This window comes from Nelumbo lutea, chromosome 1, assembly GCF_056320005.1.
Source record: "Nelumbo lutea isolate HS-2025 chromosome 1, American lotus-T2T, whole genome shotgun sequence".
Taxonomy (NCBI): domain Eukaryota; kingdom Viridiplantae; phylum Streptophyta; class Magnoliopsida; order Proteales; family Nelumbonaceae; genus Nelumbo; species Nelumbo lutea.
Genome location: NC_142684.1, coordinates 77,705,160 through 77,777,248, shown reverse-complemented (window position 1 = coordinate 77,777,248; position 72,089 = coordinate 77,705,160). Strand labels below are relative to the sequence as shown.

The following is a 72,089-nucleotide window of genomic DNA, read 5'->3' as shown; positions in this document are numbered from 1 at the left end:
AACCAAAGTGTATTATACCATCGCCATGACATACATAGATACACCTTATTCTAGCTCCATTTAAATATTCAAGTTTGTTTATTGAATTTTTTTTATAAGAAACTTTGTTTATTGATCTTAGCATCTTACTAATGCATGTAGCGATTTCCCACAATAAGGCCCTGTTTGGTTCACAAGAATAGGTATCAGAATCGGAATGGGCTATTCTAATTTCAACTGTTTGTTTTGACGGAATTAGAATACAATTCCCATTCTTGGTGGAATGACATTCCCCCATTTGAGGGAATGGTCATTCCTTCCCCATCCCCTGAGAATGAATCTCATTCCTACCGGTTCCAATTGTCATTTCCATTCCTATCTGAACCAAACAGACTATGGGAATAGACCATAACGATTCCAATTCCAACTGTGAACCAAATGAACCCTAAGATAAAGATTGCTCATAATTTTCTACAATACACATAAGTGGTAAAAATACTCATTTTGTAAACCTGTTTTTGGGGACAAAAGGGGTGGGGTAGAAGGAGACGAGATTTAATCCTCATAAAACTGTCCTCATACCGTGTTCACAGCCTTTTGCATCCATACATCAGAAACATCTACATATTTATATGTTTTTATTCATGGGGAGATATTCCCAATAAAGAGCTGCAAGTGGCTGTGAGCACCATGTGAGGATGGTTTTGTGATGACTGAATTGATCTCGGGTAGAACAGGGTGCATATGAGGTTCACTAATCTTTTCCACATAGAGCATGAGGTTTCATGGGTTTGATTTGCCTCCATTTTTTGAGGTATGCCAAGTGACCATCTCAACTACCGGTCATTGGCATATTTTGTAAACTAGGATGCAAACTTTTGCCCAGGGCTGGCAGTTTCTTGGGTCCATGGTATGAAGTTGATCTAAATCTAGGATAAACTACCAAAACTATAAGCTTGCTGGTTGGAGAAAAAATAATTCATATTCATATTTAGGGGTAAATTGCTAACACCTCCTCTGAAGTTTTACACCATTTCTGACACCTCTCTTGAGGTTTGGTAATTGCAACGACCTCCCCTAAACTTTCGGATACACTTGCAAGTGGACCCTTTGTTAAAATCCTTTAACTAGATGCATGGAAATGTCCAAAATACCCATGTAGTAACTATTGACCAAAATGTTTATTTTTCAAAATTTCTCTTCATATCAATTTCTACCCCAAGTCCTAATCTCTTTTTTGAAATTGATTTATTTTCCAAATTTTCCCATATCAATCGCTCAAAGGTAAAACTGCAACTTTAAACTCTCTCTTTCTTGTTCATAAAATTTGCATTACTTTTACTGTAGAAATCAGCATCAAAAGTAATTATACGGGTATTTTGAATGTTTTTTGTCTCTTGTTAGAGGATTCTAAGGAGGTGATTGCAATTACCAAACTTTAGGAAAGGTTTCAACAATGCTAAGAAACTTCAGAGGAGGATTTAGCAATTTGCCCTAATATTTATTACATATATATGACTTTAATATATAAGATAACCACTAAGGATGAAACTAGTGGCTTGGCTGATGGCCACTCAACCTATTATCACCCTAGGCTAGGCAGTCTTAACAAGGAAACTGGAATAGGAAACCCCCAGTAAGGAAACTAATCTTTTCGATAAGGAAATAACAGATCAACCAAGATTTTCTGAGTTATTGATGAGCAAACTCAATATGGAGAGTAGTAAGAGTCCGGATCTCCTGTCCACACACAAACTCTACCCATGTTTACCCACATAACATCGCAACCACATATTGGAGAACATCTCATCCTCCTGCATAGTATTATGCAGGGGGGGATGTTTTCAATTCACGGGGGGTAGTGTGTTGTGGGTCGACGTGGGTAGAGTTTTCATGGGCAGGAGATCTAGAGTTGAGTAATAAGCCCATTTACCAGCTGATGCGGGTTGATATGCCTACTCCCACAATTTTAACTAATAAAGATCTTGTGAATTTGGATCAAGGTGTGAAGAATCTTTATAACTTTGACCGTTGAAGTCCAGAATGGGCAGGAGATCTGGAGTTGAGTAATAAGCCGATTACCAGCTGATGCGGGTTGATATGCCTACTCCCACAATTTTAACTAATAAAGATCTTGTGGATTTGGATCAAGGTGTGAAGACTCTTTATAACTTTGACCGTTGAAGTCCAGAATGGAAGGCTGTCCAGTAAAGAGGCTGCTATTAAGGCCTAGATCTCTAAGAAGGGTATTCAATCGACTATGGAGGATAGGAATGGCAATGGGGCGAGGTGGGGATGAGGAGCTTCTCCCCATCTCCGTCTCCGGGAAAATCCCTATCCCCATTTCCGTCCTTGTTCTCGTTAACGGGGATAAGATTATCCCCATCCCCGTGATTTTTTATAATGTTAATCATTTTGTTTTTTATTTTATTTAAAAAAATAAAAATAAAACAATTAAAATTAGAATTCTTATTAGAAAATATTCAATCATACTTTTAAAAATATTAATATATAGATGTATGTTTACATATATACATAAATAATGTATGCATACATATATACATATATATTAGTAGGAATCCCACGGGGCGGGGATCGGAGTCCTCATGGGGCGGGGAATGCTCTCCCTGTCCCTACTAATGGGAATGAAAATTTCTCCATCCCCGTCCCCATAGGAGAAAATCATCCCCATCCCTGCCCCATTTGGGGTGGATCCCCATGGAGATTAGTGAAATGGGAAAAATTGCCACCCCTATTGGAGAATGCAAATAAGGATTCACCTATGTTTACCCCGCTCACGTGATCTTTAACGATCAAAGGAAGGAGGGCCTGAAAACCCATGTCAAGATAGTGATATAGTGATATTCCCAAGCAATGAATAGGTGGTTAGGAGAGATCTCTAATCTGGTTTCACTAGAGTTCCTACTCAACTCTAATACAAATGCTAGTTAAAAGATGACTATGGTGGTTACAATTGAAGAAGAATATCCACAATTTGAAGGGAAAAAACTAGATCTTGTAAAGTTACAAAATTTTAATACTATGATCCAAAAACGTTTTGATTCTAGGCTTGCTGCTTTTATGAAACAAAATAGTGTGAAAACTTGACCTATCCTGATGGGTTCGGAAACTCAAAATGTAGAGACTAAGGTTCCCTCCAGTGAAATAAATTCTAGGATCGAAGATGAATCAGACGAGTGAGGTAAAGCATAACAGTCTATTATCACAGTTTCATTGCTATTTAGAGGAAGAAGAGGGGTCGCAAATCCGAAAAGGAACAATATCTAAATAAGTCCCTACCTCTAATGCCTAAATCCTCAAGGCAAAATAATGGGTATCACCCACTATATTATACATGAATTTATATTTTCTTGTATATTTTCAAGGCAAAATATTTTCTTGTAGTGGTTCTTTGAGGGGTAAGGTCTATGTCCCCTCCCCCCCACAATCTTTTTTATTAATAAATTTTTTCTTTCTTAATTTACTTGAATATAAAAGAGTCAAATTTTATTTTTCAATCTAAAATATTTCATCTATTTTTCAACCCATTTTAATACACAAGCATCTATATATATACTAAAGTAGTTTTTTTTTTTTTTTGATAAAGAGTTGCAAGCTGATATCATTAAAACATAGTCACCAAATACAGGACAACAAAAAAAGTTAAGGTCTAGCAAAGTCTTGGTTAGCTAAAGTTTGAATCCACTCAGGTGGATCCTGTACAAATAACCCATACTCAACTAGACCTTTCTTAGCAAGCACATGGGCTGCAGTATTACAATATCTATTTACATAACCAAAAGAGATAGTTAAATCATCAGTTAGAAGCTTAATATCTAAACAAAGAAAGTTTGCATCTAAAACTAAATCCATGTTTCAAGTTCTAAGCACCTGCACCAAAATTTGACAGTCTGACTCCACTTCAATATTTTCCTCCTTGTACATGCTCAAAGCCTCCAGAATGTTGAGGATCGCCATTGCTTCAGCTTGAATGGGAGATGATGCAGAAGATTTGCCAAAAACTACAGCTATTACTGCACCAATCTCGTTCCTTAGAACTGCTCTAATACCTGACCTGCTAGGGCACACAAAACTCCCATCCACATTCAGTTTTAGCCTCCCTGAAATCGGCGCTTTCCAAAAAGATATAATTTGTGCATTCGAGTTTCTTTGTTGAAGTGAAGAACCTTGCAATCCTTTTGGGAAAGTCATCACTCTCTCCCTCCACATCTTGTAAACATTAGCAAGAGTAATTCTAGGTCATGGGTCAATCTTTTCAACGATTTTGCTATTCCTAGACTTCCAAATATTCCATAATAGCAGAAAAGAGAAAGAAATTAAATCATCTTTCCTATCTCTGTTTGTTAGGCAATTATCTAACCAATTGGAAATCCAGCTATTAAAAGATATCTTCTATCCATTTCTCATATCCAAAAAGCTTAGGTGAGAGCCAAACCATGTAGCTTTTGCATGACCACATTCAAAAAGGCAATGTATAATAGTTTCAACTTGTTGGTTGCAAATTGGACATAAATCGTCATTTGTGAGATTTCTTTTGAAGAGATTTTCTCGCACAGCTAGAGCATTTTGGGAACATTTCCAAATAAAATTTTTAATTTTTGGATTAATTTTTGACTTCCATATTTCAGACCACTACTTCTTACTTAGAAGGTCCAAAGCCCCATTAGTTGCAGTCCTGTTAATAGAAGTTAAGATAGCACCCCGATTTAATTGTACAAAAACCTTTTGGGTTTAAAGTCCACTTCAACTTTTCCTCCCATTCTCCCCTGGCCAGATTTATGCTCAAAATTTTTTCCAATTTCCTCCCTAAAATTCTCCTTCACTACTCTTATATTCCACCCTCTTCCCTCCTCTATCATGAGATCTTTTACCCATACCAGACCTAGATTGTTAGCTCTGGGTTATGATTTTAGAGGACTCAATCTGAAGTAGCCATGGATCATCCCATATTCTTACTCTTGTACCAGCATTTACTGCCCAACAAGCCCCTTTATGTAGAACCTCTCTAGCTGCTAGAAGAGTTTGCCAACCCCATGAGCCCCTCTTAGGTAAATTGTCAGTCAAAAAATTTTTCTCTTTGATGTATTTAGTTTTCGTAATTTTAGCCCGTAGATTGTCCACTTCAACACATAGTTTTCAAGCTTATTTTGCTAGTACAGCTAGGTTAAAACTATATGGATCCTTTGATTCCATCCCACTAGCAGATATGTTTTGCTAATAGCTTCCCAGCTAACCCAATGAGTTTTCCTCTACTCCTTCCCCCCCACCACCAAAATCTAGTTTGAATTCTCTTAAGTTCATCACAGACAGTCTTTGGCAAGAGGGAGCAAGACATTATATAGTTAGGAATTGCACTGGTAACTGCTTTTAACAGGACTTCCTTTCCTGCTTGGGATAACATAGATTCTTGCCATTTTGAAAGCAATTTTTCCACTCTTTCAATTAATAAATTAAAAAGATTTTTCTTTGATTTACCAATTCTTGCCGGAAGTCCTAAACATATGGATAGGGTTTCCACTCTTTCATTTTTAAAAAATTTGCTAGGAGCTTTTGTAATATATGGTGCAGATTTTTATTGAAAAAAACCTCCAATTTAGAGAATTTTACCTAGAACATCCAGAATAACAAAGTAGTTTGTGCCATGTCATATGGCCTCTACTTTTTCCTTTACCAACCCTGAACTCTCAACCCCTCTTCGGTTTTTCCTTTGTTGCTCTCTCATGAAGCCACATCATCAATGTCTTCTCTACTCTCTCTCTCTATTCTCTCTCTATCTTTCTTCCAGTAGATTTCTGTGCGTGCATTGTCACTTCGGTGAAGCGGGGGTGGAATGGTTCAGGTATGTCTTTTCCACGAGCACTGCAAACTTCCAGTTGGTCTGTTTGGCTAAATTCTAAACTCTCACTACTCTCCCTCTCTCTCTCTCTCTCTCTATTTTCGGAGGTCACCACGAAGCACTTAATCGCTTTGTGTGCATGTGTTGTGAATTCGGTGAAGCAGGGGAGGAAAGATTCAGGTATGTCTTTCATCCAGATTTTTCTCTATTTTTTTGTAATATTATATGAAAAATTACTTCTAATGGGACATACGAACTGATACATCTTTATAGATGTAAATCGATTGATGTTTAGAGCTGATTTGCATCTACTGTGTTCACTCTTTCAAGCGAACACTGTAGATGTAAATTGGGCGAAGAAGATGAGCTTTTCACACGGATCCGGGTCCGGTATAATATTCTACCTAGTCAATTTAACTAAAGTGACATGGCTTAACTTAAACGATCCGGATTCAATGTAGATATGAGACTAAGCCGACCCATATCAGAACCGTTTTAATAAATAAATGTCGTTACTAATTACTATTAATTTAACTAAAAGTATTAATTAGCAGTATTTATACTGTTAATTATTAATTAGCAGTAATTAATTATCAGTATTAATAAGCAGTAATAATTGTTAATTATTTACTGTTATTAATTTATGAGTAAATTCTAAGAATTAACTTTAATAAAATTAATTACTTTTATTGAGACATTTGAAATTACCAAAATATTAAATATCAAAAATTACCAAAAGTTATTAAAAAATCCAATTTATCTACAACACAAATTGTTGATTAATATTTTTTATAATAATTGATATATTTTAATAATTATTCATAATTAATGTTATCTACTCTAATAATTGCTAATTATTTATTTTTATTAATTTATGAGTAAATTTTGGAAATTAAATTTACCAAAATTATTTACTTTTACTAGAAAGCTATTAGAAAATACCAAAAATTATCAAAAAATTATCCAAAAGTATATTACAAGTATTTCCAAAATAATGCTTTGTGAAATATAAAGTTTTTTTAAGTTTTAGTTAATTTATTAAAAACATTGAAAGCTGAAAATTACTAAAGGTTACCAAAGAATATACCATAAATAAATTATTAGTATTTTTAGAAATTATTAATGTACCACAAATTATATAGTAATTCTTACTTTTACTAGAATCTAATAACTTTGAAAATTTTACAAAAAAAAATATGCGTGAATTTTCAAAAATTATTAGAAATTAAGAAAAATTATTGTAGTTTCTCTTATACTTATCTAATAATAAAAAATAAAAATAAATTATGCTAAATTCCACTAATTTTAATTTTACTATACATTTTTAATAAATGCTATTATTAAATAATGTTAAAAAATCCTATTAATATATTTAATAATTCATTAGCTCTAATGAAAATTTTATAAGGAGGGCTAAGGGTTGTTTAATAATTTTAGGATTTTTAAGGGCATTTTGGTAAGCTTAGGGGTATTATGGTCAATTTGAGTCTACGGGTGTGAAAATTATGATTATAATCTAATGGTGGGTATTTTGGGTAAAAAATGAAGGGTAGAGATGGATCTAAGTATACACAATAGTTTTGTGTATGTGGGCCAATGAAAATGGTTGAAATGAAATCTTTTTATATAGAGGGGCAAATAAGGGTATTTTTTTATGAAATTTTATAGGTGGGATTTTTAGGTATTTTGAATCAATTGGTTAGGTCAGATTAGCCCAAATAAACCCAAATTAGATAGATTTGAAGGGCAGTGATTCAATCAATATAGAGCTTTGAAACAAAATCTTGGTGTGATGAATGGGAAAATGAGGGAATTTTTTGTTGAAATTTGGTAGGGTAATGTTTTTGAGCATTTTGGTTGATTGGTATGATCAGATTGGCCTAACTACACCCGGATCGGGTAAATCCGGAAAGGGGTTGATTCAGTCAATCATTTGAAATAAAATCTTGGTATGATGGAGGTATAAACAAAAGTATTTTGGACTAAATTCTTGAACCGTGGCCTATATGTCCCATAATCAGTGAATTAACTTGGCAAAAAGCCCAAACATTCAATCATTTAACTAATACAAGGTACTCTTGAACTTTGAATCTTTGAGTTTAATTATATATATATATATATATATATATTGTTATGATAGGCAGTGGTTATATGGCCCCGGAATATATAAAGCATGGGCACTTCTCAGTAAAGTCAGATGTGTTTAGTTTTGGTGTCATACTAGTAGAAATTGTGAGTGGTGAAAGAAACAATTCTTTCCACCAATCGGAGCCCTATGAAGACCTCTTTCTTAAGCTATGTAAGTATGCATGCTAGAATGATTTTTTTGTGTATATTACAATTATTACTTTTTATAGCTTTCAATACTCTAAATACAAACCAAATAATTAACTTAGATTTTGCTTTCAAATCTCTGTCTTGAAATTGTTGTAGGCATGGAGAAATTGGAACGAAGGGACGGCAATGGAGCTGGTAGATCCAACATTGAGAGAAGGTTGATCTAGACAACAAGTGATGAGATGCATTCACATTGGATTACTATGTGTTCAAGAAAATGAAGCTGACAGACCCACCATGGCGTCCATTATGCTCATGTTGAATAGCTACTCAGTCACAATCTCAATACCTTCATCTCCTGCATTCTTCCTAAACAGTAGAAGAATGGGGTCAGAGGTGCCTTCTGGAGAGAATGATTCAAGAGCAACTGAATCAACAGCTTCTGCAAATGAAATGTCACTAAGCCAATTTGATCCCCGATAATGTTGATCAATAATGGGTATTAATATTGGAAATTAATACTGGATTAGAAATCAATAAATATGGGGTTGTTTGATACAGTGGCACTGTGCTGCGTTTTGGCTTTTGGGTTGATCAATAGATTTGTGAGAAATATATGTTTTCACTCACAACTGTCATTTCAACTAGAATAATGTATATATATCATTTATCATTATCATTCATGGTTGAAGGGTTTGACTATGATGCTGAAAAAACTTATAACCAATCAACGGGCATCATAATTATAAAATGGTAACAAAACAGGTGGGTTTCCCTCAAAATTCATAGAGATTTTAGGTACGAATAGTAATTTATATTAATTAATTCAAAATATTTCAACTAGAAAAATCCCTTTTAGACAAATTTATATTTAGAGGTGTAAATTGGAATGTGCTGCTCACAGCCTGCATGACGACATGGCCCAATACGGCTTATATATATAATATTAATATATAAAATTTTATTATATTATTTCATTTTATTATTGCATATATATAAACAATTATATACATCAAAATTCATATAAAATAAAAATTTAAGATTTTTTAAATTTTTTGTCTATTTTGTTAATTTGCTTTAAAATTTTATTTTTTTTCAATTTTCTTTAAAACATGATTTGGCCTTATCCAGGCCCGACCTAATCCAAGGCTCGACCCACAGACTAACCTGGCATGACACGGGTTCATATGGGCTTGAGCTGTGGGCCATGCCAGGCTGATCCACAAAGTATCCTGGATGAGAGAAATATAACCCAACTCAACCTATGGGCCAACATGACATGACCCACACTTTGAACAAACTGCATGCATCCCATTTAAACCTGTATTTGTATTGATCAATTCAAAACACAACGTAATGAAATGCCATCTACCGAACACCTATAAAAATTTTTGATTGTTTGTTATGGCAGAATCCAATAAAAAACAAGAGAAGATGCCTATATCCCTATCGTCACATTTGGCATTATGATGAGGGTATCCTTACCAGAATGTCAATATCGTCAGGCTAATATTTGGGAATAGGAAGATGAGTGAATCTCTCTAGCTACTTTGATGAGGGTATCCTTAGCTGAAGCCTGGAGGCAAACCGCAAACATCTTGGATCAGCCAAGTGGGAGGTATGAGGCCTAATTTGTGAATGATGAATGATCTTTCAAGGCTTAGGATCTACCATATATAGTGTATGTTATTCCGTATACGAGAACAACTGAACCACAAATCAGTTTCAATCATGCAATTGTAGGCCAGTTGCGTGTAACTCCATTTATTTAGCCATATTTTTTTGAATCAGGGAAATTTGAAAGATGATAAAAAAAAATAGCTTTACGCTCTATGTTTTTTTTTTTTTTTTTCTCATTTTACCTACATCTCTTCATTTTATATGATTGATAGAAGCGTTAAACCTATCCATTCGATATGCCTTCCATTCAAGTTTCTATCCCTAGCTTCTGCTTTGTATCAATGGACATGCGTCTGACAGCTTTAAACTGAAGAAAAATAAAGTGGACCAAGCTTGGGCCGGCATGTAATTAAGATGGGCCAGAATTAGAATAGCAGCATATTATAACTAAATACCCATGTCCGACCAGCCTATTGTGTCCAGTACTAGTATGATATCGATAATCAGTTACGGTTTTACTCACTGATTGTATGCTGGTAAACCATCTCATCAGTATGCATTCTTGTAAAATTGGTGAAGAATGCTTTGACGGTAAATATTATATCTAATTTGGTATGTTGCATGAGAAAAAATGTAGCAAATTAAGCTTTTATATATTTATTTATTTATTTATTTTTACATTAATAAATGAATCCAGAAATGATTAGCATGATCCAACCCAAAAAAGTTGCGTCGGGTTGGTCCAAACCCAATTCGAAAAAGTTGGATTGGGTTGGGTTAGGTTGATGCTCGGATTAGGGTTAGTGTTGAAATAAATGAACCCGATTTTACTTTGGGCTGGGTTAGGGTTGATCTCTTAGGCAACCCAACTCTATAGTCCAGGTCATATATAAATATATGTTATATGTAATATATAACATACATTGATTTGTGTAGATACATGATATTTGTATAGCCCCCACCACATAGTATCATGTATTTCTTTTAAGATAATCACTTCACTTAGTCCTGATCAGAAAGACAAACCTTAATAACATTATTTTATGTTTTTTGAAAATTTTATTCTTCATCTCCTCTTTGTTGTTTGCCACCCATAAAAGATCTATCGTAAGTCATAACTCATAATAAACTATAGTCATTTCTAAAATTTGTTTCTTTTTTTTTTTTTTGAATTTGGTACCAAAAGCTCAGTTTGGAAGGAGTACAAATACAAATATGTACAATGTAAATACATACAAAATACATGATTTTGCACTCTACATATTTGTAATTGTACTCCTTCCAAAAGTATCCAAAAGAACAAAAAACCTTCAATGAACAAATACTAATGAAACATGGGATTAATATATGTAGTGAAAGTTAAGTGAAGATCTAAAATCGATAAATTCTATGAGGTTTTAAGAGATAGGAAGAAGGTTTGGTTGGGCCTAACCCAACCTGAAATTGACTTTGGGTTGGGTTGGGTTTGGGCCCTACAAATCATTGCCAGTAATGATCATGTCATCCACATAAAGGAGGAGAAGTACACAACCCTAAGAAGTCTTTCGGATGAACAAGGCATGATCATAAGTGCTAGATTGAAAGCTAAACTGACAAACAGTAGAGTTGAATTTGGAGAACCATGCTCGAGGCGCCTGCTTAAGGTCATATAGAGCCTTACGGAGATGACAAACCTGATTAGGGAGATGATCATAACCAGGAGGGGGCTGCATATAAATCTCTTCAGAAAGATCACCATTGAGAAAAGCATTCTTAACATCCATCTGAAATAACTGTCAATGCTTAGCTGCAGGAATCACAAAAAGACTGCGAACAGAAGTGAGATGGGCTATTGGAGCAAAAGTCTTTTCATAATCAATGCCATACTCCTGTGTGAACCCTTTAGCTACCAATCTAGCTTTATACCTTTCAACTGAACCATCCGCCAAAGTCTTGATTTTGTAGACCCATTTGCAACCAATCACGGATTTATCTGGAGGCAGGTTAACTAAATCCCAAGTATGAGTGCTTGTAAGAGCTTGAATTTCTTATGCCATAGAGGGTCAGTACTAGCCTCACGATAGGTACAAGGCTCATATAAAGATACAATGGTAGCATAACAATGAAAATCACGAAGAAGAATGAAAGGTTTAGTGACCTACCAGAGCAACGAAGTGAAGCATTAGAATGAGCAAGGTTGAATTCATCAGGAGGAATCAATGACTCAGAAGAAGGCAGAGCTGGATGATCCATAGCCAAGGTAGATGCATCAGGAGAGGTTGCAGGTTGTGCAGTACTATTATAGCTATTAGATGAAGTAGTCGAACTTGCAGGAAAATCATCAGGAAAAAACGAGATAGTAGGATCAGTAAAGAAATGTGAAGATGTCGTGGTAACTCGAAATGGGGAGAAACTGAAAAACATTTTGTGTTCCCAAAAGGTAACATGACGAGATATGCGAAGTCGTTGGGAAAGAGGATTCCAACATCGATATCCTTTATGTTCAATACCATACCTGAGAAAACAACATAGACGTGCTTTTGGTTCCAATTTGGTATGTTCATGAGGTTGTAATAGAACAAAACAAGCACAACCAAATACATGAAGAGACTGGTAATCAAGGCAATGGCTATACAATCGTTCATAAGGAGAAATGTTATCAATAACAGAAGAAGAAGGAATGCGATTGATGTTATAAACAACAGTGTGGGCTGCTTCCCCCCAAAAATGTTCAGGACAAAGAGGAAGAGATTAAAAAAGCTTGAACAGTATCAAGAATATGCCTATGTTTTCATTCTGCACACCCATTTTGTTGAGAGGTATCGGGACTGGATCTATGAATGATAGCTCCATTTTGTGAAAGAAATTGGGTGAGGATAGAATCTCTATATTCCATGGCATTATCAGTGCGAAAAATTTTGATGATAGAGGAAAACTGAGTTTTGATCATGGTGGCAAATTGAATATAAATTGCAGGTAATTCAGATTTATTACGCATGAGATAAATCCATGTATATCGAGAGAAATCATCAATGAAGATCACAAAATAATGCGAACCACCGATGGTATTATGACGCGAAGGGCCTCAAATATTAGAATGGATAAGATCGAAAGGTGCAGAAGAAACAGAATCACTTATAGTAAAAGGCAAAGCATGATCCTTTGAAAGAGGACATGAAACACAATCAAAGTCTGTTGTTTTAATTGGGTCAACATCCATTAGAAATTAAAGATCCTAATTTAGAGGTAGAAATGTGACGAAGACGAGAATGCCAGACACTAGAAGTAACAATAGCAGCAAGAGATTGTAATTGAAGAGAAGATAGCTCAAATAGTCTCCCAACCTTACGACCTATCCCAATGATCTTCCCTATCCGTGGATCATGCACAGTACAACCATGACTTGAGAAATGCAGTTCAAAACCAAGTTCACATAATTGTCCAACAGATATAAGATTTAGAGATAATTTAGGTACCAAAAAAGTGTTAGGAAGTGACAAACGAGATGTTAAAACAATGCCTTCACTTTTGATAGTTAAGGTGGAACTATCGGCAGTATGAACAATTGATGCAATAGAAGGATGTGACTTATAAGTAAACAATGATGAATTGGATTTCATATGATTGCAATAGGCAGAATCAAAATACCATGATGAGGTAGTACCTAGAGTGACGGACAAGACTGAATTACAAGGCATACCAGAATCAGGTTGGAGCTGGTGAAGAAGAGCTTGAAGGTCTCTAAGAGAAAATTTTGGAGAGGTATTATCAGAAGAATTCTCTGTGACAGCAGCTGTAGTAGAACTCGAAGCCTGAGAACCCATGGATGAGGACTTCTGTCCAGACGCCTTTTTGGCTTGCAAGCGGCAGCACTCAGAAATAGTGTGACCAGTCTTCTTGCAGTAATTGCAGAAAATCCATTTAGAAGATTTAGTTGAAGAAGTAGCAGACGTACCCGGAGTAGCAAGAATAGAATTAGTAGATAATAAGGATCGCTCATCTCGGACTATTTTTAGACAAGTTTCTTCAGAGAGAAAATCTTTGATCACAACTTCAAGAGAAGACAATGGGCTACGATGAAGTAGAGTACTGCTAATAGGTTCATACCCATCCCTGAGAGTCATCAGAAGATGCCAAACACGTTTGTGATCGCGAAGCTTGGAATAAGTAGTAGTTGTAGAGGTACTATCTCATTCAGGTTCACACTGTGCTAACTGATCCCAAAGAACTTGTAATTCAGAGACATAGCTGTGAATGGTCTATTCAGGTTGCTGCTTCATACGGTGAAGACACCTATAGAGCTGAAACTGATGCACATCACCAAAAATAGAATAACGAACTTGTAAGAAATCCCATACCTCTTTAGGAGAGTCATATCTGCAAAATTCCAACTTGATGCTTGCAATACAAGTATTGCGAAATCAGGTCAATATTTGATGATTTTTTCGTCCCATTTTTCTATTTGTTCAGCAAATTTATCATCTGTTTCATTAGCAATTTTAATAGGTTTGGGAATCTCACCTGTCACATATCTCCATTGAAGACGTCCCTTGAGAAAACTACACATCTCCTGGGACCATAAATCATAATTTGAGCCACCGAAGGTAACAGTGATGGGATGAGAGATATGTTGAGCAGCTTCAGAGGAATCCATGAGGAGAAACACAAAACTCTGGAGCAATGCAAATCATGGGAAAAGAAACAAGGGGTTGTTGTTGCCTGGGGTCTTACGCTTAATGCCCGGGTCAATTCAGATCTGACTGTTTTCTGAAACAATGGCTTACTACGACACCCACTGATGAGTGACCTCTTGTTCAGGTCGGGCTTGTGTTGCAGCCAGCCTGGGGTTGTTACCACCTTAGAGTCTGTTGCCGCTGGACGGCACGGAGGAAGTGGGCTACAACAAGGAAGCCGAGTTCATCTGGCTTAAGGAGGAAGAACACAACACATTACCGCCTCCGTGGAGAACCACCAGATGAAGAAGCTGATCGACGTCAAGAGTAAGGAGCTTCTGATTCGGATTGGGTCACCCTCTGGGATATCTACCTCGATGACCCTGCTTCCGGCGGCCGTTGGTCTGTCGCAGAGGATCCAAGCTTGTAGCTAACCGGAGCAGAGCAGAGGAATCGTTGGTCTGGTTGTAGACTTGGAAGACGGAGGACAGAGGATCCAAGCTTGTTCCGCAGCCAACCGGAGCAGAGGAGTCATCGGTTCCAAATGGAGCAAAGCAGAGGAATCGTTGGTCTGGTCGTAGACTTGGAAGACGGAGGACAAAGGATCCAAACTTGTTCCGCAGCCAACCAGAGCAGTGGAGTCGTCGGTTTTGTCACTCTAGTCGTAGACTTGGAAGACGGAGGATCCAAGCTTTAGTCGTCGGTTCCGTCAAGTTCTCTGTTTACCTCTGTACCGGGCGGCGGAGCAGGAAGACCCTTGCAAAACACAGACGAGAATAACAACTGGGCGCTTTTCGTGATTATCCTCAAAGCTTGATCAACAAGCTTCCGTGCACCAGATGGCAACCTCCAGATTATCCTGCTTCTGCTTTTGGGCTTGAAAAAGAAGAAGCAAAGTTTTCTGCGTGCACCAGAAGTCGTGTACATGACGATGATCACGACAGACGATTATGCGAGGGAGCTAGCCTTCAACCCGAGGTGCTACAATAACCAGTGCAACGACAGTGTGCACTCATGAGAGGGCACCGGCGAAGCTCAAGTGGAAGGAAGGATCCAATAAAGTATTATAGGCTCTGATACCATGATACGAACCAAAAAGGATGATACGAACCAAAAAGGATGGATGGAGAAGATAATAGTTTCTCTTTTATATATTTATTCAATAGGCTATAACTCTATTTATAATAGAGCTAATTATAATAGGGATAGAATAGGGAGAGAAGGTCAGTGACCTAAAGAGGATACAATAATAAAACTAATTTTGATAGAATACGCTAACAATCCAAGACAACACGTGCCCCATGAATGTATCCTCCAGCCAAGAAGAAACCATCAAGCATATCTTTTTTGAGTGTGATTTTGCTCCTGCAATCTAGCTCCAAGAACAAGTTGGCATCAACCAAGCCAGACTAACACAAACTTCCATACTTCAACTCCTAAATGAGTGGGCACAAGAGCTACACATGGATAAAGCTTCACAGGCGCAACTCTTCGCACGACTAGCTATTATCCTGTTCTGCATTTGGGAAGAACGGTGCAAGATCGTATTCAAACAACACCTCCGCAAATCTACATGCCTCTTGCTCGAGTAGAATTATTAACACCAGCAGCCGACAAAGCCATAACCTCAAAACTTATACATATAGAATCTCAGCATGGTAATTCCCATACACACACAGATAGCTTGCATAACACAGCTTATGTTTTCACTGATGGATCCCACCGTAATCTCGTTGACGCTTCCTATGCCTTTTTTATTCTTAACCCCAAGAAAGTTTTCATTGCAGCCGTAGGAGCATCATGCAAGCTGTGGCAGCCGGTTCAAGCTGAATGGAAAGCCATCTTCGAAGCTCTAAACCATGCCCGCTCTCTTAGTATCCAAAGGATCAATGTTTTTAGTGATGCATCAGAAGTAGTTAGTCAGCTCAACGCGCGCACAGGATGCTGCTATCCCCAGCTGGTTTGATAATGGACATTTTGTTTCAGTTAAGAAGCTAGCTGAAAGTTCTCAGTACCGTAAATTTTTCTATATACCGCGTACTTTATACATAGCCCATACAGTGGTTTATAAGGCATGTATAAACGATGAACAACGACCTCCCACCTCCCTAGATGAGAAGAAGTTAAAATGGTTCGGCCTCCGGCCTCCGGGTCGGCATTCAGTTGTTCAATTGGGGTATTTTTATTTTAAGAAATTTTTTATAATCCCAAAATATAGTTTTTCGCGTTGAATTTCAATTTTTAGTTTGCTTTTTTACTAAAAATTGAAATATATATATATATAAATTACACTTAAAGTACATATGTATATGTGTGTTATGGTCTAAGCCATTCAACATATACCGTTGAACCATTAGTCCGACCGAGAGGCAAAATATTTCAGCCTCCAATATATATATATATATATATATATATATAGACTTTCAGGCTACAGCCCCCATCATTCAAATATGTGATTTTTTCAAATTTAAACACATGACATCTTTTGAGAAGTTAAATCCTACAGCCCACTACCGCCAATTAGGGGTGGCAATGAGTCAAGTTTTTCACAAGAAACTCGTGACTGATCAGGGTACTGCAGAGACATGTTATAAAGTTCAGGGACTGACTTCAGACAACCCCTAAAGTTCAGGATACTGATTAGGAATTTTCCTATTTTTTTAAAACCTAGTATTACCATTTTATAGTCAATTTTATCCTCCATTATTCTTCAAATTTTCAAAGTCTCAATTTTATGCTTTTTAACAGAAAGGTCTCATCCCGAAAATCACATTGATGCAAATAAACACACATACCAATGAACTCTAATTTTGAAATGATATTTATGGATTTCTAAAAACATGAAGATGAATCCATCTTCAAGAACGTCTACAAATTTTGAGACCTTTAAAAGTATTAATGGATTTTTGAAAATTTCAAGCTACAAATCAACCAATCGATCTTCAAAAACATCTTGAACTTTTGAGACTTTCAAGCTAAAAATCAATTAGTCCAACTTAAATAAAGCCCCTTCGGCAACACCAAAAAAAGTCAAATTTCAAAGATTCTAGTTTGTTTATAGTATTCCGCTCAACCTCTCAAGTCTAATCGAATCTTCTCTAGCCCTCCCAAATATTCTAATATTCATATAAAGATAACTAAAACCATGACAGAAACTTGTTTGGCTTTCATTTGAAAGATTTGCAACAAAAAATGGAGATACAAATATATATATAGAGAGAGAGAGAGAGACAGAGAAGAAAGAATTGATAGTTGAGAATTAGATATTTGGTGCACAAATTTGAAAGATCTATTTGTAGCTTTCATTTGGTGAAATAAAGCACGAAGATGAGAGAGACCCTAGCACTCCATTGGCATCACGTGCATCCAGTTCTCTCAGTCACAGATATGAGAGCAAATCAGCCCCTCACGTTCCGCCGCACATCTCCGCCATGTATTGTGAATATCTCTCAATGATAATACTAGAAATGATGATATCATCATCGGGAGATGTTCACAATACATAACGGGAATGTACTGTGGGAAGTTGCAGGGGGGCAATCTGGTGGGGGGCTGATTTAAACTCTTCAAATACCCTAGCACTCCATTGGCATCACGTGCTAGTCCGGATCTTCTGTCCATGAGAACTCTGCCTACATTTGTTGCAGCCACACATGAAGAATATCTCATTCTCTACATAGTATTATGCATGGGAGAGATGTTCCCAATTCAGAAGAGGTAGTATATTGTGGGTAGGAATGGGCAGAAGATCCAAAGTTATCACGTGCATCCTATTGAAATTGGTTTCTACAAAAAAAAAAAATAATACAAATATTATGAACAATAAAACAAAAGAATTTAGAATTTCAATTTTACCTTTGAGTGATTGATACGAAGGACAAATTTCAAAAATAAATTAATTTTAAGAAAAAAAAGATTTGAAGAATTTAGTGTTGTGATTTATATGAGGAGAAAACTTTTAAAAATTAATATTTGTGTTAAAATTAACTTTATAGATATTTTGAATTTTATCATACCTATTTTAGAATATTACTAGGTCAAAAAGTTAAAATAAAAAAGTGAGAAGAAAGTTTCAATAACGACCAAAAACTTTAACAATTTACCCTTTTTCTAAATATTTACCTTGATTTCTCTTAAACAATAATGTTGGTGAAAAGCCAGCTCACATGCTTTTTTTCGTTTTTGGTAAAGAAAGCTCACAAGCTTTTGCCGTGTAGAGGAATAGAGACATCGTAGTTAGTAGACGTGTTGAGCAGGGTTTGACTGACTGATCAGTCAGAAAGTTCAGGATAAATCCTGACCATGAATTAATTCCAAATCCTGACCGTGGCCGACTGATCAGTCTAAGTCATTCAGAATTCTGCATTAGATTGCAGTGTACTTAACTCTTGATTTTAAATAAAAAGAGACTTCAGAGGTGGACTTAACCGTGAAAACCCCTACTTTTTATTTTACGAGTCCAGAATTCACATCTGTGCCTCGTAGAGCGCAATTCACGCCGACTTTACAGTTTAACCCCACCCAACCGTGCAATGGGAATATCTGCCCTGAATAAGACAAATTATAGGAGGTGCGATCTGTGAAGATCAAATCCCGATTCATATTCTATATTAAAGTATTTCAACCTTTCCTGATTGTTAATGGCTTTTTTTTTAATCAAAAAGCAAGATTCGTGACTTAGTGCAAATACAGTGAGTGCCATCATCAGTGAGTGCCATCATCACACGACCACAAAAGGAAATTCTCTCATCCAGGGGAGTTTTATATTTTATCCGGAAAGATTCCACACAGAAGAGGTTTAATATAGAGGCCTGGCCAAGGATTAAAGTATTGCGTATTGTATTTGACAGTTTGGATCTGGATACGAATACGTTTTGGAAAAGTATATATACATGACAGAAATGAAAACATATGGATTAGTTATGAAAATGATACAAATTTTATAAATACATCAATTGCACTAATTTTAAAAATCAAAATAACCACAAATAAAGCATAAATACATAAAGAAATATATTACTAATATAACATCAATATACATAAATATCTTACAATTTTATTGATAATCCAACAATCAAGAGTCCAATACTCATATAATATAGTTTTTACAAAGTAAAACATGCACAAAATCATTATTATGTTTAATTCTATAAGTCCAAGATACAAAACATATGCAATTATTATATTTTAATTACTATAACAATTATTTTATATTTTTAATTTTCAACATCACCAAAAAGTCAATTAAATATTAAATTTTGAAATGTTTGATAATATCAAAATTACTATCATATAAAATTTATAATTTTTCTAAGATACATATATTGTTATCATATTTTTACTTTTAATCTTAACTAAAAGTATATCAAAATTATTAAAATTTCTAAGATACATATCATATTAAATTTATATTTTTTAATTATTAAAGTAACAATTTTGTTATTAACATTTTTATTTCATATAGTTTTTTTCAGAAATAACAAATCATTTTTTATATAAATTTAAATTAGTGGATTTGATAAACTCAATTTAATATTATATTCTTAAATATTTTGTAAACAATTTCTTTTTATTTTGTAAATAATAAATATGTTATTTTTAGTCTAAATTAAAATATCACTGAATAATTTATAAACAAATATATAGAATTTGAAGATACATATAATGTACAACTTTATGAAATTTAAGTACCAAAATAATTATCTATTATTAATATTTTTATTTGTATAAATTTTATTAAAAGTAAAAAATAATTCTTGATATAAATATAAATTTGCTAGATTGTTTACTTTATTAATGTTTATAAAGTAGTAATTTTTAATATTATTTATTTATTTTAAGTTAGAATCATTGAACATAAATATATAGCATTGTGTATTTGTTTAGGTTTATGTTAATGATAAAGTTAATAAAATTTGTTTTAGTTCAACTAGTATCACAAATTGAATGTTGGCATAGTGGCTTAGGGTCCTACTAAATTGTGGCATAGTCGATGTTGATACACATGACTGAACATGTATCTTATTAGTCGCAATGTATCTCGTATTCGCTCTTATGGATACCGATCGGGCGTATCGTATCAATATTTTAATCCTTGGACTTGGCAAACATTCTCCTCAACTATTCATTTTCTTAATAATTTGGCTCTAGTGGGTATTGCTTTCCAAAGGAACTTCCATATAAAGAGGTGGACCCGACATGGTGTGGGAATTTCCATATCGGTCGCCACGGCCGATTCATGCCTGATCCAGATGGGATTTGAGTTGTAAAAAATTTTGTAGGCAGATCAAACTAAGTATTGACCGGAATTTGTGCTCTTTCAGATCATTGTGTTAGCCTGTAACAAATGAACCTGCAAAACCATTTCAAGAAAAATGGGTTAAGGCAGTGCTCACTGAACCGCCAGCTTAGCCTTTCAAACCACCAGCATAGATATGAGTCGGCAGTTCAGTGGCCGCCTTTCATAGTTGCGTCGCCCTAGGTCATGAACACCGGTCTAGAATACAAAAACCGTTGTCCTAGAGACTCCGTCCAACCATACATTTGTTGGCAATTTTTAGAGAACCGTCGACTCATATAATGCACGGCGGTAGCCCAAACCACTAGGACAAGTGGCCTTGACCACCAGTTTAGTTATTGAGCCGGCGCCCTTGACTGTTGGCTTATTAATTTGTCACTTCCATAAACTTTCACCTTAGCTAAATTTTGTAATCAAATCCGACAGTTTTAACCTCCCTTCAGACTAAATTTTCATCTAGCTAATTAAACCGCCGCCATTAATGTTTTATTTCGTCAAAGGTTGCGGTTTGGACCGCCATAGGTGTTATATAAACCACCGGTTTAAGTGTAACGCTTTACCGAAGGTAGCTGTTTGCTTGACTGCCGGCTTAGGTTTTTAATTTTTTTTAAATAAGAATTTCAGTTGACACCTGCTGAAATCTAAAGTGTTCCAAGTATCATTGCAATAAAAAATAGAAAAGAAAAAAAGAAAATTTATTCAAATAAGCATCCACGAAAAAAGAAACATCTATTCAAATAAGTATAGATCATGAAGACCTAGCTTGCAAATGTCGATCTTGTGCTTGGATCAAAGTTGATTTTCCTCTCCCAGTTCAGCCAACTTCACCGGTCTTCTCTCCTCCACGAATGCTAATAGGACAGGCTCTAAATGTCTACTTCTGAATTCTGCATTTTCATGATAAACTCCCCATGATACCACATACAATACCAATAAGTGGAAGAGATTAATTATAAGTTTAGGGATTAGAAAGGCTAGGGGCAGATCAAAGAGACATGGGTTGAACTAAACTCTACTCGTATGGATACAGTCATTCTGTTCGTAGCTAAAAGCAGTTTGTCCGTAGCTAATAGCTACCTATAACCACAGTTTTTAGTAGGAATGGCTACAGGGTGGGTTTGGGGTGGGGATTACATTCCCCATCCACGATCCCAACCCCCAAATCGCCCCCCATCCCTGTCCCCAATCCCCGATGGGGAAAGGAGTCCCTCCTCCATCCCCAATCCTAACGGGGATGAATTCCCCATCGGAGACCTAAATCCCCAACAAGATATGTATGCACACTAAGAGTCTGAGACAAAGAGATTGAGAGAGAGAGAGAGAGAGAGAGAGAGAGAGAGAGAGAGAGAGAGAGAGAGAGAGAGAGAGAGAGAGAGAGAGAGAGAGGACCATTGCGAGAGTTGAGGTCAGCGATGAGAGAGAGTCCGATGGGCGACGGTGACGACGATCGGTGACTCAGCGATGATAGACAAAGGTTGAAGCAACGACAGTCGGCGAGTGGCAACACCGACTCTTCTTTGAGTAGCTCTTCTCTATCACTTGAGTATCTCAGTCCTTTGTCCGATGTCCGATAGGAGAGTGGTGACAACGACGAGACAACAATCGACGAATCGACGATTGGCGACAAAGACGAAGGTTCAGGGACAGAGTTCTCTCTTCTCTCTATCAGAGTGTTTTGTGCTTTACTATCGAGGGTTTTAGTAATTTACTATTTTTTAAGTTTTTAATCTTTTAAAAAAATGAATAATAATTATTATATTTATATAATATATATATTAATCGGGGATGGGTCGAGGCGGGCATTGCATTCCCCGTCCCCTATCAGGGATTTAGGGGTAACCCCATCCCCGACCCTATCGGGTCAAGGAGCCCAAGTACCTGTCAGGGATGGGGAAAATTGTCACTCCTAGTTTTTAGGCATTTGTAGCTATAAGTTAAGCTGACCTATTACTACTGTTTTTTGTTCGTGGCTAAATACCACATTTTTTGTGGCTAAAAGCTATTTATAGCTATAGCCACGAATTTTAGTTATCCGTAGTTATAATTATGAAGTTGATCTTTAACTACAACAATCTTATTCATGCCAAAATAACAGTTGTTTGTGGCTAAAAGCTATTTATAGCTATAGCCACTAATTTTAGTTATGAGTACATATAAATATGATACCATTAATGTTGAACAATCATACCCTTGAGGAACAAAATATATTTGGAAACTATTTAATAAACTGATTATAAAATAGAATAAAATATTTAAAAATAAGAAATATATTATAAATTAATTAAATATTAAGTAATGAATAAATTGATAAAAATTAGTAAACTAGTAAATATTTATTGTAATGGTTAAAAAATGTAATGTATGAAAAACTAATATATAACAATTATATATTATTGATTAAAGATATTAAGTATTTATTAATTACTATAAATGGTTGAGAAATTATTAAAATAAATACATATGACTAATAATTAATAATTAAGAAATTATTATTTATTCATTACTAATGAAAACAATAATTATGAATGGGTTATAATAATAACTAAAATAGCACATAAATTACTAAAAGTTCCGTAAATACATAAATAAAAAGATAATAATTTATAAAATAGAAATAAATATTTCAATTATTGTAATTAATTAAAAAATAATCATCAAAAATTAGTTTAATTATTAAAATAAATGATTAATGAATATCAAATAATTATTTAATAATAAATTATATATGACTCATCATTGCTAATTAATTAATTATTAGTTAGTTATTAATGAGAAAATATAATTTATCATTAATTAGTTAATGATAATTAAACTAAATTATTAATAATTTCATAAATAAATTATTAATAAATTAATAGTTATAAAATAAATAATAAATACTTAATAATTAATTACTTAACAATAAAGTATTGATATAATAAATTAATACTTAATTAATTAATAATTAATATGGTCATGTTATGGAGATGACCATATCAAGGGTAGTCATAGAATTATAATGCCCAATCTAATCCATTGCAAAATTTTTTTTAGTTTTTTTCTTAACTTTTTAGCAATTCATGTTAATTTCAGCACAACCAAACTTAAGTCATATAAGTATGGTTCTGAATACAAGAACAAGTCAAAACTTGTTGACTGTTGGCTAGTTCGGTCATACCCCTAAATCTGTTTTCTCCAAATAATTGGACAAAATGGTTCACCTGCCTAGTCCAACATGGGAACCAATGAACCGGTCCTATTATGTTAAAAACCCAATTTTGTTTACCATTTTTAATTTATATTATATGTAAATTTCTAGAGGCCATAACTTTAACTTTCTACTCGGTTGTCCTATTGGATGATCCTTTTTTTTTATGTTGGGTAACTTTTTTCTATCTACGTGTTTTAAAGTGCTAAAGTCACCTTACCTCGCTGTTTTTTTTATAAAAACACCTTTTTTGGCCCCAAATCAATGTTCAAAATATCGATAAGGCCGATATGCCCCATGTATTGAGGCTTATTTCTCCTAAATACAGGGTTAAACCACCCCGAATTACACCCTATTGGGCATATTGAGAAGCCCCCAATACGACATGTATCGGCCGATACAACCTAATACGTTTTGAAATTTCAAATCTTGCCTGAAATCATAATTTTTACATTGAAATTTTAAAAATATAATAAAAAATATATATTATAGTAGAATATAATTATGAGGCCTGGGCCCACATTAAGGCCACAAAATAGTATAATTTTTACATTGATGTATACAATTGCTTACATATACAATAATTAAATAAAATAGTATAATAAAATTGAAAAAAATTGTTTATTTTATTAATATATTATATATTATATATTATTATATAATTGTAATTTATATAATATATTATATATTATATATATATATTTATAAAACACATAAATATTATATATATATATATATATATATACCATGCCAGCCTATGGGCCACAGGTGGCATGGCATGACAATGTGGGCCATGTCGGCCCGACCTGGGCCGCTGACCTGAAACCACAAGCTCGGCACAGCCTAATTTACACCTCTACTTAACTTGACCTAACCCAGCCCAACTTGCACCCCGTAATCATGATCTTGTAGGGCTTGTCAACCAAAACCCAAACCCGACCCAACTTAACTTACGTTAAAGAATCAATCTTTTTGTATTATTTTATATTTTATTTCATTTATTATTATTAATATTCCATTAATTAATTAGTTTATTGATTCTTTTTAATAATTAGTTATTTAAAGATTAATTAATTAAATATTAAACATTGTTTTAATCAATAATGTTTTATATTATTGCATATTTTATTATTTAATTATCTAATCAAATAATTACTTAATTAATTGATATTAATGAATATTTTATTATTAATAAATATTTATTGGTTAATATTTTATTTTATTTTATCTATATATATTAAAATTGGTTATATATATATATATATATTGATAGTTTAATATAGACAAAATTGGTTAATATTTTATTTTATTTTATTTTATCTATATATATATATATTAAAAGTGGACATGCCATGTCAGCACGTCTCTCCTTCGCCTTGTGGGAAACACCCTTATCTAATTTTCTTTTTTTTTTAACTTTCTTATTTTTTTTTTATTTCACATAATTGTAGTCAAATCAAATGAGAAGCGGGAGACACTTGCACTTCCAAAACGTCTCCCGCCCTCCCACCAAGTCTCTTGGTGAAAGAACAGAACGAGAGAGATCTCTCTCCCCTTGCCCATGCCTCTCTATTGCTGGCTCACTTCCCCATCACTCTCATGTTCTATCTACTTGGTGAAAGAACAGAACGAGAGAGATCTCTCTCCCCTTGCCCATGCCTCTCTATTGCTGGCTCACTTCCCCATCACTCTCATGTTCTATCTATGTTGAGCGAAACCCTAATGTTCCCATTTCTTTGTTTTGATCAAAAGCCTAGAATCCTTTGTGTCTTTGCGTCTCTATACGCTTTAAGGATTCAAGGAGTCAGCGTTTAGTTGCGATTTGTAAGGCTATGGGAGAGGTGTCAAGGTCAATGGATCTATGGTCTTTGTGCTAAAGTTGTCAAGGACGAGATTGTCGTTGTTTTGAGCAGGTTAGTTTTCTCATCCTCTCCCACATAAATCAAAATATTGCAACTTTGGCCGGTTTACTGCTAGAAACCAACACTTGAGTTTTATTAACTTTTTTTCCTGGATGGATTGTTTTTGTTGCATGTAGTCTACACTTGGAAGATCCACCGATGACTTTTTTTTCTTCTTTTTAGGTTTTGTTAACTTTTTGCCTGGACGGGCTGGTTCTGTTGCATGTAATCTACCTCATTGAAATCATTTTACAAGATACAAGTCTCTCTTTCTCCTTTTGATGGTTGCATCTCTAATTTCATTTGTGTTACAAGATTTCATTTTAAGTGTTATTGTTAGGTACCAAGAAACCCACTGCTAAGGGCAGTTCAAGTCTCCCAGGTGCCTAATCCAATGCCTCCATGCTGTTCCACAATGTTTACTGGATGCCCAGTTAAACTTCCCCACCCCATCTCAATGGCTTCGCGCACCAAGCTAACTTTTAGGGATGAAGTTACTAAACATGATTATTTTGTATTGAGGTCCTATTTATGTTATTCTTTTTCTTCTCTTTTTAGCTTTTTTATTTTATTTTCCTCTTTTCGGGTTGAGATTATGGATTTAAATCAATTAGTAATTTTGTTTTGCATGCTATATGTTACAATTATAATGGATTTAATCCTCTTTGATTTAATGAAATCCATGATAATGTTGAGAGATTCAAAAAATCTAAACCCATTCATTGTAAATGGGCACTACTTGCGGTGCTAAGTAAGCCATGGACCAATAGCATTCTTTGGGGTAAGAAAAATGTTGAATGGTGATGAAATCCACCCAAACCCTTCTGATGTTTACCATGTAATTGTAAGATTATCTCAACCACATCTTGACACCATGTTTTAACCGTAATAGTGTAGAAGTGATGGTGACCTATGCTTTTCCCGCTACACTTTTTACATCCTCTTTATCAAAAAAAAAACTCTTGCCCATTTGAGTATGGAGGAAGCAGGAGTTGTCGTTTGCTATGTTGCCAACTAAAAGTCGGTCTCCAATTTCCTAATGGAACTACCTCCGATGACCATGGCTAATGGCATTTCCTTCAACGAAGATATTAGATTTAAAGGTGAAGTTGAAGAAATTAGAGTTTGGAGATGAGAAACCTAGGCATGAGTGGTCAGAGACTAGTATTGTAGATAGTTTGGAGTTGAGGGGATTGAGCTTTGATACAATGAGGACGGGCTTGGACTGCATACCCAATCCCAAAAAGGTTATACAGTCTCTATTGTGTTTGAAATTGAAGGAGACTTCTTTGACTCTGTTTTGTTTTTTCACATATCTTTTTGGCATTTGGCAACAATCTAACTAGAAATTAGAAAGGAAAAGATTATACAATTTAATGTTATTATAGTGATTGTTATTTGGGTACATATGAAAAATCTCCAACATGGTCATGCTGTTGAAACCTTGTCATACCATCCAAAATTCCAATTATGTCTTTCGGTGGATGTCATGAGCATGAAATGGAGATTAGTTTTGCTTCATCAAACAAAGCTTTGAGGTTTGCCCCAAGGATTAGGTAAGGACAAGAAGGGACAAAGTGTATAGTAAATGACAACCATTTCTTAGTAGCTACCATATAAAGACTTAAACCACTATGATGTAAGCTATCTATCTTCATGAATTTCCTTCTCTCAACACTATTAAATTGTTAATTGAATTAATGAAGAAATGAGATGTGATTTTCTTTTCTAGCACTATAAATGGGGTCTCTTTTATGGACTTTAAATTTTTTCTTTCACATGGGTTTTGTCTTTTGCTACTTTTATTTTCGAGATTTCTCATTTACTACTCTTTAGATTTTTTTATTGAGAAATTCCAAATGTTTTTTCTTATAATTTATTTGTACTAATTTAAGTTTCACCTAAAGATTGTAAAAATAAAAATAATCTAACACGAATTTCAACTAACAATAATTAATAAAAATTAATAAAGCTACTGGGAATTTTTGTGAGTTATATTAATTTGTACATATTTATAAGATTAGATATCTAGGATAGTCCCTATTTGAAAGACGTCTTCCTGTTGAATTGCATTAGAAAACCTAAAAGTTCGTTCTAAGAATATGTTCTAATAGTACTTGGTATTTGAGATATTAATTTTTCCTTTGTTATAGTGAGAATTTAAGTTTTTAATGGTTAAAAAGGACTTGATTGGTAAAGTTGTAGGTGTTGTTACACTTACACATATTTATCTTGAGGTACACATGTTGGTCCTGTTACATTTTATCATTTTATTATAAATTTAATGTCTTCTCTTAGGTTGCTTTTAATTGGACAAATACCAAATGCATTTCAATGTCTTACTCTATTTACAAACATATAAGGGTTTCCTATTGAGTTTAAGTGCTATTTCCTTTCCATGATTGGAATGTAGGTTTTTAGTTGTTAGTATACTAATAATTTCTTCTGTTGTAGTGAACTCTTTAATAACAATTTGAGTGGTCAAATGCTTTTCTCAATGGAAAACTTGTCATCTTTGACTACCTAGTAGAATGGCTTATTAACAAGCTAATCGGTATTGTATGACCAATGATTTATGTAATTTTTTAATTTATATTTGGAACTTTCATATATTTATATATATATATATTTATATTTATATATTAATGCAAAAATATTAATTTTTATTTTATTTTGCTTTTCAAGTTGAATGCATGTATAAGGAGTAACAAAATACATGGATGAAATAATTGAGATCAATATTTTTCATTTTTATTATGGTTTATTATACGTAATAAGACAAATTGGCACTTGTAAGTAATTTTTTACATGTTGATTAGAATTTTAAAATTTATCATTTATTAAACAAAGTACTAGTGGATTTGTTATCTATCTTTCTCACATTTTTCATTGTATATTGCATATTTAATTAGATCATCAAAGTAATCATTGTTCTATTTTTTTTTTTGTTTTTCATTGTAGGTTACAAATGCAATAGGTGACTCTTAAAGCATAGTTGAAGACAATGGATAATTCTTTTATATTTAAAATTACTCTATTTTACTAAAAGTTATTATATAATTTTCATGTGACATGAATAAAATAAGTGTTGCTTTAAGGTGGCATTCCTAATTGTCATTATTTTACTATTTTATTTGGAATATAAACACAGTTTTTCCACAAATTGAAACAATTAGCTATGGTTTTCCAAAAAATTCAAGACATATATTGCATCTTTTAGCCACGGTTTGTAAAAAAAACATAACTATATGTTAAAGTATTTAATTTTGGTTTTAGCAAAAAAACTGTGGTTATAGGTTAGTACATTTATTGGTAGTAAACCTTAGCTATAAATAGAAGAATAATAGTTATGATTTTGTAAAAATCCGTGGTTATAGATTTGGATATATAACTATATGCATCTTTTAGCTATATGCATCTTTTAGCTACGGTTCAACCCATGACTAAAGGTTCATATGATATGTGTTCGCCCTTTAGCTACGGACAGATACCATAGCTATAGAAAGGTTATAACCATGAATTAGTTGAACCATAACCGTAGGCTAAAACAATACGAACATAGGCTACGATTTTCTGTCCGTAACTAAACCATAGTGTGATCAAGGCGATATGAGAAACAAAGGTGTCTTGATTTCTCTCAGTTTTCCCTATATCCAATTCAATAGCATTGTTATTAATCAACTTCAATATTTTTTGCCTTTAAGTAAATAGTACATTAACTAATCATACTGAGAAAATTTGAATTACAACTTTTCCTCAAAATGAAATTAACTAGCAGATTAAATGCTACAGACATTATATATTGCATTATCAGAATTCAGACCCATAGCTTTAGAACAAATAACTACTTGGGGGCGAACAAAACAATCCAATATATTTCATCTCTCAATCAAAAGGCCATTTGCCTTGCAAATATAGAGGGTAAAAACAAAGCAAGAAATATCAGAATTGCAAGGTAAATAAATTCCAATATACACTTAAATTCAGATTATACATTTCTCTTTCAAAAAGCTTATAAAAGGTTAGAATATGGGTAAATTAATAATGAGAAAATCATGAGAGCTAGGGCTGGCAAATAGGTGGGTTGGGTTGGGTTGGATAAGGGTTGAATACCAACCCACCCATCTTGACCCTCCAAGTCACCAATCCATCATGATCCATCATCAATGCTTGTTAAAGGGTCATAATCCACCCTAACCCTGACCCACCCATATTGACCCACTTGACCCATTCATATGACCCTTATCCACCTTCACCCATGCTAACCCACCTACCATCGTATATAAATACATAAATACGTAAATGGGTCAACCCTAAACAACAAATTTTGAAAGAATCAACTCTCCCTAGACTGTTAAGTGGTATACACAAGTTGGATTGACCCATGTACCCTTGACCCATCCATATTGACCCACTCGACCCATTCATATGACCCTTATCCACCTTCACCCATGCTAACCCACCTACCATCGTATATAAATACATAAATACATAAATGGGTCAACCTGACCCATTTACCCTAAACAACAAATTTTGAAAGAATCAACTCTCCCTAGACTGTCAAGTGGTATACACAAGTTGGATTGACCCATGTACCCGAAAATAACATTTTTGATGAAACACCTCTTAGTGATGCCACATGGTAGAAATGGGTCGTGTTAGGCCATATACCCAAAAAAATAACTTTTTGAGAGAAACAACTCTCCCAAAATTGCCGTGTGTTATAAACGACTTGGGTTGACCTGTATATCCAAAATAATAAAAAATACCAGAAAATGCAGAAATTAACCAAAAAAATTGCAAAAAGGTCACAAAAATGCAGAAAATTGCAAAAAAAAAACAAGAAAATGCAGAAAATACCAAAAGTAGCAGAAAATGCAAAAAAAAGTAGCAGAAATTTTCAAAAAAAACTAGAAATTGCAGAAAATAGTAGAAAATTGAAAAATAAAATAGTAGAAATTGCAAAAATAGCAGAAAATTCACAAAAATTGCAGAAAATACCAGAATAGCAAAAATTTCAGAAAATAGCAAAACAAAGCATAAAAGTGCAGAAACTTCACAAAAATTGCAGAAAATTGTAGGAAATGCAGGAAAGTAGCAGAAATTATAGAAAATATCAGGAAATAACAGAAAATTGCAGGAAATGCAGAAAATATCAGAAATTTGTAGAAATTTGCAGATAAATACCAGAAAATTGCAAAAAAAATGCAGAAAAGTACCAGAAAATACTAGGAAGTTGCAGAAAATAGCAAAAAATGAAGAAAATTTCAGAAGTAGCAGAAAATTACAAAAAAAAACCTGAAAAGAGCAAAACTTGCAGAAAATGCCAAAAAATACCAGGAAATAGAAAAAATTGCAGAAAAATAGCAGAAACGCACAAATTTTCAGAGATAGCAGAAAATGTAGAAAATATCAGAAAATTACATAAAATGCAGAAAATATCAGGAAATTGCAGATAAATAGCAGAAAATACCAGAAATAGCAGAAAATAACAAAAAATTGCAGAATTGCAAAAAAATAGCAAAGAATACCAAAAATTGAAAACATTATGCAGACAAATAACAGAAAATTTAGCACGGTATAAATGGATACATCATAATTGATAACTAAGTAAACAAAGAGATAATTAATGTTTGAAAGAAAAACCATATAAGATATTAAAATTTTCTGTTTAGTTAGAATTAAATGGAAGAGATAGCTCACCAAGGAGCTCTTCTAAGGAGTGCAAAATGATTGGTTTGACAAGGAGTTCTATCAATTATCACTCTCTTTGTTGTCGCCGTATTAGGGGGATGCTACAAAAAACCACAATTGTCAAATAGTTGTTAGTTAAAATAAATATAAATGGCATGCAAATAATCAAACTATAATGATAAATTGATAAATATATAAATGATACTACCTTTCTAGTCAGATTGAAGGGATATGCTTTCAAAATTGGAGATATCAACCTCTAAATCAATGTTTACATCATCCTTTTCTGCTTTATCTACATTTACAAAGGAAAAAGTCAAAAAAAATGAAATAGAGGAAGAAAATGTAATGTGTAATATTTACCTTTAGATCCAAATAACCAATCCCGAGTGCATATCAATGCCTCAACCATTTTTGGGGCAAGAGAGTTATGGTACTTGATTTAATAATCTTCTCCCTCCACTAAATGCTACTTCAAAAGCCACAATCGAAATTGGAATGCTCAAAAAATCATGAGCCATTAGAGATAACTCGGAAAATCGTTTTTCACATGACTTCGAATATGCTATGACATTTAGTTCAGTTTGTCTCTCAACATATGGCTCTTCCAAATACAAGTCAAGTTGTGACTTCCTTTCATTTGTACAAAAGGCATGACTTTCGTAAGCATCATAATCCTACATCAACAAAGAGACATATACTTAAAAATGTAAACCAATATATAATCATCATTTTGCATATGACTTATTATTTATCAAGACAAAAATATAAAATAACTTTCACCTTCATAAAGCCATATTCATTGTAACATGTTATGCTACTACCCTCAGATGGAATTGTTGAAGCACTTAGATTAATGGATGAATAGTGATTCATGTATTCTTTGAATAATTCATACAATGTGTCTCGAACATGAACACTTTTATCTTTCTCATCCTCATCATATAACCTTATAAATGCATATTCCACAATCTTTAACTTGTATCGAGGATCCAAAACTACAACAATGGCCAAAATAGTACTATACTCTGCCCAATATTTGTCAAACTTTTTTTTGCATGGGTTTAGCCATCACGCTTATAAACCAATCTGTGCTTTCTAATGCATCTCTTAAAGTTCCTTGGATCTGACAAACTCTATGGAAAAACAAGTTTGACAAACTCTACGATAGTATGGATCCACCAACTTCAAGTGGCAAAACACCTTGTAATACCCAATTGCTTCATTGATAGAAGTGAGAAGCCAACCCAAGAAGAGTGGAGAACAGATGAAGATTGACAATCGCTGCCCCGAGGCCCCCCAGTTGGCGTTATCCACATCATATAAGGAGGAACCGTCGCCAGAGGAAGAGCAGCTCGGGTTAGAAGAAATATGCTTGGTTGTGCGAGATCAATGACCGGGGTCATAGGAAGAAGCATAGCCTATTTATCACCTTCACCGGCGGTGACCTCTGAGGGGTCCAGACACCGCACAATGATGCCTTGGTCATCACAGCCGAGGTGGCTAATTTCGAGTTGTGGCGGATCCTAGTCAATACAGGGAGCTCTGCCGATGTACTGTTTGAAGATGCATTTGAAAAGCTCGACATCGATAGAGAGCGGCTCACGCTGGTCAACACTCCCTTGGTGGGATTCTTGGGAGAGCCCCTCCTGCCCACTAGGAGAATAACTCTTCCCCTCTTGATCGGAGACGACAACATCAATGCGATGACCATGGTAGGCTTCATCGTGGTGCGTTGCCCCTCCTCTTACAACGTGATCCTCAACAGGCCGACCCTCAACGCCCTACAGGCTGTAGTCTCAACATATCACATCGCCATGAAATTTCCAACTAAGTACGGCATAGGAGTGGCACATGGAGACCAGAGAATAATGCGACATTGCTATCAACTCTCCTGCCAAGGGCCACGTCCAACCGCCAAGACACTAATGGCGGAGGCCTATGACTTACGCGATGAGGTAAAGGCACAACATGGCCAATCCGTGGAAGACCTCATCCTGGTCCCCCTCTCTGATGAAGATCCCAGAAAAGACAGTTCAAGTCGGCTCCCTACTAGACGACCACCTCCGAGGAGAACTTGTGCAACTACTAAAGAACAACTATGACGTATTCACTTGGTCGGTAGTAGACATTCCCAGGATCGACCTTGAAGTTATCACACATAGGTTGAACGTTGACCCACACTATCGATTAGTGAAGCATAAAAGAGGAGCTCCGCCATAGAGTGGTGGCAAGTGATTGCCGATGAAGTACAAAAGCTACTCGACACCAGTTTTATTCGGGAAGTCAAGTACCCCGACTTGTTGGTCAACATAGTAATGGTGAAGAATGCCTACGGAAAGTGGAGGATCTGCATCAACTTCATCGACCTAAATAAGACCTGCCCCAAAGACAACCACCCCCTGCCGAGGATTGACCAACTCGTTGACGCAACGGTGGGGCATGAGCTACTGAGCTTCATGGATGCATTCTCAGGTACAACCAAATCCAAATGCACCTAGATGACCAGGAGCGAACAACTTTTATCACCGACTACGGCCTGTACTGTGATGAGAATGCAAATTATCATATTTTTATCCCTTAATATTTAGTCTTTTATATTTATTTAGTGTTTAAATGGACTCATTATTCTTATATTTCGGTTTAGGGCACGGAAGGAGGCGTTAAGTGAAAAACAAGGCTAATCGGGTAATTCTGGACAGTTTCGGCATCGCATGGTAATTTGGGCATAATTCTCTCGTCCGGACTCTAATAGAGATTATTAAAGATGCCTTGGAAAGATAAGGAAAAATTGTACAACTTTCCTGTTTTGAGTTTTGATAGATACGTATATCATTGAGGTCAAAATCGGGCCCTCATTATCTATAACTGCACTGCTCACATGCTGGAAACATTCCTTCGCTTGCAAATTTTCATATACAAAATCACAACTCTCCCACTTACATTAGAACTTTGTTTTATCCTATTTTTGAATTTTTTTTCTTGACAAGTCAGACTTGGAGACTGTTATCTAGAGAAATTTTAGGTGATTTTTTAGGCTTCTTTTGGGGGAAGTAAAGAGAAAGAAAATCAAGAAAGCAATTAGACTTAGGCTGCCACACCTCTCTTCTCTAATTTTTCTTGAGTTTTCACCATGACCATGCATGGCTAATGCTGATACTTGGTCGAAGGAAACAGAAGCCTCAAAATCCACCAAACTGTGAGATCTAATTTGATTTTTATTGTTTGAATCATGCTTTGAGTATCGAATGTTCTTCTATGCTCTTGTTCATGATTGTTTCATCTGATTGCTAGGAGGCCTACTAGTTTATTATTCGTACAATCTACTGCTAGATTAGATATCAGATCCATAATTGTTTGATCTCTCTAATCTACGAAGCAACTAGGGTTTAATGATTTGCTGCGTCAGAAATTGTTAGACTTAGGAAGAACACTAACCTGAATTAAATGCAACCGCTTGTGCTTGTGTTGTTTAGCTTCATCGATCTCTAATGCTTAAGGCTACTGCTGGATTAAATATTTAACGCTTGTTTAGTAGTAAGGGTTAAGAGGATTGCTTGTTTTCTGATTAACTAGATTAGGGAGATGTAGGAAAATAATTCCTACGATGAATATTCAAAGTCTGAATTGATTTATCTTTGCATCGATGAGCAGTAGTGAAATTATGATGGTGGATGTTGACTTAGACCAAGATTCGTTCTTTTGATTAATTTCAGCACTCTGAATTGCCTTGTTTCCCATTTTAATTTCGTTCATTTCAATTCTGATTTTCTTTCTTTTTAATTCTGGTTTTCATTACATACAACCCCTCCTCCATCTTTGTTCACGCAACACACAAACTAGGTTAGATACTCTCTGTGGGAACGATCCTTACTCCCACTACTGCATTTATTTTTAGGAGTATAGGTTTTATTTTTGGGTGCCTACGACAGCACGCCAAATTTTGGCACCGTTGCCAGGGAGTCTTTCCAATCAGTTTTTGTGCTTATTGTGATCATTGTTTTGCTTCTTGAAATTTTTGAAAAAAAAATAAAAAAAATATAGATCACTGTGATTGTTTGTGTTTTAGTGTAGAATATTTTCTGTTTTATTTATTTATTTATTTTCATCATTCTAGATTTTTTTATGGTATGTCGTTCATGGGTTATTAAGGTTTCCTTGATTTATGTTTGTAACTCGATTCTCTAAGCAAGGTGATTTGCAGTACGATCCAGAAATAGAGGGAGTTTTGCACAAGTTAAGGAGAGAGGCTCTGAGTCATTCTGAATAGAACAATCCAATTCTTGATTCCCTATCTGTTAGCAGTTCTGATTTGAGAGAAGAGAAAATCATGGCTGGAAATCAAACTCTGAAAGAGCTTGCCGCACCTGATTTGAATCAGCAACCCTTAAGCATAACTTTTCCTGCTTTAAATGCTAATGCTACTTTTGAATTAAAATCTGGACTGATACATTTCTCACTCACTTTTTATGGTCTTGCAGGTGAGGATCCTCACAAGCATTTGAAGGAGCTGCATGTGGTATGCACAAGTATGAAACCCATGGGGGTGATTGAAGAGCAAATTAAATTAAGAGTCTTTCTGTTTTCTTTGAAGGATTCGGCTAAGGATTGGCTTTATTATCTACCCTCCGAGAGTATTACCACATGGAATGAGATGAAGAAGCTATTTTTAGAAAAATATTTCCCAGCTTCAAGGGTGGCCAACATCAGAAAAGAAATTTGTAGTGTAAGGCAGTACAACGGAGAGTCCTTACATGAATACTGGGAACGTTTTAAAAAATTATGTGCAAGCTGCCGCTATCATCAGATTAGTGAGCTGCTACTTATCCAGTATTTCTATGAGGGTCTTCAACCCACTGATAGGAGCATGATTGATGCTACTAGTGGAGGAGCTTTAGTGGATAAAACTCCCGAGGCTGCAAGAAACCTGATTGCAAATATGGTGGCAAATTCTCAACAGTTCGGCTTTAGGCTTGACCCTCCATCAAAGCATGTTAATGAGGTAAATCTCTCTTCCCTTGAACAACAAATTGCAAGTTTGACTTCTCTTGTTCATCAAATGGCTGTAGGTAATATGCAAACAGTGAAGGCTTGTGGGATATGTTCAGTAGTAGGGCATCTAATTGATATGTGCCCAACTCTTCAAGAGGAGCCCATGGAACAAGTGAATGCAACAGGTGATTTTCTGGGGCAACCGCAAAGGAAATATGATCCCTATTCGAGCACGTATAATTCGGGATGGAGGGATCATCCCAATCTCAGCTATGGGAATCCACAGAGCCACCTAAGTTTCCCGCAATATCAGTCGTACCCCCCTAGATAACAGTCATCCCAAACTTATAATTTTGGTACGTCTTTAGAGGATATTATTAAATCTCTTGCCACTAACACCTTGTAATTTCAGTAAGAGAGGAGGGCCAGTATCCAACGTTTGGACAATCAGATGGGCCAGATGGCAACCATAATTAGTCGGTTAAAGGCGTAAAGTTCAGGGAAATTACCCTCTCAAACGGTTGTGAATCCAAAAGAAAATGTAAGTGCAATCGTTTTGAGAAGTGGTAAGGAGGTTGAGACTCCAGCAAAGGCAGCCCTGCATCGTCAAAGCAAGGAGAGGAGAAGGACATCATTCCTGATGACGATGAAGTACCTAAGCGTAAGTTTCCACCTCTTTCTGATTATAAATCGATACCTCCTTTTTCCCATTCTTTAGCAGGTTCTAGGAAAGATGAGCAGTTCAAAGATTTTTATAAAACTTTTTGTAGATGCGAGGTAAACATTCCACTTCTAGATGTTATTAAATAAGTACCTCGTTATGCTAAATTCTTGAAAGAATTGTGTACACATAAGAGGACATAGAAACTGAAAGGATGTGAAAAGGTGAGAGTAGGGGAGAATGTTTCTGTAGTTATTCAAAGAAAACTCCCTACAAAGTGCAAAGATCCAGGTATGTTCACTATCCCTTGCATGATAGGTAACACTAGAATTGAGAAGGCCATGTTAGACTTAGGAGCTTCTATTAATGTCATGCCATATTCTATATATGCTTCTTTGAAACTTGGACCTTTGAATAAAACTAGTGTTGTGATTCAATTGACTGATAGATCTAATGTCTATGCCTACCCTATCGAAACTGCAACAATTGCCAACGGCACTCCAATCTCCATCACCAGCCTGCAGCCCCCCTGAAGCCAATCACTAGCTCGCGGCTATTTGCCCAGTGGGGAATGAACATCCTCGGCCCCTTTCCCACCACGGTTGCATAGAAGAAATTCCTTCTTGTAGCAATAGACTTTCACAAAGTGTGTAGAAGCCGAAACCTTGGCATGCATCACCACCCATAATGCCCGGAACTTCTTCTAGTAGGGTATTGTTTGTCGTTTCGGCATCCCTCGCAGGCTCATCATGGACAATGGGACACAGATCACCGACAAGAAGTTCAAAGGCCTATGTGCCGACCTAAGGATCAATCATCAGACCACTACAGTACACCGACCCAAAGTAACAAGCAGATTGAGGTAACCAACCAAACCCTACTACATGGACTAAAAATGCATCTAGGTCAAGCCAAGGGAAGGGGGTTGAAGAGCTGTCGAGCATACTCTGGGCATACAGAATGACTCTGTGGACTGCCACCGGAGAAACCCCTTTTAGCTTGACCTACGGGGCCGAGGCCACATAGTCCCCATGGAGATAGGTTCCCCAACTATTCAGATCGAGCTATTCAATGAGGGGCAGAATGACGAATATCTACATGTGGAGTTGAACCTAGTAGAAGAAGCCCGGGACCGAGCACATGTAAGAATGGTCGCACAACAGCAAAGGATGGCAAAGCATTACGACTCCAAAGTTAGAAGACAAAAAATTCAAGACAGGCAGCTTCGTCCTACGCAAAGTCATAGTCCTCGCACCCGGAAGAGGCAAGCTTGGACCAAACTAGGAAGGTCCTCGGACCGAGTATTTATAGACTCAAATACCTCGAAGGCTGACCGATACCAAGAAGTTGGAACTCGGGAAATCTCAAGATGTACTACTAGTAGATCTACAAGCAATAAAAGTTTCTTTTCTTTTAAGCTACATCTCTGACCTCCGGGCACATACATGCTCACCACATACACTACACATGCACAGGCCAAGCCGCACTATCGACCAAGTTGACTCCGTCGATCCTAGAATGACCGAGCCCATAACACCCAGCTCAGCAGCATATCGCCGACTAAGCTACCCGACTCAGTTGATCACAACTGAGCCTAAACATGGAGAAAAAACACCCCCGCCCACCGAGGCCTGAGGGCAGTCGTGGAACTCCGCACAATTGTCGGCTTAACGGCTGAGCTAGCTGGGAAACAGCTTGCCCTAGAAGGGCCCCAAAGGCTCTCGAGACCAGAATTGAGCATCCCATGGCTGAGAGCTCAGGAACCGAAATATCTCAGTCAACCATACCTCGATCGGTAGAAGGTTGAGGACGCTGGAGACACACATACATGGTTAGCAAAAATAACTTGTATTCAAATCTGAAAGTGGTTTGCTACATTGTATAAGGCTTGGCATACTGAGCCAATACAAAAAAAGGGAAAGAACCCAACACAAAGAAAAAGCACAACTTGGAAGAGACAGTCGCTCAATCCTCGGTAGCAAAGCTAGCAGCCCCTTCAACAGCGTCAACCTCGTCCCTGGCCCCTTCGTTGGCATCCTCGGCAAAACCTGGGGGGGTGTCCGGATCATAAGACCTCTAGCCCTATGACACCTTGGTTAGCTCTGGGTAGTGGCGAAGGACCCTTTAGCAGAAGACGTTAAGTCCAGCCTAGAAAGAGGCCTTGACTTACTTGTTCATTTGTAGTTTCATCTCTTCCGATGCCTTGTATCGGTCAACTTCCTCCTCGGCAGTCTCTTGCCTCAGCCTCTCCTGCTCTACCTTAAGTTCGGTAATCTCTTGCTTTAGCCCCCAGACGATACTAGCTTGCTCGGTCAGCTACGCCTTCAGCTCAGTCACCTCCCTCTTTAGCGTGACCGACCACTCCCCGACAGCCTGAAGCTCGGCCAACTGGGCCTTTTGTCGCAGATACTCTGTGTGTTCTTACTCGTATATTGACCGAAGGTCCTGGAGGCGATCGACCAACATGGCCGCCACACAAGCATTCTACAAAAGAGAATGATGAGTATACACCAAAAAATAAAAAATAAAAAACAAAACACAAGGGATAAGAAAGAAAGGAACTCACTTAGGCAACAGACCGCAAAAGCGTGCACTCTAAGGCTCCGCTGCCGACACCGACCGACGCCTAAGCCATCAACATAGTCATAATCCATCAAATAACTACTCGGGAACCCCAGGCATCTCCAAGTCACCGTCAACACGAACTGGCCACTGCGGCATGTACAGGCTCGAGCTGCTGCTGCCCATTTCTATTCCCGATGCATCCATAGGATGATGAACCCCTTCAGGGTCAACCACGACAACATCATACTCCTCGGCCTCGTGCTACCGAACTCTCCTTTGCCGATGAGTTGCCCTATCCGCGGATCGTGGCTGGTCCGTTGCCTTGGGTTGAGCCTCTAACTGCGTACTAGCTCGCCCCTGCCTCTACCGAAGTGCCCTCATCCGATGAGCAATCTCTTCTTTGCTGGCCATCCTTATACTTGCAACACATAATGCCCGGGATAAGTAGAAAGCAAACAAGGGAACAATGACTCAACAAACAAACAGTAAAAGAAATAGATCGGTCACCCTCTCCATCAACCCAACAAGCATTAGCATCTCCGAGCATGTGTACGCGATAACATCTATCTCATGGATTATGCTTAGGGCTGACCTCTCCTCCCAAGTAAGCGTCATCCACTCGGGCTACGACATAGTTGTCCTCGGCTCTCGTATTTTGGCCAGAAAAGGGAGACCCCCGGGAATTGTGCACGAAGAAAAATGACTCCTTCTAGTGCTTCATAGAAGAAGGAGCTCCAACCAACGACCAGACATTTCGCCTACTGGAGAAATAGTAGTAGCCCTACTGATGGTGCTTCAGTTAAAGCATAAAGCTCACCATCCCCAGGGTCAGCTCGATATCATGGACTACACAGTAGGACATGAGGTCGAGCTAGAACCTGAAGGAGTTCGACATCAACTGCACCGGCAACACCCTATACCAGCCCAATACCTCGACGACCCCTCGTTCAATGGGAACCTCAGCCCAACCTCCAAGCTATGCTCATACACACATATCTCGCTGGGCAGAGCATCAATGGCCATTTCATCGGGCTGCAGACACCTCATTTGGAACTTTGAGGGGATGACGTACATAGCTTGGATCCGAGCCATATCCCTAGGTGCCAAGATGCAAGGCGTGGTGCCAAACTGACGACCTGCCCACAGGGGGAGTTCCACCTCCGTCCCAGAAGGGCCAACCTCAACCTCCTCGACTTCGACGACCACAAAATCCCCCAGCTCTAGCTCATAGTTGGAGCCATGAGAAGAGCTGGAACTGGAACCACTACTAGAGGACCTACAAGAGGAAGAGGATCGATGGGATAAGGAAGACATGCCAAGCCGAGGAAGGGAAAACCGCTGAGCAATCGCAGCACACTCCACCGAGCAATGTAAGCTACCTTCCTCGCAAATAACACAAAGGGGGGCCCTTTTCTTTTATAGTCACCAGGAGCATGGATCGAGGAGAGATCAAAGGTAAGATGAAGCACCTTTGATAATGCCTCGGAAGACCAATCGGCACGACCGATAACGCATGCGCGAAGCATTGAAAATCGAATTGACGGACCCGACATGCGATGATTACGACCATTAAATGTGCCAACTCGACCCTCAGTGCCGGTCCAACCACAAACGTGGATCCCCGGTTGGGCCACCCAAGAACGCTGACCCAGCCAGGATGCCTAACACCGACTGGAACTGAGCCCTGATGCCAGACAAGGCTACACGGCTGCACAACAGTTCGACCGAGCATTCCCCCTCCTTGACAACAAAACTAGGGGAGTGGTTCGAGAATCGAAATCTTGGTTCTTACTTAAGTTCTGGAATCGACGATCAGAGGATTCCTCGGCAATGACCAACACTACGCGGACAATGGAAGAACCAGACAACAGCTCGGAAGTTCCTTAGCCGAGCAACAAACTAGGAGAACCTTGTCCCTCGACTTCATAACTGGAGGAGTGGTGTTGGGGTCATGGCTGAGCTGGCCCTGAGAGACATGTAGCCGCCCAGTCATCGCCCAGCCACATCGGCATTGCCCGATCATGTCAGCATAGCTCGGCCACGATGGGTCAACTCGATCGAGCTATGTTATTATCGTGGCTGCTTGTCTCATCCCTCCAGCCATGTCAGTTACACGCCCCACGGATAAGCTCAACCACGGATAAGGGGGTGGGAAGACAAGTCCGCTGAGAAGTAGGACTCTACCTCGATAACCTCGACGGAGAGCTCCATCCTGATCTCCTTGGAAGCCTAATCTGACCAAGAGACAAAACCCCGACTATGAAAAGGTGCTCCATGCTCAAGGTAAGGGATCCCAACTTCTAGCACACATACTGTTACTTTGTTCAGACCAACACCCTCATTGCTCGGCCCAACCATTCATCACCCTCTCGCTAACTTGAGCATCAGAGTGTCTACCTGGGGACAACTCCTCGGGCCCTTGACTTCTTCTCTTGATCGTAGGTTACATAGTGCGGCACCGCCTAGTAGGGCTGTTCACCGGTCGGGTTGGGCTGGTTTAGTGGTGTTTTTTCAACCAACCCAACCTGGTCAGGTTACCTATAGATCAAACTGAAACTAACCCTCTACTAAGTAAAACCGACCTGGTCGGTTTGAGTCGATTTGGGTCGATTTGGGTTTCAACCAACTCCAAGCTTGCACAATGCACATGAAGTCAAAGTATTAATATTATATATAATATTTTAGAATATATTTTCTGGAAAAATATATTTAAAACCAAAACATATATATAAATATATTGAAATATATATTTTGGAAATATATATCTGATATATTTCAGAATATATTTTTTCAGATATATATTTATTATTTAAAACTAAAATATCTATATTTAATAGATATTCTTTAAGAATATATATTTTTTCACATAACTCGGTTACCGGTTTGTTCATTTTTGCAACCCAAAACCGACCGATAGTGAAGAAAAACTGACCAACTTGGGTTACGTCAGGCCAGGTTGGTCGGTTTGGATTTATTTGTGAACAGCCCTATCGCCCATTCAGCAAGAATTATCTGGTTGCTCTCCTCAGCCCATGCACCACCTCAGATTGAGCAGCATCAGATATCTACATGTTTTCAATCAGAAGTAGAATGATCCACTCTAATTCAACTATTTAATTGATGGAATCGAAACCCTATTCTTATAGCTATTCCTAATCTTTGGTGGAATTGCATTCCCCCATTTGAAAAAATGAATGGCCACTCCCTAACACGAAAATCCATTCCAATTGATTTCAATTCTGATTTCGGTTCTCATTTGAATCAAACAAACAAAAGGAATAAATCATTCCAATTCCAACTCCGATTCCCACTTTTAAACAATCGAAGTAATGGTCCCTAAACCACAAAATGGCTCAAAAGCAAGAAAGCCAGATAAAAAAAATTAATAAAATAATTATTTAATTAAAATAAATTAACTAACCCGTTAATAAAATGATTACTTAAATAAAAAATTATTAAAATAATCAAACAATATATAGACATGCGGGATACATGATATGGAAAAGTGACATTAACACCAACAAAAGCCCAATAGAACACAGCAAAAGATTGCTAAGAAAACACCAATAAAAGATTGTTATGAAAATATTGAAGTGTCAATTGTCAACTATCAGGTAGGGTTGGGTTGGGGTCAATATTTTGTACTGGTTCAGTATGGGCATCTGAGGAGATACCCTTCATTATTAAGGCTGTCCTAATATGGGAAAATGGTATTGATTCAAATTCAATCCACTCTCAAAGTAGATGGATGTTGTGCTCAAGCCTGTAAACTTCCGGCATCAAGCCTGTAAACGTTCGGCATCAAGCCTGTAAACATCCTCAAAATAAGGGTGTCAATGGATTGGTTTTGGAATGGACTCCATCCAGTTCAAAATCAATTTAGATGGATTGGACGGATCAGCAATGCATATTTAATTGGATCAATCCGGTTTAAAATATTTATTAGATTGAATTGGACCTGATTCATTCATAATAAATTTATATTGGATTGGGTTGGATTAAGCCAATGTCTGATCTATTGATATAAGATAAGAATACATGTGTCAATGGACTAGATTTGGGTTGAAACCAGTCTAAATCAAAATGAATTTGAACAGATTGAGTGATTCAGACAATGAATTGGATCGGTCCAAATTAGTTCAAGACATTCATTAGATTGAATTGGAACTGGTCCATTTATAATGGACTCACATTGGACTGGATCGGATTGGGCCAAATCCAGTCCAATTGACACCCCTACTCAAATGTGCTCTGTTCGTTAAGAAGGTTTTCCGGCATCAAGCCTGTAAACTTCTCTAGCTTTACACTTAAGATTTCACAGGTAGTATCAATGTCATCGTCATCATCTAAATAAGGTTTTCCGGCACCAAGCTTGTACGGTTTTTTTCGGCATCATGTCTGTAAGCTCTTCTCTACTTTTGTTACTCAACTTGGCCTGTTGGCCATTCATCTGTAAGGTTTTCCGGCATCAAGTTTTTAAGGCTTTTTCTGGCATCCAGCCCGTAAACTTCTTCAGAGGGCAGCATCTTCAACTTTAGTAATGCTATGCAGAATCCAAGTGAAGTTGTCCTCGTCTCGAAGTCCCGTTGAAGAACAAGCTTCAGCCAAGAGGAAAGACTCGGTAGTGAATCCGAGTCTGACTCGGAAAGCATCTTGCATAGCAAATTTTGCATGTTAAACTAGTGGCCTTTGAGTTCAACACGTGTTGCATTGGTACCTTGCCCTAATTTTTTTTACACAAATGCACTTAAATTACAATTCTTGCCACTCTAACTTCCAACACGTGAGTCCAAAATAAGGAGAATCTCTCCCATGACTCATCCAGTAACTTCACTCTCTAATACAAGGTACTCTCGACCCATCATTTTTTTTAATTCTTTATATTATCCTTGAATCTACATTATGAAATTTGTTGCGTGGAATTGTCGAGGATGTAATAATCCTCAAACGCAAAGCCAGCTGAGAAGGTTGTGCAACTCTGAAAATCCAGAACTAATATTCATTTCAGAAACGAAATGAACTTTTGATAAAAGCCAAAGACTAGCTAGAAAGTAAAGGTATCGTCACTTTGAAATAGTGCAAGCAATTGGTCAATCAGGGGGTCTCTTTTGTGCATGGAAGGAAAATTTGTGGTGCCAAGTTATATATAAGGATAATCACATTATCCGTGTTCTTGTTCTAAATGCACCTCCACACTCTTTATGGGACCTACTTCTTATTTATCGCTGCCCAAGAAGGGCTTTTTGGGAAGCAGCTAGAAGATAGCATGATCTTCACGACACTCCATGAATATTAATGGGTGATTTGAATGACAATCTCTATTCAAGATTACAATAGTCAAGTTGCTCAGCGATACCGACCATAAAAAGCCTTGCAAGTTTTCATCTTTACTTTTGGGCTTATAGACATTGAATTTATTGGACCTCCTTATACATGGAATAATGGGCAGCCAAGCCCCCATCGAGTTGCAGAAAGGTTGGATTGAGCCTTCGCAATCCAAGGTTGGCTGTATATTTTCCCTGATGCTGAGCTGCTACACATGACTGCTATTCACTCGGATCACTCACCTATATACTGAATACTATAAGGCCAGAATGAAATATGAAGTCTCAATTTCATTTCCAACCCTTTTGGTCATCAACTGAAGAATGTAGTGAAATAGTTGAAGTAACATGGCATGAAGCAACTGAGGGTCCAATTGGGCAGCAAATCTCAAAGAAATTGAAAAATTGCAAAGTCAAACTTAGAACTTGGAGTCATTCGAAATTTGGTTGGATTGAGGATAATTTGAAAAAAAAATCAAGAAAAGCTTCTTCATATGCAACCAAGGGACCTTACTCTTAGGAACAACTGTGGCATTTGAAATCAAGGAAATTATGATTAGCCGAAGGAGATTAAAATACTAAATTCTTTCATCAAGTAGTAAAATACAAGAGACGAAGATAAGGAATAGACTGTAATAAAACTCAGTCAGGTGAATGGACTACTGATATAATTGAGATTATGCAGTCATTCAAACACCTTCAAAAACATGGTAATGAGGAGGAATTCATCACTTCAAGCCAATTGAATAATGTCCAATTCTCCACTCTTTCTGATCTCCAGATAGCTAGCTTGTTGACACCACCAACTTTTGAAGAAGTAACCGCTGCAGTTAAGGCTATGCATCCTTGCAAGGCCCTTGGACCGAATGGTTTCTCGGCTTTTTTTATGAAAAATACTGACATATTTTGGGAATGGATATCTACAATCTTGTGCTTCAATTCTTCCATACGGCTGCGTTGGGTTGGAGTGCAAATGCTGAACCATTGCAAATTTGCACTCCGGTTCAAATTTGCATCCATTCGGTTAGGTTTCAAAAAAGCATCGATTTTCGATGCAAATTGTATATATGCTTGGGTTTGTATTGAAAAGAGGGGAAAATATGGCTTCATAAAAATGAAAGAAAAATTTGATACTATGGTTGGTCAAAGTAAATAAGCATGTTTGAGTGTTTTTCTCTAAAACCCTCGAAGAGAACGAAAAGAGGACAACACGAACTGTGAGAGAGAGGAAAACGGCGAACTGTGAGAGACAGGAGAATGGCTTTGAATTGCGAACGAGAAAGGTAGCTCTGGTCATCTCCACGATTTATGGGTAAGTTTGTTCCCATTTTGATATTTGGTCTCATTTTCTCTTTTATTTTTTTATTTTTTTATTTTTTTTCTCGTTTTTAGGTCGTCTACACCTCTAGAAGAGAGATCTTCTCCAAATCCATTATTTCCCTTCGTTTTCAGGTCAGCTCTGAATTTCCAAAGGTTATTGATTTTTCAAAGAGGTTTTGCTTTCTCTTGTTATAAGAGAGAGGGTACTGGATCGTGGAGAACTTGATTCCTATGAGCTTGGCATCCTCTCTCGTATTACATTATCTTCATACACTTGGAGCAAAGAAACCTGTTTTCTTTTTTTTTTTTTTTTTTTTTGACGAGTGTGTCTAATATATATTGGAATTTTGTGAATGAGATTGGAGAGATACCTTGGAGGCTATAAGGTAGAAAGGAAATCAAAGCCGCATTATGGATTCTCTATGCTGCTGCTAGCATGCTGAGGATTTTGAAGAATATGTAAACCCGTCAATTCACAGAAATTGTATATGCCTCATATGCTTTGTTCAGAATTTCTTCAATGCAATAAGCTTCAGGGATCTTAGTTTTCTTTTTTATACTGTTCTTTTTCTTTATTTTTTGATCAATACTATTACATTTATCTTGTGAAAATAATTTGGTTGAAATCTTTAATCTCTAGATACATACTAGTTGGATTAGTTCACATCTAGGTTGTGCTCTAGTTTGTTCATATCATCTTGGCTATTGTTACACTTCCTCATAGTTCTAGGATGGGAGCTTTCATCAAGAACTAAGAATGACATGAGTATCCAGTCCTTTTATCAAGTTTTTTCTTCTTTCTTCCATTATTCTCATATTATAATCCAATCAGAAATATGAATTAATGGTATCAACTGCCTAGGGAATATGTAATTTATATAATAAATTCTCTTGAATATTTGGACTATTCTAATTGTAGTTGGAGATTTGGAAAAGCTTGCAGGCTGTGTCATATCCGTAATTGGAAATTGGCATTTTATAGACTGTTCTGCATCTACAAAGGGTTTTCAATAACTTACTTTTGGAATTACAGATTATTGGGAAGCAATTTTTTATGTGGAACTAATTTAGTTATGTTTGATTAAAAGCATCAGAACTACATTAGGGACAGGTGTTACACTACTTTCATATGGACACTTACAAAGTTTCCAGTTTTTAATTTGCTTCTTATTGTGTCTTGTCCCATGCTTTCTATTCCCCTAAACTTTACTTAGTCCCATGTATTGTTTCCATGGTTCTTTTTTTAATTAAAATTTTCCTCATCCTTTTGCTCATCTTTGACAGAGTTGGTGAAAGCTAGTCCTCTAGGTTCCAAATTTTACGATTTTCCAAAACATTCATATTAACTAGTGGTGGGATTTAGGGAAAAAATGCTAGAAAGCCTGTTAAGATTAACCACTTTTCTAGTAAAGAACAATTCTAATCCATGCTTGAAGAACCCAGAAGTATTATTCTTGGGATACAGAGAATCTGGTAGAAAGTTTTCATGTTTCATAACAATTCAGAATTTCCCCCTTTTCTTCTTCTGGGGCAAAAACCAAACTGAGCCAGTGGGCCAGATCAAATTAGTATAAATTGGAACCCATCAAAAAAACAGGAGCATGATAGTTCTTTCTTAGGGGTGAAAGTGAAGTGCAGTCCAAGGTCGATGGGAACAATAGCCACTGAGTTAATCAAATGTGCTAGTTCACATGTCAACAATTTAGGATGGATAAATTATAAGCAAACTTGTAGAGAAAAACATGTGTTAATCCTAGTTTGTGGACTCAAGCCTGTTTAATCATAAGCAAACTTGTTTTTGGATGGTCAAGTTATATTGTCATGTAATTATGGTGGATTGGAAATGATGTAGGTCAATCCAGTAATGAGGAAGTGAAGTTTGAATCTCACCTATGATTCTTTTTATTTATTTATTATTTTGTTGTCTTTGCCAATATTCACCAAGTAATGTCTTTTCAATTTTTCCTTGTCTTCTCAATGACTCTCTAGTACACAGCATTAATCCAAAGAGAGGAAGTGCATGCTCTACCTTCATCAATTCAGGAAGCTACATCTCTGACTTCTTCAACATTCCTTGAAAATTCTCTCAGTGACATGTACCGTTCTCATCCAAGGCCCTTGCCTTATGATTCTGATTCTATCTAGATGCTTCCGTTCATAACAAGATGGATTGATCTCCAGACATGAGAAGGGATCAAGTCATTTTGATGGAGGCCCATCTCAAGGCCCATCTCACCATTAGGGGCGGCAGCTCATAGGATAAGGATAAGAGTCCAAGACAAGTCAAGAAAGGATAATTCAAGATCCATCAAGACTTGATCCAAGACTCCAAGACTTATCAAGAATTCCAGACTTCAAGAATCATCAAGAATTCTAGAGTCAAGATAACCAAGATTTCCAAGACTTCCAAGATTCATGCATAGATGAGTTCCAGGGAGATCGGGCGATGGAAGATCAAGCCCAAGAATGTTCGATCTTATCAAGATCAAGATCAAGAATAGTTCAAGATTCATGCAGATTAGGATCTATCACAATTCTCTTTCCTAGCTCTTTTATAATTTCCAGTTCCTTTACTATTTCTAGATGTATTATAAATACTGCTATTTTCCAGTTAATAGACATCAATTCAGATTTCAAATTTTGCCACCTTTTCTCTCTCCTCTAGAGAATTCGGTTTTCTTCGCTAGAAGTTAGCGATTGCCCGGTGCTTGCATAGCCAACTTCGGTTTTCCATTGCTTCCACGCTGCGTCAGGTGATATCAGAGCAGGGAGTTCGCCCAGTCAGATGGCCAACTAAGACGGTAGCAGTCGCAACCCACCCCGTGATGGAGATCAGGGGTTACAAGCTGTTTGGAGAGCGATTGAAAAATAGCACACAACCACACGTAACATCGAACAACATTTGGCAGAAATCACTGGACAACTGCGAACCTTGTTACGGAAGGATGTTCCACGGAACCGAATGTTAGACAGTTTTTTGTATGCCCTTAGCTTCAATCTGATTTGATGTGCTTTTGTTATTTAGTGGAAATAAATAAAGTGCATGTTTGATTCATGTTGTTTGGTTTAATTCTGTGTAAAACCTTAAAACTGGACATTTATAGAGACTCATGTTAGTTTTAAATGTTCACAGCCGTTGGATAAGTCTGGGGAGATTTATCCTGCCAAAGCTGATACTGGTGTGCCACCAAGTGTTGGGATGGCCTGTCTCAGCCATTAGGGTAAGACCCGAGGCACATGCAGTATGGGATTACTTGAATCCTTGAACCGGACCAGATTTCCAGTATTGCCCTGGACGTTGGAGATAGATGGGCAAAACTGGAAAGTTACACCTGACCCCTAGACTCGATTATGACATTTCACTAGGTGTTGGATCAGGCTGCCTTTGATATGCCAATCAGTGAGATCCTTAGCGGGGATCAAAACCTGGGTATGTTGGGGCAGTTTGAGAATTCATCTGAGTGGGTGATCATAGTGATAGAATCAGCCACTTTGTCGGACAAAGGGTAATGATCGGGAATGCACTCTCTGATGGAAACCAAACTGTCGGCAGTTGATTTCAATCGTTGGAATTTTGTTTTACAAAATTAATATATATATATATATATATATGTACAGTTTCGAATTGTTTGCAAATGGTTTTAGTTCCCGGGATCCATGTGAGAGGAGAGTGCGGCACTGTTCCTTGCAGCCGAGGGAGAGGTCATCTCTTGTCGGGCAGTGCTTGATCATTAAGGGCTGAGAGGTTAACTGTAAGACCATTGAGGATAATGCCTGATGGGCTAATCTTGCACTTGCCCACAGTCCCTGGGTTTTTATAAGATGGCTTGGCCCAGGGACCACTTAATGTAAGTATTGGACCCATAGGGTTCCATATGATGGACTCAAGGGGTTCATTGAGTTTTTCAGTGAATTCGGCTGGGCCTTGTATCAAAGGCTGGGCCGAACCCATGTGGTTGGTGTGTAGATCAATGCTTGGGTCCCACGCCATACAAAGAAGCCCAACTGGGCAGCAGATTGGAATGTAATTAGACACTGAACACTTAATGGGCCAGAAGCCCATTTCGAGGTGGGCTGATATGATCACCCATCCTTGGGGCGAATATGAGGTTAATGTTAGTAAAAGGATTGGGCCTTTAGCCTTATCCACTCTTGGAGACCAAATTCAAATTAGATTTGAATCTGGTAACCTCCTGATAAGATCAGGAGTAAGCTAACTTTATCTGCAGATAGGATTAAGATTATCCCCTATCCAAATACTGATTTGGATTGGGATAACTCCTAATTTGGAGGATTCTTAATCAAGAAGAAAGGAGGAGAAACCCTAACCAAGAAAGAAAAATATCAGATTTCGAACCACCTTGAAGAGATATAGGATATCTCCTGCGAATTGAGATCGGATCTCATTCATACTCTCCAGAAAAAGAGAAAAAGCAGTTCAACCTTTTTCGTTTTGGAGATCTCCCCTTGCCGCCGCCATCTGCCATTGCAAGATTAGATCTTTGCATAAAAGAAAGTCAAGAAATCTGTTCTTGACATCAGTCTTGCAAGAAAGACTGAAAAAGATTCAGTGTTTAATACTTCCAGAGGATTCTTGTGAAGGATCCAGTGTGTAGGACGCACCCTGCTAGTTCTGTTCCATTCACAGCTGTGTCATCTTCAGCAGGAACGGATCTTGGAGCATTCTTTGGGCGTGAACACCAACTTTGAGAGATACTGCTTCTCCGGATCAGGTATATTCCTCCCATTTATCTTTTGGTACAGATCTGATTTGATTATGGTTCAAGTAGGATCCTTGAATATTGTATTCTAAATTTAGGGAATATGATTCCCAGTTGAGAGAAGGTAGGAAATTTTTGAAATTCGCCCACCCATTCCGCAACCTTTATGGCGTCCATTAGATGGATCCTACCATTCTTTCACCGAAAGAATCCATACCCAGTCAAAGGAGATGACCACGACAGACCTGTATCCCGACGTCTAGCTCTTGACGATGATAGTGATGATGAGCTCGAATTTGGTGGTGCTCCAATTTTTCCCGGCGACGACAGAAACGACAGAAATTGGCGTAATCAAGGTAATTTCAATTCTCTTAGGAATAATGATGAATTTAAACTCAAAGTAGATATTCCTATTTTTAGTGGAGATCTTGGCATGGAGGGACTTCTAGATTGGATCAAGAAGTCGATCGATTCTTTGAGTACATGGAGATACCAGAGTAACGAAAGGTAAAACTGGTAGCTTTTCAGTTAAAGGGAGGCGCATCTATTTGGTTGGAACACCTGAGAGAGACCTGGATCAGAGAAGGAAGGGGTCCTGTTTGAACCTGGAGGCACATGAAACATCTTATAAGAGGTAGATTTTTACCCTCAGATTATGAACAATACATGTTTGAATCTTACCAACGGTGTGCGTAGGGTTCCCGTAGTGTTAATGAATATACATCTGAATTTTTTAGATTAGTCAAAAGAAATCAATTATCTGAAAGTGATAACCAGCAGGCAGCCCGTTATCTGAGCGGTTTAAGACCGTCCATCAAAAATAAAATTGGGGTACAGATGGTTCTTAGTGTGCAGGAAGCAAGGAACCTAGCCTAGAAAGCAGAATTGATGTTCCAAGACAAGGCACGCTGTGATAATTATCGCCGGTACAGCGGGAGCGACAACAGACCGGCAACTGCCGACAGGAACAAATCAGTCCCGGTAGTTCAGCGTTCCTCCACCCGTATGCCGCCTCCATTGATCCACCCAATTGTGTATGGGTTGGGATGTTTTTCAGGAAGTAATTGTAATTTTTGTATTACATCCCTACAAATAATATTTTCTTGACTGCCACTATCAATAATTAATTCAAATAATTTACTCTTGACAGTACATCTAGTACGGAACAATCTATGCCTTTGAGAAGTATATTTATTTTTCTGGGACAACATTAATTTTCTTACCACACAGGTATATTCTTCATGTTCGTATGGACCATCTTTATCTTTTCCATCAGGTCCACAGTATACTTCCTCCTCAACATCTTCTTTCTCCTCCCTTTCTACCATATTAACTACCTTCCTCTTGGGACAGTCATTGGACCTATGTCCAACCTCATTACATTTAAAGCATTTAATAGGAGCAGGCTTTGCATAGGGATTACTAGGTTTAGGAGGGTTGGAAGGGTTACATCAAGTATGTCCTCTTGTAATAGCCTTACCGGCGTTAGCTGTACTTGCCGGGTGAGAAGGCTGAACTGTCGGGCATCACATCAGATCGTGACACAAGGTTCCTAAGTCACTTTTGGATGACCCTTTGGAGGTTATTTGACTCATCACTAAATTTCAGCAACACAACCCATTTGCAGACAGACAGACAGACAGAAGTGGTATACCAGACCCTTAGTAATTTAATTCGTAGTATATGTCGGGAGAGGCCAAAATAGTGGGATTTCGCCATAACCCATGCTAAGTTCGCCAATAATAATGCAGTGCACAGTTCTACAGGTAAATCTCCATTCTCCATCATGTACATGAAGGTTCCTAATCATGCGTTGGATTTAGTGAAGCTACCCAGAATACCCGGTGCCAGTACCTCCGAAGAACAGATGCCGACCAGATCCAGTCCGTCCAAGAATCCGTGAAGCAGACGCTAGAGCAAACCAGCGTCAAGTACAAGTTGGCAGTAGACAAGCACCGTCAGCCCCAAGTATTTGATGTCAGTGATGAAGTTATGGTTTTCTTAAGGAAGGAAAGGGTTCCCGTGGGAAAATACAAGTTGCAGCCTCGGAAGTACGGTTCATACAAGATCGTGAAGAAACTCAACGACAATGCATATGTCGTGGACCTACTAGATCATATGGGTATCTCCAAGACCTTCAATGTTACTGACTTTCACCATTACCTGCTAGAGATGACACTTGCCTATCCTAGTCACGACTCGGGGTCGAGCTCTTTCCAAGTAGGGGAGAATGATGGAGGCCCATCCCAAGGCCCATCTCACCATTAGGGGCGGCAACTCATAGGATAAGGATAAGAGTCCAAGACAAGTCAAGAAAGGATAATTCAAGATCCATCAAGACTTAATCCAAGACTCCAAGACTTATAAAAAATTCCAGACTTCAAGAATCATCAAGAATTCTAGAGTCAAGATAACCAAGATTTCCAAGATTCATGCATAGATGAGTTCCAGGGAGATCGGACGGTGGAAGATCAAGCCCAAGAATGTTCGATCTTATCAAGATCAAGATCAAGAATTGTCCAAGATTCATGTAGATTAGAATCTATCACAACTCTTTTTCCTAATTCTTTTACAATTTCCAGATGTATTACAAATACTGCTATTTTCCAATTAATAGACATCAATTCAGATTTCAATTTTCGCCACATTTTCTCTCTCCTCTAGAGAATTCGGTTTTCTTCGCTAGAAGCTAGCGATTGCCCGGTGCTTGCATAGCGAGCTCCGGTTTTCCATTGCTTCCACGCTGCATCACATTTGCATGAGGAATCTGAACCACTTAGAAGAAGTGATCCTGATCCAGGTCTAGAATCACCAATCATTGCAAACAAAGGGAATGGGCCTACTTATGAAAAGAGATTAAAGGAGTATCCTTCAGAGTCCTCAATGAAAAATCCACTGGAAAAATCGACTAGTGGAATTGGGTATATTTATTCATCGTCAGAAGACGATTGTCTGTCCAACGTGCCTTGAGGGTATGCCTGCAATCTCTCTTTTTTCTTTCATTTTTACTTTCTTTTCTTTTTCCTTTGCCCCCATTTTCTTTTATGTAGCTAAGTCAGACATCCTACACTAGTTGGGAATGGAGTTATTTTCATTGTTTCTGTTCAGTTTGTAATTAACATATGAGAATTTTTGTGTTACTTAGGAAGTTTTCATGCCTTTATGATACCAGGAAGTATATAATTTTGGTAGGGATTTGCATTATACTTTTGTGTACTTATGGAAGTGATAGCTTCGAGTTTATGTGGTTAGGCCTTTACTGCCCCTGTTTATTTATTTATGTTTTTCTTTTCAGAATATACTCTAGAAAACCTCAAGATAATTACCCATTGCTCCCACCATTTTCACCTTGGTTGTATATATAAATGCATTCTCATGCTAGGAAGTAAGATAGAACAAATTTTATTTTCTATTTTTTATTTTTTTGGAGTTTCTAATAAAATTTTTTGCATTTTTATTTTTTATAATTTATTAATTTATATATTATTCTTTTATATTTATTTAATGTATGTTTTATATTTGTTTAATGGTGGGATTGGCTGGAACACCATTTGGTAGCAAGACACAGTTGTATTTGCATTGATGAAAATGCCAAACATCCACAAAAATTGTATTATTATTTGCATCTTTCAAAACAAATGAGTTGAATGCAAAGTGGGTATGTAAATCTTGAACCACATTGCATTCACATGAATCAAACATTTTTGTTTTGCACTCTACAAATTTGTATTCGTACTCCTTCCAAATGCAGCCTACAGGTCAGTTCCCCGACCAGATAAATAATACAAATTTTGTGTTCATCCCTAAATAGAAAGCTCCTGAAAGTCCATGCCATTATCATCCTATAAGCTTATGTAATGTTTTATATAAAATCATTACTAAGTGGATGGTTCAAAGAATGCAGCCTCTCCTCTAGATTGTTATCTCTCAGAATCAATTCGGTTTTCTGAAAAATTGAATGTGTACGAATAACATTATATTAGCCAGGGAAATGATACACCAAATGAGAAAGCAAAAGAAAAAGGTAAGGGTTGGCTCACCTTGAAATTAGATATGACCAAGGCTTTCCATCGTATGGGTTGGGAATTCATTAAGTATTGAGAAGAATGAATTTCCCTAACAAGTGGATTGCCATGGTAGTTAGATGTATGGAAACTCCAATCTTCTCGATTAAGTTGGGAGAGGAAGCTATGGGTCACTTCAAACTTAAATGAGAAATAGGACAAGGAGATCCTCTGTCTCCTTGCCTATTTATAATTGGAATGGAAGCTCTCACTCAATTGCTGAACAAAGAAGTTGCTGCTGGACATATTGAGGGATTCAAATTTGGTAAGCTCTCACAGCCAATAAGTCACTTATTATTTGTTGATGATTGTAGTCTATTTAGTCGAGTAGAATTGAGACAAGTAAAGTGGCTCAAAGATATAATCATGGAGTTTGAACAAATCTCTGGACAAAAGGTAAATTTCACAAAATCAAGCATTGCTTTCAGTAAAAATGTGCACAGACAACACCAAAATTTTCTCTCTAAAGTGGTTGGTGTTCAATACTCCAAAGATATAGGCATTTACTTGGGTGCGAAGTTATGGCTTTCTAAAAATGTCTCATCTGACCATAAAAATTTGGTTGAAAGAATTCAAGTAATAATAGACACTTAGAGAACCAAATTGCTTTCTCAGGTAGCCCGTACTACAATTATAAAGGCAATTGCACAAGTTATTCCTCTCTACACTATGACCACCACAATGCTTCTTAAGACAATAACCACTACAATCGACAAAATTCAAAGAAGCTTTTGGTGGCAAGGATCATCCATTGGCAACACTCTACACATACTCTCATGGTTCAAATTTTATTTGCCAAAATCAAGAGGTGGTATGGGCTTCTATGATACTCATTTGGTGAATAAGGCAATGTTTGGTAAATAAATATGGAGATTACTCTCCAATCCTAATTCTCTTTGGGTAAATAATATAAAAATTAAATACTTCTCAAACACTAGCCCATTTAAAACCAAGCATAGTAGTCAGGTATCACCATGGTAGAGGCAAGTTCAAAAGTTACTTAAGGACATTCAAGCTGACCTTTTGTGGTTAGTTCAAGATGGCACTCGTGTAGATGTTTTTTTTGATCCTTGGGTCCCAATCATCAAAAGAGGCATTCCTTCCACCTTGCATCCATGGGTTACGAGTAATATCAAAGTAAGTCATTTTCTTAACCCTAGTGGAACATGAAATCTTTCTGTATTTCAAAATTCATTTATCCAGGATTCAATTGGTCATATTATACAAATGACACCATCCACAAATGTTGACAAGCTAATTTAGAAGAGAAGTAAGTTGAGTACTTATACCGTGAAATCTGCATACCAGACTTTTATCAATCAAAATCAATCTTCCTTTGCCTCTTCCTTTAAATGGTGATTAATTTGGCAAACCAAAGTGCCCTTCAAATACTAAGTGTTTGCATGAAAGGCTCTATGGGTAGAAATCCCCACAAGAATTAAGTTGAGACCATGGAATAGAAATGTAGACGTATAATGCATTTTTTGCAATCATGAAGACGTGAACTTTTTACATATATTTTTCAAATGTGGCTTTGCAAGAGCTGTTTGGTGTCAAGCCCAACATAGTATAAACCCCATTATAGTGAATGGTAAACACCTACAGCAACTTATTTCGGATTGACTTCAGTCACTTGGGCAATCTTTTAATGCAGATACCAGATTATACTTTCTGTCCAAACTTAAGGTACTTCTATATATGACCTGGGAGGCACGCAATAAGAAGTTTCATCTAAACAATGATATGAATCCCGTTTCTTTGGTGGACAAAGGAAATGAAATAATTATTGATTCATGTCTCACTCTCTGTCAAGACAAGTTAAACACATTGTCCCTAAGCCCAAAACTGAGAACCATTATTTAGTATTCATTGATGGATTTATGATCAACATGCAGCAACGCAGGCATTGGTTTTGTCATCAAGAAATTTGATGATAGGTAGATCATTGCAGCCCAAGGGTCAGCCTGCAGAGCCATTGACAGTTATGATGCAGAGCTTCGTGCAGTCATCAATGGTTTAGAAGCTGCTATAGCGTTGCAATGCCAATCAGTGCGAGTTTTCTTGGATTCTGAAATAATAGTAAAAAATTTAAACCTTTTAGTAATGGAACGTACATGGATTGATCAAATGCATTTTGGATGGATCTTGCATCTCCAAAGTCAGTTTAGGGATTTAAAGTTCATTTACATATGTAGAACTAAGAACACTTTAGCTCATCTTTTAGCTTATTATGCTTGTAAATATCAAAGGCACTCTGTTATGGACATGTTACCTTGTACAACTTTACTCAATATAATTTAATCACCACTTTTTTGCTTGGAAAAAAAAAAAAAAAGATTGCTATGAAAACATATTCTGCCAAATCCATTTCACGGAATACAAATCACAGTAAAAGCCCAAAACTAAAGCTTTCTATTTTGAGGCTTTTAAAAACATAAAAGCAGCAGAAGTCATCCGAAAACAGCTTGTATAGTTGTATGCTGTTTTTTCGTCCCTGTTCTTTCTACTGCTATGAAGCTATCCTTTCTTAATTTCTACTAAACACAAAATAATTTCCATATTTCAACGTATTATTCTCCTTCAATAACACTTCGATCATTCGCAAATTCAACTGTATCTGAAAATTAAGAAAAGCCGTCTTTGTGTACCCCTGATCCTGTGGCATAAAACTACCTTGGATCTAATTCTGTATTTGTCACATCATTGATAGACCCTGGTATTGATCTACTTGTAGATCGATCTGATTCAGTTGGCTGTTCTTCAGTATTTGTCTCCATTCTGCTGTATCCCAAAAATGCTGGTTGCTGAGGCGGTTCAACAGTGACAGAATAACTATTCAGCATGAGAACTACTGTTGCAATGGTGGGTCTCTGAGCTACATCATCCTGAACACACAATAACCCAATATGAATGCATCTCGTCACTTCTTCTCTTGAATAGAACTTACTTAAAATTGGGTCCAGCAAATCCAAGGCTTTTCCTTCGTTCCAATTTCTCCAGGCCTACAACAGTTCATCAATATGTAACTAGTCAGTTTAATTCTTTCTATTGTAAATAACAACAATCTATTATCGAAGCAAGGAAAATAGATGTACTTGAAATTAAGGATCCACACTTACAAAACTTAGAAGATCCTCTGAAAACTCTGATTGATTGAAAGAGCTATTCTTCTTTCCCGTTATAATCTCTAAAAGTATAACACCAAAGCTAAAGACATCTGACTTGACGGAGAGCAGTCCATGCATCACATATTCCGGAGGCATATAACCACTGTAAGAAATTATCAACAGGAATACCAATTAAGTGATCATGACAGTGGAGAACCCTCTGAGGTTCCATGTAACTAGTTATGTTTTATTCATACTTAATTTGAATAAATAATTTCTAGCTTAAACAGTGACTGGCGTTTCTTAATCTGACTGGTCTGAACTTAATCTGGTTGTGATCATTAGAACACAAAGGATTCAACAGTGAAGGCTTACAATGTTCCAACTACTCTGCTTGTATTGGTTTGAGTTTGATCCACGCCAAAAATTCTTGCCATCCCAAAATCAGATATTTTGGGGTTCATATTACCATCTAACAGGATGTTGCTAGCTTTAAGATCGCGATGAATAATCTTGAGTCGAGAATCTTCATGAAGATAAAGAAGCCCTCGAGCGATGCCTCCTATAATCTTGTAACGTGTTGGCCAATTCAAACGAGCACCTTCATCTGGATCTATACATTTATCCAAAACAAGCTAGAAATTTAGGATGCAGAATTTGAATGGATAATATGAACAATTGAATTACCACTGTTCCAAATGTTTAAATCTCTTGAAGGAAATTATAAAATGCAAAGATTAGGCCGTATTATTTTCCACAATCCACCCAGCATTACGGAACAGAACAGCAGTAGGTCAAGAAGCGTGAATGGGGGTTGTGTGAGGATTAAAGAACAAACCGAATAGAAAGTAATCGAGGCTTTTGTTGGGGACGAATTCATAGATAAGTATCTTCTCTTCTCCTTCTAAGCAAAATCCCAAGAGCTTAACAAGATTCCTGTGTTCAAGCTTTGCAACCAATACAACCTCATTCTTGAATTCTTTTGCACCTTGTCCAGAGCTTCTAGATAGCCTTTTCACAGCAATTTCTTGTCCATTAGAAAGTTTACCCTGGCAATGTAATTCATCATAAATAGCTATCAACCTGTTAAGTTATCCTAATTTCGTTAATAAGCCAAGGAAATTTCCAAGAAGTTTGACTTTACAATAAAATTATACTTCATAATCTGAATGTTAGGTGTGTTTGGTTTTTTGGGATTTATTGCCACATAGATATTGGCATTTATTGCCTATGAAACAATATGAGACAACTTTTGGTTTTACCTTTTATCAAATAAATGGTAGAAAACTTAAAGGCTTTGACTTTTGTACATGGGGCATTTGGAGAAATGTAAAATTCTTATTTCCTCCAATGCCCCAGCATTTCTTGAAACCAAATGCTGATATGACACATTTTAATGGGTATTAATCTGAGGTGAAAAATAAAAAAAAAATATTTAAGTGATGCCCAATTAAACAGTAAAAACAGGAAGCATTTAAAGTGAAAAAATACAAATAAATGGCCCATCCATAAACGCCCACAGAACCAAACACATACTTAAATCTCTAAATATGTTTAAATCTCCTTACCTTGTAAACACAACCAAATCCACCTTGACCAATTTTGTTGTCATCAGAGAAGTTATTTGTAGCTGCTATGACTGTACTCAAATTAAATTGCAATGACTCCGCATTTGTAATATCATTCTCATCTACACCAATATGAAGAGGAAAATGAGAAAAATTTTAAAATAAATTTTGTAATTATTGAACATAGGTAATGAGGTTTTACGAAGCAAATGAAGTAACAGATGTCCATGGAGCTATGATTGTGCTTATCTAGACTGAAGTATTGAGACTTGAATGATGAATGAAGATTTCGTAAAGGAATAGCTCTTACCAGTACCACTGATCAATTTCTCTTTCTTCTTAGTCAGCCAACACCAACTGGGAATTGATAAGAGCAACACTGCAATAGCAACTGAAACAGCAATAGCAATAATAGTTCCAGCTGATATCTTTTTCCGTTTTGCTGCATTGAGAGGGAAAGGGAAAAATTCAGAAGAGGAACATTTGTCGATGATTGATTATTCAGTCTTCAATATGAGCAAAGGACCAAGATATTAATACCAAGCGATTACATTTTAATATCACTGTCCGTAGTATTCAATAATACAGGTTTGGAAAGAACATTTATTGAATCTCAATAGCCGTTCACGAATGATTCTGCAGGGATATGAAGAAAATAACAATAGTCTCGAAGTCGACACTCTCTTTTTTTTTTTTTTATGTTGAAGAAGTGGGCAACCCTATACTCAACTTCTTTGGTCGATTTGGAATGGTAGGAGACAGAGTATCACTCCCCTGTTTTGGGATGCTGCAACTGGTTTATGCAATTAAAAGAACCACTGAACTCTTAGTTGCTGATAAACGTAGACAGCCAATTTTTTTTCCGAGAGAGGTATCTACCTACTGAGAATTAAATGTTTAAGTGTCAAGATTTAATACAGATTTCACTCTTGGATCGCTAGAGCCTTTTAGTGGTCAAGTAGATCACGTCATGTACCCCTCCCCATCCCCCTCTCAATGTCTCTGAGAACTAACAATTGAATTTCTAGTGCTAAAATAGAGGCAAAATGCCAGAAACAGAGAGAAGAAAAACAATAGCAAAAAGCTAATTCAAGGAAAAAAAAAAGAAACAAAGGCGGGAAAATCTTACCGTTACCTGCCTCACTTCCTGTCGTATTATCCGTGATGTTAGAATTAGCTGGAGGAGGAGGAGCTGCTTCAGCTGGTGGTGGAGGAGGCGGTGGTGGCAGCGCCGATAAGTTAAAGTATGGATAAGTCTCAAATCTCACGTTACAACTCAAAGTAAATAAATGGGCTCCTATATGGCCATTACAACACGTAGAGATCCAGCTAATCATCTGCCGGAGACAAGTGTTGCAGCCAAGCTCCGTTAAATCCAGAGTACACTGCACCAAACCATATATAGTGCTGTGGTAGGACAAGTTGGTGTTGATCGTCCCGATGGCAAACTTGGATGCCTTAGTGAGCGCCGTAGTTGAAAGACTGGTCAAGAGTTGGTCTAATTTGCTATTAAAAACCTCCATATCGGATGCGTTGTTGACATTATAACCACCTCCACGTTGAGTATCGATCTGGGAAAAGAAATTGAGATTGGAATAGCGTAAGAGGCAGTTATCGTAACGGACACCCGCGGCCTTCTTATTGGGGCATCTCTTGAGGAGTGTTATGCTAGAGGTGTTCAAGCAGCTATAGCAATCATCCATGGAAACATCGCCTCTGCACTGAACAAGTCCATAGGCGGTGTCGGGGTTGTCGCCATAGCTTGTGTTGAAGAAGCCACTGCGGTAGCCGTTGGAAATGAGGGAAGGGAGGAGGTGGTTGACAAGATTTTTCTGGAATTGGCTGCCGGAGGTGTAATTAGCTGGGTCGGAACAGAAGGTTAAGTTCATGATGGGGCCTGGTTCTTGAGCTCCGGTGGGCATTAGAAAGAGTAGAAAAGTAAAGAAGATGAATAGCCTCATGGCACATGATCCAATCAAAATCATACTTTCGAGGGCCGGCCGGGGATTCCTTGTCAGGCCGAGTTTCCGGTGGAGAGCCTTAGTAATTCGTACTTCAAAAGACAGAGCATTCGGGATGAAGACGAAGAATTAATCTCGTATTTGTTGTCAGTTAATCTTGGCTAACTCGGTCGTCTTAAAAGGATTTATTCGAGTCAATGAATCTCTGTTTACCATGGGGCTTAGTACTTGTAAAATTAGTCATTGGAAAAGAGATATCCAATGATCGACTTCCCCTCTTATTAACCGTTTAAAACATTTTGGCATTCACTGCAATCCAATGACGTCTAACTAACACTTGTATGGGTAAAATATCTTATTCGCTTAACATTGAATTTGTTTTTGATGATGAGCTAATAAACTTCTAAGTCAGAAGAGGAAAAGAAACAGCCGCTAGTAATTTCAATATAAATTCCTTTTCCTTTTATTGTTATATGATAATATAAATTCTATATTCAAAGAATGCAAGAAAAACTCCGAATTGGTATTGCGGAAAAACCCAAGAAAATAGATTCGAATATTATTCAAAAATGAGAGTAAAATAGAGATGAAGAGAAATAAGCATAGAAAATACACAGATTTACATGGTTCAATTTATAGTCTATGTCCACGGGCAAAAGAGAGGAATAGAAATTCACTATGAAATTGGTAATGGAAAAGAAATACAAAGTTGTACCCTCGTAGAAAATCCTAAGCCCCAAATACACACCCAAAGTCTCACTCATCTCTCACATGACTTAGACTTTGTATACAAGAGAGAAAACCTCTGAAAATACATAACTCCTCGTATTCGGTTCGGACCTATAAGATGAATATGAATCATGTTCATACCGCTATGGGAACTACGATCCCATACCCCATTCGTCTTCAAGTTTTTCTCAAAATAATTTAGAACGAATTCATAAAACTGATTGCCATAAAGAATTTAAAAGCCACAAACATAACAATTGATTTGTTAGTTTTTTAGAGCAATACAAGAGAGCATATATGCTTATTCAAGTAATATACAATGAATGTATGATAGCCTTTATTTAGCCTCATTGATTTACACAGCGGGGCGAAGGCCTGTTAGGTCTTCATCCTTTTTAGATTTGCGACCCTTTTCTTCTTCTTTTTTTTTTTTGGACAAAAATGAACCCATGATCAAAAGTGTAGCAGTTTCTAGTTTGAAGCAGTATCCCGTTTAGCATCAAGCCTCTCTGCTTCCTAATTGAAAGTCATCATCCATAGGGCTGTTCATAAGAAGACCCAATCCGACCAAACCGATCAACCCGGACTGATCCAACCTGAGTTGGCCGGGTTTTCTTCAACACCAGTCAGTTTTAGATTATAAAAAATCATAAACTGATTATTCGGATCGATTTCGATTTTCATGTGTGAAAACCAAAACCAACCTGAACCGAACTAATTTAGTAATTAGTTCCTAGTTAGTAGTTACACTATATATCTCTCATCTCTATAGTGTAAGTGGACACTAGTTGGCAAATAGTACTCTCAAACTCTACTCCCTCCACAACTGGATCCATGGATGGGCCATAAAACATTAAGGGAATGCTGGTTTCCTTTGGGAATGTAGAGTCAGAAATGAACACTTGAACAACAACTAAGTCACCACTAAGTAGAGCCGAAACCAACCCAAATTGACCAAAACTAACTCAAACCGATCAGGTCGACTTTGCTTAACACAGGGTCAATTTCAATTTTAATTTCAAGTAACTCGACCAGGTCGAATCAATTGGAAAAACATTAATAAACCGACCCAACCCAACTTGTAAATAGTCCTAATCATCCATTTCAATTCATTGCTCAGAAATGGATGGATCTTGCTGGTGACAACTTACTCTTGTTTGGAAGGATAAACATTTAGACACGCTTATTATTGCTTGGAAGGATAATCATTTCATATCCAAGTAGTTTTACAAAACATTAGATATATAAATATTTTGATCAAACTATATATTATATTTAAATAATTAATTAATCAAATTATTTAAACCTTCTATATAGTTTTTGACAGCTACTTTAACCTTATTTGTTCTGGCTTCACAGTCATCACATATATCTAATCTCAATTCCAGTCAAAGACGGTCACAAGTCTCCCCTTGTAACCCCCCTGAATACGCTAGTGAAAGAAATAAATTCAAGAGAGTACCATTTAGATCTCCCCTGTAGTTTCTGACAGCTGTTTATTGAATCTAATTGATTTCACAGCTGGTCTCACAACCATCGTTCAGCTAATCCGAATTCCCACTCGAGCCTTTTTCAATAGTTAATATTTTCAAGTTTCTCCCTCCATGTTCGGTCTAATAAACTTCCCTTTCATTAGTTTGACATTGATGGAGGCAATAAATTTTTTGTCTTGGTGTTAAAGCGTATTATTTTCATGGCAAGCTAATCATTCCTAGTTTTTCCTTTCTCCAGCCATATTGGGGCTATTAAGGCCATATTTGGTAGTGATTATGTTAAAAATAGATGCTTATTGAATAAGTATTTAAAAATAACTGTTTATTTGAATAAATACTTATTTGGCATTCAAAAAAAGTATTTATTTCATATTAGGTGTTTGGTAGTCTTTTTCTCTAATAAGTATTTAAATAAGCATTTGTAATTATTTTGTCTTTTATTTTTTTCAAATTTTCAAAATATTCTCTTATGAAAGTACTTTTATTAAATTACTTTTATAAAAACATTTCTATGAAAGTACTTTAATAATTACACTTTTATAAAAGTACTTTTATACAATTTAAGTAGGGATAATTTTATATGTGGTATTTTAAAATATAATTATGGATAATTTTAGAAGAATAAAATTGAACAAGTGTTTATTGTATAAGCACTTAAAAAAAACTGAAAATTTGGGCTTAGAAAAATAAGCCCTTATTTTTAAAATAAGCACTTATTTCAGGCTTATTTCCCAAATACCAATAAGTGCTTAATGGTGTTTTCTTGGCCCAAATAAGCATTTATTTTTAAGCACTCCCAAACATGGCCTAAGGTCAACTAATGGATGCATAATGCTTCCTCTTAAGAGAGGTAGTTGAAGTGAACGCCAACTCTAAAAACAAAATTATACTCCGAGTGGATATATATTAGCATAGGTAATCAACAACTACTAACAACATAGGTGGAAAATCATTTTGGGCATGTTCGTTTTGGGGATTTTGGGGGGGGGGGGGGAAGTTGGTCAATGGGATTTTGGTTCCCAATGACCACGAAATCCATTTTCTTTTTCTAGATTTATGTGGGGATCAAAGAAAATTTATTTTCCTAGGTATTACTTAACCGAGTAATTATAATTTTTCCACCTGCGGGAAAGTTGTAAATACTTGGATGGGACAAAAATGCCCATTTTAATAATGGACTTTTATGGATAAAATAGTCATTGTATTATTTACCTAAGAAATAAAAGAACACTAGTAAATACACTTACCGAAAAGAGAATGGGGTCTTAAGAATAAATGAGTCTTTTGACTATGAGTTCCATTGATGCTTTTCAGACATGAATTGATGATTTCCTAGACAGAAATAGGCACCATGAAAGAATTCGGTGTAAATTGGGCAAATTTAAGGCATGCTTCCGGCAAGAGTGAGTGTCTCATTTGTTTGGAAGGAGAAATAACAGGAGAGATGCATGAGCAAGTGTTTTATAATTTTATGGGTTGATTATTTAAATATATCAATGGTTTCTAAAACCACTTAAATTTAGCTTGTTAAAGAATTCAAATAGTTAAGATTGATAAAAAAATTTGAAAGACAAAAATGCCTTTAACTGTTTTTTACTGGAAACACTTACCTGGGTAAGTGTATTTATCCATGTTCTTTTATTCTCTGAACTATGATTTTCATATGACTACAAGTCCATGCTATGGACCGGGAGTTCTACCCTCAAACCTCAAAGGTAGTTAATGGTGGTGGCAGAGAGGGCTTGGGCCATCCACTTCCACCACAAACCACTATAAAACTTTGCCTTTTAGGCTTTTTCCTAACTTTATTCGAATTGGGTGAATGGATAGAAATAGGGAATTTCAGGATTTTATGTGATGTGCTAAAATTATGTGTTCCCTCATCTCATGGAGTCATATATGACATCCCAGGTGAGGTATAGTGGTGAAACTAGTAGTATCTAATAGAGGAAGAAGTCATAGAGAAAACCAGCTAGCAACAATAAAACGCTACAACGATTTGATAATCAAAACTAAAAATTAAAAGTTGTTTCTTACAATGCTTGGCCTAACTTATATAATGTCAAGAAAAGAAGCATTACACAATTTGGCACCTCAATCATTTGCCAAAATATCTAAAGCAAAGGAGTAATTGGACAGACAAATAGGTATAAGACAAAAAGGGAAACTAGTAGTTACGTTGGCGGTGTCTGGAGTGTTATCGATATGTCAAAACATCGCTTAGAGTGATATCCGCTGGTTGCAAGAAGACTTGAGTGTTTTCATTCTTGTTTGGTCGCCACAGAGTTTTTGCTAATCGAATCGAGTTTGAGTGAAATAAAGCTTAGCTCGTAAGGTTCTTGAGCCTAATCGGGCTTATATATATATATAATACATACACAAAAATATTATACACAGAGAAAATAATATATAAATAAAAAATAAAAAATGTTATATATATATATATAATATTTTTATTTTTTATTAAAATGACTAGTTTTGATAAATTTTAAATTTTTATATGTTAAATAAAAAATAATTTTCTATTTTTATAAAATATTTGACTCATAATCTAGCTTGAGTCAAGCCAAGTCAAACTCGAGCTTTCAAGTTTTTGACTCAAACTGAATTCGAGCTCAAATCTTTAGCTTGAATTGAACTCAAACCTTATATTTTATTGGTGAATTGAGCTCAAATCTTTAGCTTGAATTGAACTCAAACCTTATATTTTATTGGTGAATTGAGCTCCAATAACTAAATATTCAACTTGGCTCGAATGGAATCCACCTTTAACCATACGCTAAGGTCTCTTCGTATGATATGATAAAAATATCTAATCTAAAATGCATTATGAAATAAGAGAGCTTCAAGAGTTAACTTTCTCGAATGGAGTTGCATGTTCTAATACCGAGTGAATGTAAAAAACAGAACCGAAGTCATTTTTACAAGAAATGATAGTTTGTTACTCATGGTCGTAGTTAGGTTTGGAAATTAATTAGAGGTGATGGATCTTGCCGTGACGCTCACGCCCTCTACCTTATAATACACATCTACCAATTCTGACGAGCATTCAAAGTGATCGATATTTCCTTCCTACGTAAACAAAGACCTTTTAAATTGACTTACAACATGTGGGACATCTTGATTGATTTTTTGGCTCGTGTGAGCAAGCTGGCACTTGTGCCAGGAAGCTTTGATATATTTATTTAGAATAATGGTAACAAAATCCTAACCGTAAAAAGCATCATGAATTGTTTCATATTGTACTCATTTTCTAACAAACTATTAAACTTGCTATGATCAAATTTCAATGTCCCTAGAGAGTAGATATCCGGGCTTATTTACATTTATAACTTTCCTCAAGTCAGTGATAGTGATCATAACAGAAGTGGTATATATGTTCTATTATTACCTTTTAATGACAAAACTAATCTTGACTGATTAGCCTATTCCATTAGGCTGTGTTTGGTTTGAAAGGTAGGTTTTCCATTCTTTTCCTTTCAAACCAATAAACACAGCCTTAACATTCACTCATCTCACAATCCATCAATAGTTTAATCATTGGGCGGTTCAATTCGAGTGAATAGATGGGAGTCACGAGAATATTTTTGGAATTTCATTGATCAAATCCTTGTCCAAAAAGATTTTTTTTTTTTTCAAAGTAAATTTAAATACATATAAGACCTGCAATAATGAAGAAATTATCTATTCACAACACATTTCTGCCAACAAAATTGTTCCAACCTCTACCAATAACTTGATTTAACACCACACACCTCATCATGAGACTGGGACTTATGATAAAAGTGGGACCCTTTACCGTGGAATTCAAAATTCTGAGATTGGCGTATAGTGTAGTTATCCCATTCAAATATGAATATGATTTGGTTAGGACCACCAGGACTTCGGGAATCCCAATGGATGGATTTTCGGAGGAACGTGAAGATTATTTAAAAGAAAGGACAAGGCATCAGGCATTTCTTGCTGACCAAAATGTATGTATCAATTCTTTAGTTATTGGCACTGATTTGATTCAACAGAAAATTTATTCTAAATGATGAAGACGTTAGTGGTGGGAATACTGGAAATTGAAATAGCAAATCTCTTGTTGACTTAAAGTCTTTCACCCTATTGCCACGTCAAGGGGATATTAGTTCTAGAAGAGCACACTGTTGACTAAAGTCTTTTATGGCCCAGACTGTTAAACTTGACCAAACCAAATTGAAACCCGCTGTTTAGTCTGATCTGATCTGAAAAATTTTAAAATTTTTGTTTACAAATCCAGCTAGGTTTTCTGAATTTCAGAAACCAGATCAGACCAGTGTTTTCAATTGTCATTGATCAATGATCAGTGCATTCCGCCCAAGAATCGTTCAGGTAACTAGTTCTATTTTATCCTAATTAAACTTGGTTCTTGGTACAAAAATATTGACTTGATCAGCGACCTACTAACCTAGACAGTCGAACCATCAATCCATTCAACCTGGATAATAATTTTTAGTCATTTTTTGTTTTAATTATTTTCTTTTATATTTTATTTTTTTAAGTTAAAACGGACCATCCCATTCAAACTGGGTCAGATGAAAAAACAATTAAAACCTTGGTTCAGATATATAGTAAAATGAATTATACAACTCCTTACTTTATGCGATGTAAATCTAACAAGATTTGAAACCTGATTCATTATTAAACACCTGATCAAACAAAACAATTAAACAAACGTAGTGTCTAGACAAAACCCCCCAAAGAAAAAAGAATGAATTAAAACAAAATCTTATTAACTTCTCTCTAATTGGGTTAAGCCCAATAAAATGGGACTATCCATATTAGAAATCGAAGCAAACTATAATTTCTGGTTTTGTATGAGATTCTATTCAAGTCAGACGGAATCAAACCATGAATACCCCTAAGTCCCTGTTTGTTTGTAATAGTGCAGTTTACCTGAGTAAGTACTTTACCTAGGAAATATGCATTTACCCATGTTCTTTTGATTTTTAAGATTTCTAGGTAAATAATAAAATGACATTTCTACCCATCAAAAGTAACTATTAAAATAGGTAAAATGATCTCATCAGGTCTTGTAAAAATTTCTCTCGGGAAAAGTTATTTACCCACATGGGAGATGGGTACGTTTTACCTAAGAAAGTAAGGATAACTTTACTGTGGGGTCCATTGCTTAATGCAAAAAGAACATAAAAAAATTGGTCAATAGGAAAAAATTATCCATTGACCAACTTTCCCATACATATTTACTTGCAAACGAATGAGGCCTAAAATGAATACCTTTTCCTTTTGAAAGCCAGATATCTCGTTTTTTTTTTTTATATCTACTATTAGTATCGATCACTTCACTCAGTCTAGAAATAATGTGTTTGAATCAGGAATTTTATTCGAGTCCACCCCACCTTTTTATTACACGTAATATAGTTTACTTAACTTCTCAAACTAATGCAAGAGAGCATAATCTCCTAAGAAGCTTAACAAAAAACAACAAAAATATAATTTCAAGTGGAATATAATGGCTGCTAACCTTTATTTTTCCTTAAGGATCTATAGATTGGTCATGAAAGCTTACCTTTCCCTTCCTTTTCCTACCTTTTCCTCCAAACCAAACATTACCTTAATGCATAGTTATTAAACCTTGACCCATTAGGTTGGTCTCCACTTCATTGTTCTTTGGATCTATTTGCACTTTCTTGCTTTGATGCTTTATATAGCAGCACCCCACAAGATATCTGGTTGCCTTTGTATCATGCCACTAAATCTTCTCAATTTCATATTGTTTAATCTCTCTTCCTCAGTGTTATCCATCATCCAATTCATTATTTGAATCAACTGGAGTCACCTTCTCCCTATCAACAATCAACCTGATTGGAATTTAAGTCAGCCTGTACCCACATTGTCCTTGGACTTCTTATCCACCATGTCGTTAATTGGAGATTCATCTACTCTACTCCCTCAAGCTGACTAAGTGTCATACATGCTCTTGGTTTTGCAATACAATTAATTCCACCCCGGCCCATTTGGTTTGTCCATATACACTCACTCTTTCATTATTATTATCAATTACTTCGAGCTAGCCGCGTTCCTATTGTTCCATTTCATAGTCATTCCCACGAGCATCTTCTGTCCAGTCTTTGCCTAATTATAGGGAAGAATTGGTTGTTATCCTTATTTGGTTCCATCTCTAACATTTATTTGTCATTCCCCTGCATATCAGGAACTTGGTGCAAAGCCAATGCATCATCTTCAACGGTAGATTCCACAAAAAAAGCGGATCTGCCCTATTAACAGGCCTCTCAATCTATTTGCACGATACATCTGCTGTGTCTTCTGTACTTCTGACAATATTGATTTTCTTCTCCTTCTCCCCTATAGCAATCACGGTTTTTTTTTCTTCCTTTTCAATTTGTTTCTTCTTCTATTTACAGTCCTCTGTGTCCAATCTTGTTGTAGTGGTGCTATAACTAGGAAGTTTCTCATTAAGATGTTTTGTCAATATTCTTCTTTCCGCATTCCTAGCCAATTTTAATGGATCAACTTAAAATAAAGTCTCGCACTAGTCAGTTGTTCCATTGTCGGATCTATTTTCAAAAACACAACCCACCACTAGTAAAATTGCTGATAGGGCTGCAAATAAGTTGGATCAGATCCGATTAGAATCCAAATTTGATTCAGTAAGAGCTAGATTTGGGTACTCCCTTTGATCCCAACAAATCAGATTGGATCAGAAAAGTCGATCTGTTTAGTTAATGGATCGAATTAGAAGATATCCCAATCCGATTTGCCACAACCTGATCCAATTTGTTAGTTATGAAATGATATTGTATTTTACATATTATATATTTATATTCTATATATTATTTATATAATTATATATATTATATATTATATTATGCGGATCGAATGTTGTTTGTCTCTCACCTTTTTAATGTTGACTTGCAACGAAGGTTCTCTCTATTCACAATTGCAACTCCCATGTTTGTTGGAAGAAAGCACTTTCTTTCTTCTCTAGGAGAGGATGATAATAGATCTTGGAGTATAAAATTAGATTATGAAGGGGCTGTTCAACAACATTGTTTGTTTTGTTTTTAAAAACAAACACAACTGCTACATTACCATAAACAAAATCAACCATGTTGTTTTTGTTTACAAATTAAAAAGCAAAACTATGTTATCTAACACCCCCTAAGTGGGTTTTTAAGGATATTGGTTTCATTTGCTTAATTTTCAGTCACTAGGATAGATTTTTATAAAGTTTTCCTTAATGTTTTACAAAGTAAAAGTTATGCAATAAGTACTTTGGGCATTTGGATAACTGCAATTTTCAAAGTAAAATTCTAAAAAAAAAACACAAAAAAAAGCCCAAAAGCATGCATGAAGCCACATTTCTTGACTTCATCCTCTGATCAATATTTTACTAACGGTCTCAAGTGATTACATGATGTGAAGGGAATGAGAGATCCACCGTATGGATGCCCAAAGATTGCGGAATAAAAGGCGAATTTCAAAATTTTTTCTCTCCCTTCAACTGGGAATCGCATTTCCTATTTTAGAAAAACATATTTTTCAATGATTAATCTTGAACCATTAACCAAACCAGATCTGAACCAAAAGAAGGAGGGAGGATGTACTTGATACGGAGAAATAATATCTCCCAATGGAGTGTTCATGCCCAAAGAATGATCCAAAGACTGATCCCACTGAAGATGGCACAGTGCAGGATGGAGAAGAATCAGCAATGTTCTTCAAAAGAACTTGACCCTTCCCAATAATCAACTGGATGGCTTGTGAATACAACTCCAATCAATCTTTTCCCAAAACATTGATATCAAGATCAGATCTTGATCTTTCATGGAGAATTGCCGTGAAAGCCATACTTTCACTGTAGTTAACATTCCTACATCATTCCCAATGAGTAGAATGTCATATATATACAAAACCAAGAACGTAACCTTGTCACCTCTGGTCTTCCTGTAAACATAGGGTTCATCCGGATTCTGCTCGAAGTCAAACGAATTGACAGCAGAGTCAAAACGGATGTTCCAACTTCTAGAAGCTTGCTTAAGTCCATAAATGGATCTATTAAGTTTACATACCATGTTTTCCTGACCTGCAGCAATGAAGCCTTGCGGCTGCT

General features: G+C 36.6%; 2 protein-coding genes, 1 long non-coding RNA gene and 1 pseudogene across 5 annotated transcripts; 3 read left to right on the top strand and 1 right to left on the bottom strand.

Annotated features, from left to right (window-relative positions):
• The first annotated feature begins 25,406 nt into the window (after window positions 1-25,406).
• On the top strand, window positions 25,407-26,051 carry LOC148875529 (uncharacterized). Its single transcript, XR_016105851.1, has 2 exons — window positions 25,407-25,783; window positions 25,955-26,051. It is a non-coding gene; the product is annotated as an uncharacterized LOC148875529 (long non-coding RNA).
• A 9,744-nt stretch (window positions 26,052-35,795) lies between these two features.
• On the top strand, window positions 35,796-36,788 carry LOC148875528 (uncharacterized). The gene has a single exon (XM_088964801.1). It carries the CDS (start codon window positions 35,796-35,798, stop codon window positions 36,786-36,788), a length of 993 nt encoding a protein of 330 aa, XP_088820927.1.
• Window positions 36,789-46,125: 9,337 nt separating this feature from the next.
• Window positions 46,126-57,132, top strand: LOC148875527 (E3 ubiquitin-protein ligase At3g02290-like; annotated as a pseudogene). Its single transcript, XR_016105039.1, has 6 exons — window positions 46,126-46,319; window positions 46,400-46,851; window positions 48,316-48,528; window positions 53,801-54,020; window positions 54,344-54,433; window positions 57,008-57,132. The product of XR_016105039.1 is annotated as an E3 ubiquitin-protein ligase At3g02290-like (transcript).
• A 317-nt stretch (window positions 57,133-57,449) lies between these two features.
• On the bottom strand, window positions 57,450-61,944 carry LOC148875526 (cysteine-rich receptor-like protein kinase 10). Of its 2 annotated transcripts, none has more exons than XM_088966094.1 (7): window positions 60,917-61,944; window positions 60,098-60,229; window positions 59,788-59,909; window positions 59,058-59,268; window positions 58,595-58,832; window positions 58,232-58,382; window positions 57,450-58,114 (listed from the first exon to the last, which is right to left on the bottom strand). In XM_088966094.1, the coding sequence occupies exons 1-7, from the start codon at window positions 61,770-61,772 to the stop codon at window positions 57,782-57,784; spliced, it is 2,043 nt and encodes a 680-aa protein (XP_088822220.1). In that variant the 5' UTR covers window positions 61,773-61,944; the 3' UTR covers window positions 57,450-57,781. The 2 variants fall into 2 exon arrangements, with proteins under 2 accessions (XP_088822220.1, XP_088822227.1); XM_088966101.1 differs by having other exon boundaries at window positions 60,923-61,912.
• Window positions 61,945-72,089: the final 10,145 nt, after the last annotated feature.

Bases quoted from the DNA above. Each gene is read 5' to 3' on its own strand.
- LOC148875526 (XM_088966094.1), bottom strand. From the start codon at position 61,772: ATGATTTTGATTGGATCATGTGCCATGAGGCTATTCATCTTCTTTACT. The intron at 59,910-60,097 runs GTAAGAGCTATT...ATATTGGTGTAG, and splicing joins GAAATTGATCAGTGGTACTG to ATGAGAATGATATTACAAAT. The intron at 58,383-58,594 runs GTAAGCCTTCAC...AATTTCTTACAG, and splicing joins AGCAGAGTAGTTGGAACATT to TGGTTATATGCCTCCGGAAT.
- LOC148875528 (XM_088964801.1), top strand. From the start codon at position 35,796: ATGGCTGGAAATCAAACTCTGAAAGAGCTTGCCGCACCTGATTTGAAT.